We start from the raw sequence: 66,866 nt of genomic DNA on the forward strand, positions 1-66,866 counted from the left end.
ACCTTTGCGATCGGGTTTGTGGCACCTCTTCACGAGGCGACCGCTATCCTTGGCGAACTCCCTCAATGGATCGACCACCGAATCCAACGCATCCCATGGATGGGGTGAGATCGAAGGATCGAAACCCTAATAGAGATTGGGGATTTTGGGGAAACCGCGAGGAGTAGAGGAGAGTCGAGAGATGAGAACGGAGTAGTAAAAAGGAGCAACGAGAGAAGGTAAAAAAACTGAGAACCCCCTACAAGTTACTTTATTAACCAAAACACTCCCAAGTCCCAACTATTAAACGTAAAGTGTAGAGAAACCCCCCCAACTACAATTTTTTAAAAACATATCCAAAACTAGACGATAATTTTAAGCAATTAAAAAATTAGATTTTTGTGAAACCTGATGGTGATTCTATTATAAATTTAAGGGTAAACTTCAAATACCCCCTTGTGGTTTCACACTTTCTCACTTTAGTACCCTGTGGTTTAAAGTGTATCAAGTTAGCCCCCGTGGTTTCGCACTTTCTCACTCCAGTACCTTGTGATTTAAAGTGTATCAAGTTATAACCTGTTGTTTCATTTTTCCCTTTTTATAATTGATTTTACCTTTTTTTTTCGTTAAATCAGTGACAAACTTAAAATTAAAGGGTACGAAAGTGAATATTCAATAAACCTAGGTAGGGCATCTGAAGTTTTTTTTGTATATAATTTAATGAAATAATAACGGAGGAAAAAAAATCAGTGACAAAGCTAAAACTAAAGGGTATTAAAGTAAATATTCAATAAAACTAGGTATGGTATTTGAAATTTTTTGTACATAATTTAACGAAATATTAACAGAGGAGCCGACGAAAAGAAAAAAATAAAACCACATGATACTAAATTGATGCACTTTAAATCACAGAGTACTAAAGTAAGAAAGTGCGAAACCACAGTGTACTAAATTGATACACTTTAAACCACAGAGTACTAAAGTGAAAAAGTGCGAAACCACAAGGGTGGTATTTGAAGTTTTTCCTTTTTTTTATTATTATTGTCACCTTAGTAGGGACATTACCTTCTAATACATTTATGAAATGATTTGTGTCTTATTCTTCTCAACATTGTATTTGGGGAATTAAAGATAGATAACAAATAAAAAAAAGAAAAAGAAAAAGAAAAAAAAAGAATCCCTAAATTCTAAGATTCTCAATACATTGCAATAAATTCGTATCGACTCATTTGCTGTACAGAATTTAATTGGAAAGGATAATCCAAGAGATTGGTATTGCGAGAGAGTGAGAAAGAGTTAGTGTGATCGAAGATAATTTTATTTTATTTTTTTCCAAATCTAATTGCATCCAATCCCAATATTTCAAATCTGATTTGATAACAAAAGGATGCTAATTAATGAAAGGATTTATGAGATTAACTTATTATAATGCATCTTTTTCTCAGTGAGGTTAATTACTGAGCATCATTCTTAGGGGTGTCAACGAGCTGAACACGAGCGGGCGGGGTCGGCTCCTGTTCGGCTCGTTTCATAAACGAGCCGAATACGAGCTGGCTCGTTAAAGTATCGAGCCGAATACAAGCTGGCTTATGAATAAGAATTTAAAAGGATTAGAAAAAATATATATAGGAAATAAATTTATAAGATCTTATCCATTATATTTTGATCTAATGATCAAAATTTTACATGAAATGAATCATTTTATAATTGAGTTGGACTTTATATTTAGGTTGGACTAAAAATCAAGTAATAAAAATTTATTTTATATACATATATAATTATTAATTTATATATATAAATATAAAATATATGTATTCGAGCTATTATCGAGCCGAACACAAGCGAGCTGACCCCAGTTCATGTTCGGCTCGTTTATTAAATGAGCTAAAAATTTCAGTTCATGCTCAGCTCGTTTACTAAACGAGCGATTCAATCTCGAGCTTATTTCGAGCCGAACACGACCTGGCTCGCGAACGATGAGCTGGATTGCCGCTCCTAATCATTCTATATGATTGCCATCACAGAGATTTAATACAATTTTGGACAAATTAAAAAATTCTCATATATAGTCAAGGGAACTGACCATTTCTGAGCTTTTTTTTTTTTTCCCTTATCTTAATTAACAATTTCTAGTGTATACTTCATATTGAGTAAAAACAGATCGTTCCTAACGCAAGTGGCAAAAGGGCTTGGTGGTTAGATTGGTGGTTAGTACCTGAGACCCAAGTTCGAATTCTAGTTGATTCACATTTTTAGCCAAATTTATTTCTAAATGAAATAAACGAAGCGGGTAGCATGCTACCTTTCTCTCTCTCAAAAAAAAAAAAAAACAAAAAAAACAAAAACATAATGAATAAAAACAAAGGCATATCATTGATGCATACAATTGTTGTTCACTATTACAAACACCCCAAAAAGAGAGAGAATTAAAATGTTTCCCTAACCTTAGTTAGGCAAGTTGTTCATCAACACTGGGAGTATGATCATCAATAACCCTTGTGTATGTGAAGCTCCTTGCTACATCATTCTCCTTCTCTTGGCTCATTTTGCACTCACAATAATACACACTATATACCATGCAAGAGAACATCTTCAACAACATGTACACACAAAACATAACCAATCCATTGCCTCTCTTGTTTACTACATGAGATCCCCCTCCATTTGTTGTCTCAAATATGTATCCCACATTGAGAACACCATCCCCTAAGAGAAATACAATAGCAATGAGATAGCCTTGCATCCTTTTACCCTTTGTAACATCTTTTGCCTTGTCTAATGCCTCGAGTCCGTAGCAACCTTCTTCGACAATCGAGATCACCAAACCAACCATCCACACCATGGCTAAGTATACGTAGAAAAGGCGAGCTGTGACCCCAAGAAGTGCGAAAATCGCGATCCGTAGGATCGACCCGTCGGCCTTAAGCAAAGGAATAGCTATCAAGGAGATTGATAGAACACTATAGCCAACATATAGTAGTGTGAAGTAGAATTTTGTCACTAATGGACCCTTCCATGATCCTTTGATTCTCAACAACAAATCCGTTGCCGTCAATTGCTTCTTTGAATAAGTTGTTGAGGAGGAATACACGATGATCATGATTGAAAGCAGAGATAGGATGTATGAGAAGACCATGAAAATTGTATCGAAACGCAATAAAGCTGCTGCCTCGTACTTTATTCCGAGGAGTAGATCATAGAATTGCGGAGTGTTGGGGTCCTTCTCACTAAGGAGGTGTAGCTTAATGAAAAAGCTCAAAAGCAAAGGATATATAGGAATATAGGAGTTACCTATAAAGGAAAAGGTGCTTGTGAGGAAAGCCAAAAGCATGGTTGGAAGCATGAGCTTCTTGTTCCTTGTTGGGAGATAAAGGGCTTCTCTAAGAATTTCCGCAACACCGAATTGCCTCGACGAATCCATGGGAGATGGAGGCTCCTTAGACATGGCTCTCTAAAGTGATAATCTCTTGATCACAATATGAGATGATATTTTTGTGTCTAAAGTGCTTGTTTATATGTATATATTTAGCTTTGATCTCTTCGCCTTGAATAGGACATAATAACTAACTTTTTCCTCCATTTTATCTTAATCTTTTTTTAATAACATATGTGATATGGCGAGAACAACTATAATTTGAGAATAAACATATTTTTAAGGACAAGTTACTACTATTCCAACCTACCAAAATACTAGTATATATTTAGCTTATATCAATAAAGTGGCTTGTAAATTGGAATTTTACAAACCTAAGAACACTAATATTCTCATATCAATAAGAAATACAGTGACACTCAAATTGTTAGCTAGTTTTGAATTTGGTGGTATCTTATTTTATTCATTTTTTTTTTCTTTTAGTCACTAACTCTTTTGCTTAGGTTGGAAAATAATTTCATTAGTTGTTGCAAATAAGCATATATAAAAATCTCCTTTTCTTTTTGTGGTGTGTAAGCATGCTCTAGTGATACTACAATTTCTTGGTAAATCAATCTAAAACCTCTAGTACTCAAAAGTCAAAAATACTATCTACTTGTGTTCTCATTAATTAAATATCTGTGGAATACCAATTATTGATTATGACATATTATCAAGTAAAGAGGAATTATGGATTCAAGTTTTTAGTTTTTTCCTTTTTTTTAAAAAAAAGGGAAAGTCAAACAGAAGCTTCATGAAGCAAAATATCAGTAGGTCATCATCATATCATTTATCCTCTATTAATATACAATATATACTAACTAAAACAGACAATTCAAAATACCATGCATATATAAATAAATATAAATTGCATTGATTAATTAGTTTGATTTAGTTAATTAAGTTTGCTGGAGAGAATTGATTGAAACAAAAGTTGTAGTTTAGTGCATTAACTGCGAGAAATTCGAATTCAGTAATCAAACTGAAATCTTAACCTGAGCACAGTTCGGGGAATGTTTTGCTGTCACCTACTGATATTTTTTTTTCCTGCTTTTGCCTTTTCTCTTATAATTTTTACAGGCGTAGTTGCCTCACATCTGTAGCTAAATTTATTTTTATCAATGAATGAAGCAGATAGCGTACTATTTTATTCTCAAAAAAAATAATCAAACTGAAATCTTTTCGGATGAGAGATATAAAGACATCAATACAGAATTATGACTTAACGGATTGTTTTTTCTCAATCTTATTATATACAGCTACTCGATCTTCACACTTCAGTGTTTTAGTAACTAAATATTCTTATATTTCGTAGTCGCATCTCTCATCCCCATTTTACCATTCAAAGAAAAAAGAGAAAAAAGAAAAGCTCAACAAGTCTTATATATGTCTTGTGCTTCATCTCTTCTTTTTTTTTTTCTTTTCGAAATTGTAGCATCAATACTCCACTCAGAAAAAAAAGAAAAAAGAAAAAAAAAAAAAGACTAGCAAATGGTATGTTAGATTAATACAGTAGGCTATTGGTTTAAAATGCTCAACTTCAATGGAAAATGGTTGCACTGCTAATTTGTGGCAAAAACCGGTTTAAGAGAGCGGATTTTAATATTGACAGATAAATTTATTAGATTTTCTTGCTGTGTATTAACTAAATTTTATCAGATTTATGCATTTGACCAATTTCTTGTAAATTTGGCAATGTTAATATCACTTTTCTTAGTAAAAAAAAAAAAAAAAAAATTCTCTTTCCATATCTACCTAACTAAATACCATAGGGAGTAGGGATGCAAATGGATGCACGTTGTTGGAACTCCCGTCCTGATTCGCTCCGAATCGCTAATTAAATGGAACAGAAAGTAGGAGATTCATTTCTTTTTTTGATCCGTCTCGATCTGCTAAAAATCTACAAAAAAATCTCTCCAGCTTCGATTCGCACTGCATAGAGTGGTAAGTGGGGGCCAAAAATAGAATTAAAATTAATCTATTCCAAATCTATTTCGATTTGACAAGAAATAAAGTGGACGGTGGGAACCCCTCCTGCATCTGGATCCGCCCCGTTTGCATCCCTAAAGGGAAGACTTTAATTTCCCCAGCTCCAAAGAGGGGTCTTAAAAAAAAAGAAAAAAAGAAAAAAAAAAGGGCTGGAATTTATCTGGTCCTAAATAAAACCCAGCCTATTGGGCCAACCCAGTATGGGCTTATCTTTGACATAGTCTAGTCATTGGTCTTTGCCAATTATTCTTTAGATTACAGACAAAACAAAATACATAGTCTCTGGTAAAAAAAAAAAAAAAAAGTGCGATGTAAAAATATTCTATTTACAGTATGCACCTAAGGTAGCATTTAGAAAGCTAAGGGCATTGGATCATCTCTGCCACTTACGCGTGTAATACCCTTCCGAAAAAAAAATAAAAATCTTTGTTCTAAGGTAGAATAAGTTTCACAGGTAACAACACGCTGCTCAAATTATACTAGTTTGGTTAAGATATGATTTAATCATCCAACCTAGCAATAGAGATTTATTTCTCTACATCAAACTCTCTTTAGAAAAGCAAAAAGAAAAAAGAAATAAGCCTTATTTAAACTATAGAATGATTTGGAAATCTTAAAATTTGGACACTTAAATGATACAGAAGAGAGTTAAGATTCCATAATGAAATATCTAGATGATTAGGAGGACCAATATGTATAAAATCTAATCAATTTTACCACAATTTGATAGACCCACTTCAACTAGAAGATACTAAACTATAGCTCATTGGAACAATTGAAAGAGATGGTTCTTCGAGTTGTATTATATTATTGGTATAAGGCCGCGCGTTTTGGTTCTCAAACTTTAAATTATTGTTGTTTTTGGCTCAAACTTTTTAAATGGTAGCAATTAAGTCCCGTAAATCTAACTGACTATATTGATGTGTTACTATTATAAAAATAATTATATAGTAGCGTTATGATTGATGACACGATAATAATTAAAATATCATATTACTTTCTCATCAGTAATATGTTAATATTAATATTTAATTAACTAAAGTTTAAACCAAAGTATCACGCGCCTCATAATTTGGGGATTAAAAGTGTAGCTTATCTTATTATTGCATAGAAAGGACGAGTCCCAACCCCTCAATAAATGCTTCCACTGTAGGCTTAGGAATAACAAGAACACAAACATAATCATTTTATTTGTTGTCTTATTATCTAAGATCTATCAAATTATTAAGATGTAATAACTGTTATTATCTATGTGTAACACATCACATGATGGGCCCAACTACATGATTGTTAACTACCTAAGCATAAAGTCATAGTCTTATTTAATGTGATGGATTAAACACATGAAATTGATGTATTTCTGTATATATTTCGCTTTGTGTTGCTTATAAAAAATAACTTTTCTATTTAAAAAAAACAGCAGTAAAATATGTTGTAATTAATATCTAGAGCTAAAATAAGTTTTCTTCGATTATGATGAAATGTTGTATTTGAAGAAACTCTTTTCAAAATTCACTTATGTAGAGAAGCTCCAGCTAAACTAATTAAATAGATCCTATACCTTAAAAAAAACAAGGAAAAAAAAACTTAAACTTTTCGAGCATTAAAATTGCAATGAAAGAAGAATACAACAAATATGACATCACAAAATTCTTAGAATTTATAATTGAAATATGACACTACCTATATATCCTTCACTCTCTTCTCGTTTTCTTAATTATTTTAGTTGTATCATTTATTCCTAATGTTGATGTAACATAGAGTTGAGGTACAAAGTACTTTTATATCAAGTCCTTACATTGTTTCTGACGATGGAATACCTAAATTGATGATTTCGATACTACTGAAGATAATTTACAGTTTATGAACTTTTTGAAAAATAAATATCATGATTTCTCGATGTTATTTACGTGTCGTTCAAATGGCCATAATGTTAATAATTTTCAACGGTATATATAAAGCGTACTTGAGACTACTTAATTATTAGATAAATAATTACAAAACTATAAAAAAATATAAAATTATAAAATTCATAAAAAATCAATATATTGTTGGCCGGCTCAAGTCAAACAAATTAGGAAGTTGGATATATAGTAAAATCAAAATTTTGAAATATTAAGTAGGCAATGCAAAATAGTTTGTAGTTTAGATAAATAGAAATGATATCTAAGAACACTCAATAAAGATATATATAATATGAGTATTATAAAACTTGTGTTTATTTTGTTAAGAGCTTTATTTAATTTTCAAATGTTGATATGTAAAGTTCCAAATGGTGTCGACTCGTAGCTTTTAATGAGTTTTGTATCATCATATTAGTTGGCCCATAATAATAGTAATAATAATATTGTTATTATTATTCGTAAATGAGCTGTATCTATCATGGAGGCCACATGTATACGACAACAATAATATGTCATATTTTACAACTCATTTACACGTTCACATGTGTACATATAACATTTATAATAGTGCACATATAGAGAAAATAAATATAGTCTTTCGTACTCATAATTAAGTAATTTTCGATGATGGAGTTTTTGTATCGACCATCCACTTCGTTAAATATAATTTAGAATATTTGAAAGTTCTAAAAAATAAATTTTGTAATTTTTCGAAATCATAATAAAGCCTATCAAGGGGGCATAAAATGAACGGTTAAAATTGAACGACGCCCTAATTAAAAGAGATGATCGGGTCCTTCAATTTAACATCGAAGTTATTAATCTTTATTTAGATAATGAATAGAATTTTCTATCAAAAAATCAATCTGTTCAAATTCTTTTACACCGTTAAACTAGCAAGTATTTCATACTGACCGTTAAAAATTGACAATTTTGTGACCTTTTGATTGGAAGGTAAATGATGTCGAAAAACTATAAAATTTGATTTCTAGAAGTTTTAAATACTCTAGATAATGTTTAACGGTGTGGATTGTCGATTCGGAAACTCTATTATTAAAAATGACTTATGAGCACGAAAATAATCGTACTTATATTAATATAGTAGCCGGACTCTCTCTCTATATATATATATACACACACATTTGTATATGTTATGTGTCACAAAAAGAGTACCATTATGGGCACATTAGTTTGCAGGATATATATAATCATCTAATGTATGTGGAATGTGGCTAGAGAGTTTTTGTCATGTAATATGTATGTTTGTTTTTTTTCCATTGGAGCAGTTCTCATAGAAAACAAGTTCAGAAATATATAATAACACTTCTATTCACGTACATAATAAATATATATAAAGAAGAGGAATATGAAATTAATAGATGAAATAGGAGATAAAAGATCGTAATTTAACTTGTTATTGCATATGAGATTGGAGATAAGAGATTGGAATTTAACCCATTATATATAATGCGGGACTTTTAACTTGTGAAATGTTGAAGGTGATAACTGAATCCATGATGGATTTAAAATTGACTCCCGTACCATATTATCTAAAAAATCAAATTTGTAGAAAATGAGTCCAAAAACATATATTAACACTTTAAACAAAATTATTCGAAAAGCACTAACAGTAATTTCAGTAAAACCGTCCTAAATAAGCTTCTAGCCAAAAAGTGATATCGTGTTTGGTACATTTTTTGTTTTTATTTTGTAAATTTAAATTCTGTTACATCACAAAAGCTAATATTCACATTTTGTCATACATTCTATTTGTCCAACACCAAAAATATTACTTCAAAATTAAAAGGAATTTTCAAAATAACCGAGCTAATATGTATCATTATAACTACATGTCTTATCCTTCTTTAAATATCCTTTTTTTTCAATTATTACCATGGCAAAATTAAATTAACCATGTTCAGTGTCATTGTCAACAAAATGACTTAATATGTAATTATAGTAAAATAGAATAGTTTTTGGAGATTATAGACCACTTGCTTGTGAGATGTATGCATGTATTGCCGATTTCTGTTCATGCAGTGTTTACAGGATGCGACCGAACCATCATATGAATGGGATGTCAAAGCATTTTGGGACTAGGTTTGGAAAGAAAGGCACCCTCAGGATGCGAATAAGCAATTGACTATTCTAGCAGTTAGTTGGTGGACAGTTTGGCTTGACAGAAATAACACGATCTTCAATCAAAAAAGCCTGGACCCTTTGCGTGCAGTCGGAAGGATCAGATGTGTTGTGAAGATGTGTGAGGCTAACGTCAAGTAAAACATCTCTATGAACGTGCGAGCGACTGACCTAAATTCCTCCTCCTTTTTTAAAAAAAAACTATTTGCTAGTTTTTACTCGTTGTTTTTATCTTCTATTATTTTCTGTCTTTTTCTCTTTCGAGACCTGGCAGCCTCACTCTTGTAGCTAAATTTAATTTCTTATTGAATGAAAAAGGTAGCGTACTACCTTTCTCTAGAAAAAAAAAAAGGAATATTTTTTGGATCCCTTCACAAATTTGGGGGCTTTGTGTTTAATTATGGTGTAAAAAATTAAACACCATCACACCCTCTATATATGAATTCATGTATATAATATAATTAATGCATTGGGCCCATGATGCATGGATTGCATGTGACTTCTCTATCAATGGTGGCCTAACAAATAAAAAAGAGGATGAGGTTCCGTGATCCCATAAAAGCAAAATATACTACTAATATTATAGCATTTTAAAGAAGTGCTTGGATTAAGCAAAGCTAAACACTTCAAGTATCTCACATTAAAAGATCCTCAATAGGTTCTAACTGAAGCTAGAAGCAGAAACTTCAACTTGAATCTACTGCTTGTTTTCGTCTACTCAGAAGCTTAATTATTTTATTTTTCTGAGCTATTTTACTATTTACACTTATGATAAAGCTTCTTCTAATTAAAACAAGGGTCTCTTCCACGATCTAATCAATCCTCTATTCCGTGCAGCACTCAAATCTTTACGGTACAGACAGTAAATTGAAAACTATTACACTAGAAGGAGAATTCTTATATAATATCTGCTTTTTAGAATGACACAGAAGCTAAATTACAAAAAAAAAAACTTCAATTGGAAACTCTCTAAAGACGCACGGTTAAGGAGGTCTTTTTTTTATTTGGTACTAGAAAACACTCGAGAATAATTAGATGGAAGCGAAAGTAATAGTGGATCAGAAACTCTTCAATGAGGTTTTATTGAGAAGCTTTTCACTAAAATTTTATTTCTAAATTACTGGTGTCATGATGATAGTAATAAAAAAATGAAACTTAGGAGTTAGAAATGTGGGAGGTCAACAAGCTCTAGATTTCTAAAAACAAAATAAAATTGGTTTCAAAAGAGTGGTTGGAGAGAAAGGTAACAAATTAGGACAACAACATGAGACAGGAGAAAGTTAGGGCTTGTTGAAGGATTTCAAGTGTTCCACACAATACTTAAAGAAAAAGGTGTCACACAATACCCACTCCCACCAAAAAGCCTTAACTCCTCATGTGACCCTTAACCAACAAAAATTTCCAAATAATGAGTGCCTCCCCATTAAAGTAGGGTTCCACATAAATTTCCCAAAATGCCCCTGTGGCACCTATGCCCAAAGAGAGTGTGCATTAACTCCAACAGCCTGTATGTAACCAAAGCCCTCATTATATATTTTTAGCATTATTAATTTCTCTGCCTAACCCTAATAAATTTATGATGTTGAAAGAAGCATAGCTAGAAGAGGCAAATAGGTGGAGAAGCTAATTTGAACTTTTGAATCTCTTCTTGGGTGGGAATCTCCTCCTCACACCAGAAGTTTACTCTGACATCTAAAATTTCAGACTCTAATTGAAATTATATAACAAAAAAAATACGATAAAAAAAATTCAGTTTGTTTCAATAAATGACATTACGCTACATATATCAAAATATTTCGATTAAGTTCCATTTTATTATGATCTAGTTTAAGATAGAATGAGTTGTTTACAACAGATTGAAGATGGGAGAATTCACTTTCACATAAAGTGCTTTGGAAATTGAATCTCCCAAAAATAAGAAATTCTAAAATATTAAAAAGATACTTATTTTTTTAGAAACAAATTACCCAAAAAAGAAGAAGAAGAAGAATATACAAAAATTATGAGAAATAAAAGACCATTCCATCATCTGAAAGAAAGGGAAAAGGAGAGAGGGGGAAAAAAAGAAAAGAAAAAAAGAAGTACATCATGAAAATGAAATAAATCCTTTACCTTCAATTTGTTGTCCAATCACACAATTCCCTTTTCCCTTTCCATAACTATATATATATATATATAAGAATCTTAAACAAAAAAAGTAGTAGTAATCCTAGGATGCAAATTTGGTTGATCCAGTTTTCAAAGATGATTCCCCACTCTGTTTTGCCTCCCCACAATCCAGTTCAGAGTCCTCCTGGCAAATGAAGGAGCCTCATCTGCTCTTGAGCACAGCCTCTTGCTGCTGCTGCTGCTGCAGCTGCAGCTGCCAGCCTCCAAATCCAACTCCAGCTCACCCCCACCAGTCTTCCTCCTCGGCTCCTCGTTGCGGTGGAACGGCAGGCGGAACGACGCCGCCCGCTGCCGCGAGAATTCGGCGCAGTCCTTCTTCGGCCGCAGCCACGTTTTCGACACCGAAAAGCTCTCCCTCTTCTGAATTGCGGTGCCGGGCCGCGCGGTCTCGGCGGCGTCGAATCCCTTGAAACCTTCCCGCCGCGAATTGCAGTCGCACTCCGACATGGCGAGGCGGTGGCCGGGCCTTTTCGCTGCGGCGGAGGCGGTCGGTTTCTTCTTCGGAGGCTTGATTGGCACCTTGAGAGAGGAGGCCTCGTCCATTACGTACTCATAAGACCCCATGGAAAAACACCTCCTTTGATCCAAATTCGTGTTGTTACCACCATTGTTACTGTTACTGTTACTGTTACTGTTACCGTCGCTGCTCCCTTCGCCCTCTCCTCCGCAAATCTCCACACTCCGGAACTTGCCGAGCTTAACGGAGACAATTTTCTCATCAGGAACCGCCGAGCATGCAATACCCGCGTCCTCTTTCTCCGCTGTTTTGGGGGGAATCTCGTGGCTCAGGGGGCCGAACTCGTCGTCTCCGGCGACGGCAATCTCCATTCTTTCGGAGCCGATCTCCCTGAAGCTCTCGCCGCCGCCCGATTCGAGCAGGAGCAGCACGGGGCTGCAGCTGCTGGCGGGGGAGTAATCGGGCAGGAGGCTGCTCCGGCAGAGCGGGCAGGTGGAGTGGGAGAGCAGCCAGGTATCGATGCAGTCGACGTGGAAGGCGTGGCTGCATTTGGGGAGGAGCCGGAGCTTGTCGTCGGCGTCGAACTCGCACAAGCAGACGGCGCAGTCGAAGGGGTCCTTGAGGCCGATGATGGCGCGGTAGAGGAAGACGGGGAGGGCGTCGATGAAGGATTGGTCGACGCCGGCGTCGTGGAGGTGGAAGAGCTGCTGGAGCTGGCCCTGGAGGGCGGTGGCGTCGTCGAGCTCGTCTGGGTCGCGGGATGGGGGCCGCAGCAGGTATCTGACGAGCAGGTGGAGGAGACCGGAGATGAAGAAGATGACGGCAAGGATCACGATGATTAGGAGGATGCTGGGGCTGATCTTGTTCTGGAAATTGGTGTTGTCGTAGAGAGGAGGAGGAGGAGTAGCAGTAGCAGTAGCAGTAGCAGGTGGGGGATGAGTAGGGGGAGAGGAAAAGTTGGATCTTTTGATGGCTTCATGAGAGAGCCGATTCATGGTTTGGTGTTGAACAAGGCATAAAGGTGGGAGAAGTTGGAGAAGATGAGGGGGACTCAATTAAAAATCTCTTCTTTTTTTTTTTACCAAGGTTTCTGCATGCTGCTTTTGTTGATGGTGATGTAGAACAAGAGAGGAGGTGTGAGATTGAGAGATTTGAATTATGAGAGAGAGAGAGGGGTCAAAGTGAGGAGGAGGAGGAGGTGAGATCCTTAATGGGTGGAGAAATAAATGGGGTGCCAGGAGGAGGGTGTGTAAAGAGAAGTAAATGAATGACTTGAGTGAGTGCTATTAGGGAGGGAGAAGGGTAGGGGATATAAGAGTGAGGCTACTATGCTATCGGAAGCACTAAACCTTTCGTGCTTTCAGCTTGTTTTCGATGTTGCGATTTTCGAATCATCGATCGGCTCCGTTAAACTTGATCTAGAGTATTTGAAGTACCTAGAAAATAAATTTTATTATTTTTCGATATCATTTGCCTAGTGATCGAATGAGCTCAAAATCAACAAATTTCAATGGCCGTAGTGAGCCCGTTTGCAAGTTTAACGGTGTAGAAATATCCAAATCACGTGAAATTTTGATAGAAAATTCTTTATACTATATAAAATAAAATCAATATCTTTGATTTAAAATTTTAATGTCATATTATCATATTTTGTAAGATTTTTATTTTCAGCCGTTGATTTTGAGCCCATTCGATTACTAGGCAAATGATATCGAAAAATAATAAAATTTATTTTCTAGGTACTTCAAATACTCTAGATCAAGTTTAACGGAGCCGATCGACGATTCGAAAGTCGCAACATCAAAAACAAGCTGGAAGCACGGAAGGCTCCGTGCTTCCGATAGCATAGTAGCCTCACTCGGGGATATAATAATAATAATAATAATAATAATTAATAATAATATTGAACTTTTTTCCAGCTGGAAAAATCCAATTCCTTAAATGGGGATCTCCATGGATACAGAAAACTAATATTTCATCTGAATCACCCATCATTCCTAATGTAAGTGGTAAAGAATTTATTAGTTGGTATTCAAAATTTTAAGTTGAAAATTTAGTTGTTTTATACTTTCAACAAAATTTATTTTTAAAAGATAAATAAAACAGATAGCATGCATGCTTCATTTCTCTTTAAAAAAATATTTTATTTGAATTGGAATCTCGACGAGACGGATTTATTTGATGTTAAATGAGGATGATTTTAAATACAGATGTAGAATACAAAACTTTAATGAATTTGGATTCAGATATAATTTTGTCTGCACTCGATTCGAACCCGAATCTCACCATAACCTGAATTGATTTTATATATATATATATATATATATATATATATATATATATATATAGGAGNATATATATATATATATATATATATATATATATATATATATATGATTTTATATTTAAATTTATATTTTAAAATTTTAGATTTTTAATATAATATGTTTCAAAATATGATAAGGAAAAATAATTATTTTGGATTCGGATTTCGGGTTTGGTTGTCGAGTTGGGGCTCAGATTCAGATTTGTGGAAACCCGCCCCAAATCCAATCCGTTGACATTTCTATTCTTTGCTGCTACACCTATAATAAATAATAGAAAAAAAATAAAATTAAGATAAAAATATACATAACTAATCTGAACTATAAATCATTTTGAATCAACTATCCTATCATTTAGAATTTTGATTTTAATATCCACCCTTTCAATTTATTTGATTTGAGTTGGTTAATGATATTTTGATCTTAAAATTTAAGCTAATTGGTCACTTCAATAAATTTTCAATTGCGGAAATTGCATGAAGTAATACTAACGAAGGCTGTATAGATAAGCGACGCATTCAAATTTTAATGTCAAAATACTGTTGACGGGCTCAAATCAAACAAATTGAAAGATTGGATAATAAGATCAAAATTTTGAAAAGTTATATAACTGACTAAAATAACCTATAGTTTAGATAGATTCTATATATTTTTACCAAATTAAAATCAAAATTTTTAGAAACCAAAATTTTCAATTTTTCGATATTATTTGCTCATTGATTAAGTAGCGTCAAATTTGTCTTGCATTAGCCATAAAATAATATTAATTTTTGAACTATTTGAAGACTGGAAAAATAATATGAAAAAATTATAAAATCTGAAATTGAAAATATCCTAGATCACGTTTACTATGCAAAGGCAAATTGGAAAAAAAAAAATCAATTTAAATATGTAAACAGACCAAGATGGATTAATTTATAAATTTTGAACATTTGAAGGAACATATTTACATATTTTACAACTAAAATTTATGAGGGACAACAAATTAATAATTAATTAGTATATTGGTTAAATGGGAGGTGAATTAAACATAGTAATTAACATGCAACCTCCCCCTTAACCAAATAAATAAATAAACAATTAAAATCTTAAATGAAAAAGCTTATATTCTCTATCTCTCTCTCTCTCTCTCTCTCCTTTGTATTTGACTTTCCAAAAGCGCTTTTGCACCAAGCTCGAAGCCCCATTAAATTCCTCTTCTCATGCAACACGATAAAATCATAGAATATATACGTAGCGTGTTGCCTCCCTATGTATACAATCTTATTCCAATGTGTAGTCTCTCTCACTCTTAATTTGGGGTGATTATATATATGTTTTTTATTTTTCAAAGAAAAAGTTCTTAGGCAAATTTATTGAAATTTGATATATACATTGAGGATCATAACATAGTTCTAAAAAAATAAAGGATAAAAATTAAAAAATAACCGCTCGAATAATCAAAACTACCTAACCCAAAGTAGATGTAGTTATATATATCGCGAGTTTGTCCCCAAGTGATATTTTATAAGTTGAGCTATAATGCTATTAGCAGCGCAAAGGCAATCACGTTATAAGTACATTTACGGCGATGGAGCATCAATTTTAACTAATGACACCAAAAATATAATCTATGGTATTTGAACATTCTAAGAACTGAATTTTACGATTTTTTAAAATCACTTGCTAAGTCACCAACTTGCCAAAAAATTGAAATGTCAGAATTACATAACGCCCTTGTAAAAATAGAGGATATATAAATTGACGTTACAAATCTTATTCTAGATGGTTAAAAGAATTTTCTATCAAAAGATTCTGTGATTTGAATTGTTCTCTACATATGCCATTAAAATTGTCAGTTTTGAGGCCACTTGATGATTAAAAAATTAAATAATATTAAAAAATCACAAAATTTCGTATCAGAAAAATTAAAATGCTTTAGATCATAGTTGACGGTGTTGATCGTCAAAAAAGGGATAAGTGCAATTATAGTATTCAGTATTGTTCATATAATCTTTTTTTACTACTTATAATATGTAAGAAAAGAAATATTACAAGGAAATTAAAACGTTAGGTTAGTTTGATATCATTATAAATTTGTGACACATACTATGCCTCATGTCATCATCGTTGAGATTAGATATTTTTAACTAGTACTTTTTTTTATTTATGTGGTGTAATGACGTACTACATTTAATCTTGCTTTTGTCATGCATCTTTGAATATGACTTGGTTTTTGTATTTAACCATAAAAGAAGACTAATTTTTTAATGCAAATCAATAGAAGAAGAGTGATTCACTAATGAAATTGAGATTACATTCTCACACAACTACTACTCAAATGGTTCGTGAAATGTTGTAAATAAGTTTAAGCAACACCAAGAGGAAGTTTTATATCAGTAGAATAACTATGTGCAAAATAAAAGCCGCAGATGCTACCATGTACATATACACTAGAAATAAAATAAGACAAACTACAGCTCCGCGGCTCGCTCGGCAATCGATTCAAATTCAGTGTCAAATAGTCGTCGACGTCGATGTCGCTTCTGAGATGAGATTCGATTGAGAAAGGATCCTAGAGTATTTCGTAATTTGGCGATTATAAATGTCATATAGGCCATGGGTTTATAGTTGGTATCCAGTGTACAAAGTTCGTAGTCTAATTATTTCATATTTTTAGTTAAGTTTATTTAAGAGAAATAATAATAAATGAAGCAGCTAGCTTACTATCTCTCTCAAAAAAAGGGTGTTGATCGATATGATTAAAAATGTATATAGTCTTTCTTTTGCTTCCCCTTTACCTATTTTAGATTTATTTTTTGCTTCTTCTGATCAATATATCATTTTTGGTTAATTTCTTTGACCCACTAACCATGGAAATTGGAGACAACACAATGATCATGGGCTTCTCTTGTTCTATCTTTTTGGGCACTTTAGAGAGATAAAAGTGTATACAACTATCTCTCTCTCTCTCTCTCTCACACACACACACACACACACTCCATCATATGAGTAACTACTCACAATACCCACAAAAGGTTATGAGAGAGAGAGAGAGAGAGAGAGAGAGAGAGAGAGAGAGAGAGAGAGAGAGAGAGAGGTGGTGCATGATGCATGGATTGTTGTGGGTTGACATTGAGAAGGCTCACGTTTTCATGCTGCGGGGGACCTCAATATTCGTGCCAGCAAAATGGGGGAGCCATATGCATAGAGAGATAGAGGTGTAAATACACTTGCATGGACCCAAAGCCACGTAAATAACAAAATTAATTAAACAAAGTTTTAATTTCACCAGGACTCGTGCTTGATATATATATAATCCTCTGATCATGCATATATTGAGGTCATAAATATATATATATATATATATATATATAGGGATGTGGAGCCACACGTTGGAGTAGGAGTTATAGTAATTAATTTGCTTGACCTTAGTTAATCACAACACAACATCTTTGGAATTGGGGTTTTAAAAAATATATATATTTATATACATGAGTTATGATTTTTTGAGGTTTGGATTTTGATTCCATTGACTTAAATGAGTTTTATTGTGCTTAGTGATCATATTTGACTCTCGCATTATGTGTAATAATAACAACTTAATTTCTTAGAGCACACCATTAAATTTATTTTTTTAATGTATTAATGTGATTTCAATGGTATATATATGAATGATCTGATCATGTAAATGGAGATAATTATTAGAACGGGTCTGATCCGGATCATTTTACTGAATCCAAACACATTACTTAATTAGCAGTACGTAATCCAAATCCGACCCAAACTATATAATTAATATCTCATTGGAGAAAACAAGCAAGGCAAATGGATAAATCTTACTACAACTAGCTAGAGAGAAAAATACTAAAATATATTTGACACCTAAAAATGTATTTGAGTTTTAAACTTTTTTAATTCATTTCTTTCAATTCCACTACTTTTTTAAATAAGCAATTCAGATAAGATTCATACTCTTTTACCATATAACAGTAACTCCAATAAATACAATGGTGCTACCGACCGTCCCTAGAGCAAGTGGCAAAGGGCTTGGTGGTTGGTACCCAAGACCCAAGTTCGAATCCTAGTTGATTCACATTTCTAGTTAAGTTTATTTCTAAATGAAATGAACGAAATGGGTAGCGTGCTACCTATTTCTAAAAAAAAAAAAATACAATGGTGATGAACCATAAGATTCGTCATAGTTTAGGTCTTACATTTAGTAATCTTAGTCGATTTCGGATCGGTTTAAATATTTGTTTTTTTTTTGTAGTAATTTCATTCAATTTTGGATCGGGTTGGCGGGTTTGCAAGTAATTGAGACCAACACCCGTAAAATATGGTTGGATGTGTTTTTAAAATTAGTAGACAAAGACCGACCGTCCCTAGAGCAAGTGGCAAAAGGCTTAGTGATTGATATCCGAGACCCAAGTTCGAATCCTAGTTGATTCACATTTCTAGCTAAGTTTATTTCTAAATGAAATAAAGAAGCGGGTAGCGTGCTATCTATCTCTCTCTCTCTCAAAAAAAAAAAAAAAAAAAAAAAAAAAAAAACAGTAGTAGACAAAGAAGATCAAGTTGGGGCAGAATTAAGAGCAAGCAGAGATATGATTCTCTATCTTTCAGTGAGACTGTAGAAAATATATCGTAACCAACTCATTACGATGTACTGAACATTATTTTATTACATATAGAAGCAAACGAACTATTTTTGAACAGCAGAAAGTATATCCCATTTATCGTACATTCTCATCGCACATAACTAATATGCCGGCCATCCCAAACTGAGTCTTAGTGAGATGCCGCTCACACCGTCACACGCGACGAAAAGTCGGCGAAAGAGATGCCCAACTACATAAGAATTCGGCAAGGTAAGTGGCCTTTTAGAAGCCTATGAGGTTATTTTATGTTATTATAAGAAAATAATTTTTTTTTTGAAAAAAAAAGAGAAAAAGTAAGTTTAATTTATGAACTTAGGTTGGGGTCTCAATCCATGCCAAAATAGTCCACACATATAAATACATGTGCCAAACTTCGCCCTTTTTTTGTGGAAAGAGACACAACACCTTTTAAAAATTGGTGTGCCTCTTTTTTTTTTTTTTTTGAGGGTGCATTGTCAAATGGAGGCAATTTAAGGGCCTTATAATACTAAACTAATATTATAAATCTTGAAGAAATAAAATCAAGCATTGTTAATTAATCTCTGTCTCCTTTTTTGAGGTTTTTAATAGCTATCAATTTAGATTTTTATCCTTTATTTTCATTACATTAAGAGGCTTATGAACAGTTAAAAAGAAATTAAGTGTTGTTATTTCACCATTCTTTACAGAAAAAAAGGAACCATTTTGATGGTGAGACGGTTTAATCTATTGTTATTATGTACACTAGTGCAGTAATTCGTGTAATGCAACCGGTAGATAATTAGAAAAAAAAAGAAAACGACGACAAAAAAAAGGAAATAGCGATGGAAGAAGCAACGATAAAGGATGGGATAATTATCCTGCTGATGAAGGAAGCTAACAGCCGAAGTAAGTAGGAGAGGAACAGTGCAGTCCAATGCAGAGGTCTGACTCGATTCGGTTCAAGCAAAAAAAGAGAAAAATCCGGCTTGGTTTAAGCAAAGAAAGAAAAAAAAACATGTAGAGAATTTGAACCGTTTGGAAGAGCCTATATTCAACAATGATTGGTTCGGTCCAAAGTGACCGAGCTAGTTCGAATGGAACAATCTTACATTTGGGATGAATCAACCAAAATAACTAAAATTTGGACCCTGCCAATGTCATTATACCCGGCCTCTTTGAACCCGATCCAATAGCCCGGCCCAATAAAATGGACTGGATTGGACCCGACCCTTGAAAAATCAGAGTGTACTTAAGTTAAATGGGAGAAAATTAAATGTTCCTCGACATTTGTTATATAATTTAAAATGACCGCTTTTCTTCAAAAGTTTAAGCCGTCAAAGAACAATATTTTTAATATTTATATTCAATACTATAACCTTTTTTTTTTTTTTTACTCTCATTATTGGATAAATAACATGTTTTTGATGCGGAATATATAGAGAATGGAAAATACTACTTGTACACTCCATCCAGGGTGTATAAGTTACATCTTATATACCCATCCAATGGGTGGGGTGTTAACTACCGGTCACATCAAGTTGCTGGTGAAAATATCTCATCCATTGGATAGATAAGGTGTAAGATATACACCCAAAATAGAATGCAGGTATATGTAACATTGCTCCTAGAGATTGGAGAGACAAAATAAAAAAAATGGTAGAGACACCACAAGCTAATATAATTCTCAAGAATAAGTGGCTTAAAATGGACACCATGCTCATAAATCAGTAAGAAACAAATCATGTTCACACCTTAATAATTTTGTGACAAATACAAAAGAACATGTTAGAACAATTTCACAAATTGTGTTAAATATAAAAATGTTTAAAACACTGTTCTCTAACAGTTTAAGCTTTTAGAGTACAACGGTTGTTTCACATGGTATCAGAGAAAAATATTTAAAACATTGTTCTCTAACGGCTTAAGCTTTTAGAGTACAACGGTTGTTTCACAAATTGAATTATGTTTCATACTTACGGAAAGTTTTAGAAAGCATTAGCATGTGGTTCATGGTGGTGACCCATTTCTTGTGCAATTCATAGTTTGGCGCCTTGAGCTCGATCCTTCCCTTGTTCGTCGTAATTTCGATGAAATAGGATGCATCCTTTTCGGTATGAGGCGTTTCTGACGGGCTCGTGCGCACGTCGTAAATGATACCTGCAGTTGTTCAGTAATCAGATGAAACTTTGTTTTCGCGAACACGAAATGGAGGAACTTGTAATGTAGAAACTTTTGGCTTGCTTTTTGTTTTACTCGAAAAGGCCGTCAACATGTTGGCCTTCTTGATCTTCAGAACAATCTTGCCATCTTTGTTTAGGATAGCCGAGACTGATCGTAATCGGCATTTGCCTGAGAAGTACAGCATGAATGCATGATATACATATTTGTATGGTCATGTTGTTTCATCAAAGGCTTTTGCTAGCAAGATTTCTATTATAGTTACCGTCCGGCGTCGCCACGAGGATCTCATCGCCCTTCGCTAGTGATGCTCTACACCTTCCGAAGTTGAAGTCGAACTCATCGCATAAAAAGCTTGGTGCACTCCATTTTATCCTCGTGCCGTAACCCGGCCTTCCTCTTAGTGTTTGTGCACCTCTCAATGCTGAAACATCCGGAGAGAGTCGTTTTTAGTAAGTCTTACTTATAGACCTCTTTTAGGCATTATGAAGAAGCGTCATATGCGTGGCACCTGCTTGGCGCAACTTGAGCTTCTGTAGAGCTGTTTGGAGAAGCATTAGATGGTTACGTTGACGCAAAAAGAGAAGCTTTAAAGTACAGCTTCCACTTTTGGTGATAAAAGAAACTCATTTCAGCTTATCGCGACAGCAAAAGCTCTTGACTTTTTGTTCGCCAACTTTTGCTTCTTGATGTTGCGAAGATGCTCCAGAAGCTTGGCCAAACAGGCACACGTAGTGTTCGAGGATAATGAGAGAATGAGGAAAATACATGTTACTGCTGCAGCAGTGAGTGTAATGATGCTGTTCGTGTCGGTGGAAGCCATGGCAGCATTTAAAGCAGAAGGCTGTTCCCGCTTTGCTCCGATGGCTTCTGCTACTCGGCCGCAATGTGCTGTGACTAGTGCAGCAGCAGAAGCCACAGCTGTTTCTGTCAGAGAAGCCGTTTCGCTCGCTTCGGTATTCTCTGCTGCTATAGCTGCAAGTGCTGCAGCAAGTTCTGCAATAGATACAGCTGCGTACACCTCGGCTTTCTGCAGCCTCTCCTCCTCTTTTCTTCTTTGCTTCTTTTCCTTCACCCACTTCTTCAGATTGATCCCTTTCGAAGGCTTAATCCGTCGAGAGATCTGCGAGAAATACCCTTCTTTTTTTTAGTAACTACTGATTTATAAGCTCGACATTGTGCACATTTGCTTATCGCGTTCATTAAATGTTCTTGCTTACACATTTTTTTTGTTGAAAATAGATCTTTGTAATTCTAATTGTGTAACAGAGCAAACTTTGATTCAGTGTGTTGTAAATGAAGTTGATTAGAGCTAATCTATATATAACAGCGCGAACTTGTTCTTGCTGTGGCCCTGAGATGCATTTGAAGTTGTTAAAATTTCAAATCCTATATAAATTGTTGTATAAGATTTCATGACAAACAACAATGAACATCAACAAGGAACTATGATCAACCGCTCGTTTGTATTCGCACCGTACCGATTCCTTACTTAGTCCATGATCATCCTCCGATTCTGGATGAATTGCATTCTGAAGCCATATCCATGACTGCAGAAACGAAAAAAAAAAAATTCGTGTCAATTCAACGGAGCCTATCATCGGAGTTCTTGAGTTTTTCAGATCTCTTTTACTGTCAGATCGTCGAACTTCCGCTGCTGCATTGACTTCTCATCGCCAACGTCGATCTCCAACCTCTCGTTGCTCTTCTGCAAACTAGCAGATTCTCATTGCTTCTATTTGTTCCAATGATATATAGTTATTTCGATTCAAACGTGTTGGAAATAATAAGCAGCGGAAACTTACAAACCGGATAGCCAACGTATCCGGGAACCGGAATCGGATCGGGTTGCTCATTTTACAAGCCTTTTTGGATCGTCNATTCAAACGTGTTGGAAATAATAAGCAGCGGAAACTTACAAACCGGATAGCCAACGTATCCGGGAACCGGAATCGGATCGGGTTGCTCATTTTACCCGCCAATGTGGACACACCATATGTCAACAATACGAATCGGCACAATGTGGACTACTTTATCAGTTCACTCACTGACGAAGAACCTCTCGCATTACTTTGGAACGCAGCGACCGCCTCTTCTATCAGTATCATCGAACAATCCTCTACGGTCGGCCGAAAGATTCGAACTGCAGACGTGCACCGCGCATTCGAAAGGACACCGATCGACTCGAAGGATTCTTTAGTGGCAATTGTGTGTGTGTGTGTGTGTGTGTTTTTTTTTTTTTTAATACAATGAGAAAAATAATCATCACTATCAAATAAGATCCCAATAAATAAAAAAAAAAAAAAAAAAAAAATTACGTGAGTAAAGAGGGCCTTCATGGTCCTCATAAATTAATCTCATTAGTGTTGATGGAGTATTGCTGCATCTTTGAATGGAATTAAAAGCTATTCACATTCAAAATGTGGATGCTTTTATGTATGAGAGGGAGATCATTAAATTTATGGTTTATTTGTGTGTTCATGGTGTGCAAATATTAGGAGAATATAACTCATCTTAATCAAATGAGAATTGTTGGAATATATATAACTCATCTTAATCATTAAATTAATTGTTATGGTTGGTATCTTGGTGTGCTATGCTTGTTATTGTTGGGAGGAGATGTTGGGGAGCCACTTTCTTAACACAGCTAGCAATGGAATTAGAAAATTTAAGTGGTTATTTATATGGTGTTATGGAATTTTCCCAAGAATTAATTCATGTTATATATATGGGGAAAAAAAGGTTTATAATTTGGGGAAAGTTGACCAGGAAATATGCCCTAATTATTGGTCATTATTATTATTCAATGATGAAACTGAAAATATGTTCCAAGCTTTTTTCTTTCTTTTTTTTTTTTTCTATTTTTAACTTATTAACCTGGCAATATTTTTTTTTTTTTTTTTGTTTTTGAGAATAAGATAGCATGCTACCTGCCTCATTCATCGATCATAATAAATTTAGCTACATATGTGAGGCAACTAGGTCTCTCAAGCAAAGCTGAAAAATAATAATAATAACAATAATAATAACTTTTTTTGGAAAATTTTTATTGTTTGTTCATTCAATTGGATGATTATGGCATCATAACTTTTGGAAAATAATTTTTGGCTCAATAGGCTTGATATATGGAAAAATAATTTGGAGTTATTGGAGACCAAAATTTTGAATTAGAGTTTCAATATTTGAAGTTCATTAGTCGATTTAAAAACTGTAGATTTTTTTTGTTTGTCAAATATCTAACTTCTGGTTAGCGAGTACATTTGCGGCATAACTTTTTGAGATACCAATTATCACAATGGATCTAGGTGGGTTAGACTAGTGCTTGAGGGGCCTAAGCTATATTTATACCTAACAGAGAAATTAGAAACAACTTTTTGTGGGCCTTAACAATTTGGCTCTTCATGTGACAGGTACATAAAATGTTTGAAAAATGCTCTCTGTGGACAATGTATGTAGGGTGTACATTTGGCTTTTTATGCTGATAGGTGTAACGGTCGAACTCAGTAGCACTAATAACCGGATTTAAATATTCTGGACCGGTGATTTTAGTTCTAATGTGTATGTTACAAATAAGCACGTTAGTCTAATTACATACATAGCCGAAGATTATCAAACGATGTGAATATTAGCTCACACTTCTGACCAGTGACCAACTCTGATACCAACTATAATGACTCGCCTATTAACATTAATAATTCGTTAGGCACAAAATACTTAAAACTTAGTTATTAGTTTTTGTGTGCCTTTCATATGTAAGGACTCATACTCTTCTATGCTATCTGATATGAAACTATTGAGGTACATAATAGACACATGAAATGCTTGAAAGATACTACATGTACACCCTATGTATAAAGTGTAAATATTACACCCACCCTTAAAAAAATTAATTTTTTCTGAATATGTAGTATAAAAAAAGAAGGTTGACGAGATTAGTGAGTAGATAATAGTCTTTGGATAGTTAGGATGTAAAATTTATACCATAATTATAGGTGTACATACAGCATTGCTCAAAATTCTAAAAATGTTATCAATTTTATCACCTAATTAGTTGCGAAACATGTATTTTGTTCGATTGGAAAGTTCAAGGGCGCGCAATTCACAATATCATGACAACACAGGGAGTAATGTAGAAACCCTCACATTATATACAATTCTATATATATTTAATATGACAGTTATTTTTTGAAAGACACGTAAAATTGATAAAACTTAAACTAAGTAGTATAAACCTTTCATATAATTATTTATTCTAAGTCAAAACTCTTGTAGAAAATATCCCCTGAAGAGTTGCCATCTTTAAACATTAGCTTATCCTACATATCCTAGCTATGAATAGTACAACATGGTTACAAAAAGGAAAACATACCAAAGTGACCCATTACCATCTCCAAAGGCTTATCAATTTCATTGGTCTCACATGTGTTGTCACAACACAATCAATGGATTAGAAATGACATGCACAACAGTTAAATCAGGTTTAATATAAAATTAATTGACCCTATCTTAGCTATAGAGAGAGAGAGAAAGAGTCCAGCTATGTTACTTTTAAAAACACAAAGTACTAAGTACTTGTAAGTTTTTCGCCGTTAGATTTATCCTTTCGACCGTTTTCAACTGTTGGATCATACTATTCAACCAACCACCTACTCAACCTTAGCGGACCATTATCATCATAACCATATATCTTTTAATCTAAGGAATGAAAACCTACAAGCACCAATAACTTGGTACTTTTAAAAGCATAGGAGCTCAATGACAAGTGCAATGATCCAATTCTATTCTATTACAACATATATGCCCAGCTACAATGACAAGTACAATGATCCCATTCTCTTATGTTCTTATTCGAACGGTATGTTCAAATCACATAAGAATATTACATGATAATGGAAAAAGGAAATGATATGCCGACAACCAATGAGGGCTCGTAATCTTTACAACTCCTCATTCAACAGCATTGAAAATTAATCCTCTTTAGCTTTTAGTAAATAATAATAATAATAATAATAATAATAATAATAATAATGTGAACTTGACTTTTAGATGGGCCAAGTTTTAGAATTACAATCCATAAAGGATTGTAGATCTAACACCCCTCAATTTAAAAAAAAGGGTATTTTTCAATTTGGCCTCCTATAATTTCAAATTTTGTTATATCATCCTACATTTCAAAAAGCTACACTAAATTTTTCATAATTTTATTTTTGTTTCATGCTAAATATCTATCATTAAATAGAGCTAACTAGGATAATAAAATGATACTTTTTAAAAATCACATAGAAGTACAATGTAATATTTTTCTATTCTATAATCTATATTTTATACATTGTTGTTTGCAGGATGTGTCACTTTATTATCCTATTTAACTATGTTTATTAGGATGATATAAAAATAAAATCATAAAATAATTAAGTATAATTTTTTAAATCACATAATGACAAAAAAAAAAAAATGTGTTGATTTCCGGAGGGCAAATTAAAGTTTACCCCAAAAAGAAAAGAACTCACATTATGGTAAGTAATTAATAGCTTTTGAAAGAAACCACTTGCACACCTGCTTATAGGTATAAAATAGTAATATTCGGATGAATCTTGTCGAAGATTTACGTTGGCTATTTATTATTGGCTAAAATATGTCCAACTTACTGTCCTGTGATATTAGGCCTAAGAAAATTAATAACTTAAGCGGATAAGTCCAATAAATTAAGTAATACTACAATCCAAACTTAATTAACAATAAAAGATCTAACAATAAATCTAACGTCCATATATATTGTCATGTCGAAGTCCGTAAACACGCTAGTTGATCCTTTCTGTGTGATGAGTACGGCCTTCCTATCACCATATATATATATATATATAGAGTTGAGCTGGAATGCTATCGGTAGCAAACGAGTTCCGTTGCCACCCATTTGTTTTCGATGATGGAGCTTTCAAATTGACGATCGGCACCGTTGAACATGATCTATATCACTTGAAGTATCTAGAAATCAAATTTCAAATCTTTTCGACATCATTTACCTAATGATCAAAGGATTTCAAAATTAGTAATTTTAATGGTTGATATGAGGGATTTTCTCGTTTAACGGTGTAAAGCTATCCAAATCAATTGAATTTTGGTTAGAAAATTCTTTAAACTATTTAGAATAAGATCTATACTCTTGATCAAGATTACAAAATTTTTATCATCATTTTTCAGAGAATATTCATTTTCAGCCATTCATTTTTATGCCCACTTGATGGACAAGAAAACAATATGGGAAAAGTATGAAATTTGATTTCTAGATACTTCAAGTGGTATAGATCATTTTCAACGGTGCCGATCGTCGATTTGGAGGCTCCATCATCGAAAACAAATGGGTGGCAACGGAGCCCGTTTGCTACTAATAGTATTCCAGCTCAACTCTATATATATATATATATATATATATATATATATATATTGGAATAGTTGTTTAACGCTTACATTCACAATTTACACCTTTAAATGTGTACACAGGTGGCATTGCTCATAGCATTTTTTTTTTATAATTTAGATTAATTACTAAAAAAAGTACCTAGAAAGTGACATCACAAGTGACCATGTACTACATTCATGTCAATTTTTCATTTGATAGCGTTGCAGACATACCCATTTGAAACAGAACAATCAAACAGTATTATGATAATTTAAAGTGTATCATCACAGAATAATGTGTCAAATTAATAAGATACAACTAAATGCACTTTGCCCTTTTACAAAGAGAGTAATTAAAATATATAGTTTTGTGTTAATTTTAAAACAATTCTGTATCATGTGAACTACTTGATGGGTGGGAAAAATATTTATAAAAATAGTTGAGCTATGTGTTACCTCTTTTAAGTGATGCGATTAACAAATAATGCAACGAAAGTATAAATTAATTTTTATTAATTAAATATTATTGATAAGTCAGTATTTTTATATAATTTTTGAATTGAAAAATAGTTTTAAAATCCCGCCTACATACTGACACATTATAATACGACTCATCAGTGGTGTATAAAGAGTACAAAATGTCGCTTGGGGTTTTCTTAGTTTGGAGAGAGACACATATCAAAAATGGTATAATTAATGTTGTTATCAACCCACAATTTTTCACAAGCATGCTTTGCATATATGGAAAACTATTATGGCACTTTGAAAAATGCCTGTATATGTTAACCAATTAAAAGATTTTTCCTATCATAATGGAGCCAATATTGAAAAAAATTGTAACATAAATTCCATATACGCAGGGAAATGCTTTGCACTCCCCCACAGTGTTGTTCCTATAAGGTTTTAATGTATTAGCACAACAATATGACACTTTAAGGACCGTCCCTAGCGCAAGTGGTAAAGGGCATGGTGATTGATATCCGAGACTCAAGTTCGAATCCTAATTGATTCACATTTTTAGCTAAGTTTATTTCTAAATGAAATAAACGAAACGGATAGCGTGCTATCTATCTCTCTCAACAAAAAAAAAAAGGCTTCACATAATAGACGCCGTTGCATCAATTGCATTAATAACACATAAAGATAATATAACGAGGCGCTTATAGTAGTGTTCTTTTGTGTATGTATTGACACAAAAGTATGACACTTTTAGGTGTATGTTCATGAATCAATCAAAACTCTTCATATTATAAATGCCAATGTATCAATTCTATCAATGATATATAAGAACAATATTATAAGATACCTGTAGTGGTACTCTTTTTTTTTTGTGAATAAATCAAACTCTAAAGCCATGTTATTGGAAGCCGGAATAAGTTATCAAAAAACAATATATTTTACATGAGTTGAGCTGCAATGCTATCGGTAGCAAACGGGCTCCGTTGCCACCTATTTGTTTTCGATGATGCAGCTTTCAAATCGACGATCGGCATCGTTGAATATGATCTATATCACTTGAAGTATTTAGAAATTAAAATTCAAATCTTTTCGACATTATTTACCTAATGATCAAAGGGTTTCAAAATTAGTAATTTTAATGGTTGATATGAGGGGTTTTCTTATTTAACTGTGTAAAACTATCCAAATCAATTGAATTTTGGTTAGAAAATTCTTTAAACTATTTAGAACAAGATCTATACTCTCGATCATGATTACAAAATTTATATCATCACTTTTTAGAGGATATTCATTTTCAGCCATTCATTTTTACGCCCACTTGATGGACAAGAAAACAATATCGGAAAAATATGAAATTTGATTTCGAGATACTTCAAGTGATATAGATCATTTTCAACGGTGCCGATCGTCGATTTGGAGGCTCCATCATCGAAAACAAATGGGTGGCAACGGAGTCCGTTTGCTACCGATAGTATTCCAGCTCAACTCTATTTTACATATAAAATAATTTATTTAATCTAAAAAATTGACTTGAAGTCTGAATAGAATATTCATTTCTAGACATTTGAGTTTTGAGCACACTCACTCCTCATATGTCAAATTAATACTCAAGAAAACTTTAGTTTTCTTTTTTTTTTCTTTTTTTTTTTTAAAGAGGCACCTTCCTACAATTGACAACTTACTCAAAAGAGGCTGCTCTGGGAATCAACAGTGCGTGATGTGCGGTAACGATTTAGAGACTGTTGATCACCTGCTAGTTGGATGCATAATCAGCAGATTTTTCATGTACAATATCCTAGAAGATAGGCACATTCCAGGGCCGGGGATGGAGGTCAGGAGTGTTTGGGAGCTTCTGGCTGGGAACCGCCGCCAAGGGGCAGCTGCGAGGGATCTAATCAGAATCGTAACCTGTTGGTGCATGATCTGACGGAAAAGAAATAATATTATTTTTAGGAGCCAATCATTTGACACTTTTTTGACTATTAGACGGATACGGGACATGAGTAGAGAATGGACTGAGTTTTGCAGCTCTTAGTGCCTTGATTTTGAGTAAGGAGTACAAGTATCAATTTTCTGTAATTTTTTTATTTTAGTTTCTATTTGGTTTTTTTTGTTTTGGTTGCCTTCTATGTTTTCTGAGGCTGCGTTGCCTCTAAATTCATTTGCTAAATGAATGAAGCAGGTAGAGTGCTACCTTTCTCTCGCAAAAAAAAAAAAAAAAAACTTTAGTTTTTCTAATTAACACAAAAGAATCTTCATGCTGAATATATCGTCATTCGAATATTTTGTCCCGACATCCAAAACAGAGTCTCAAGCAAAAACTCTTTTAAAAGTTTATAAATCACATTTCTCGTCGAATCTGCAAAAGTGAAAAAAGTTGGATGACAAAAAAGAAACATGGCTGAAAGTTTGGAGGCTAGTGCTGGAGGAGGAGGAGGAGGAGGAGGAGCTTATCCCGTACACAAATGTATGGAGAGAATTCAACAATGGATCACAATAGTTAGGTGGACTGTACGTAGGAGCAGTTGTTTCCACGAAGAGGATTGGACGTGACATGAAGGGATATGTGAACAATGGTTGCTTTGGATGGAGATGGGATTGACACGTCGTTGAATCATCCATGCATTGCATAGTGTGATTTGATTTGCCCTTCCTCTAATAACGATCGTCTACATACGCATGGTACTGTATTAACTAGAAGAGAACTATCAATTATGTAGACAACTCGTGCGCTCTAACAACCTTCAATGTTTCCTCACATGATAGGTTTTTCTTTTTTTCTTTTTTCTTTTTTTTTTTTGTTACAATTATGTGACATAAGATGTATCTTGAAGAAATTTTCTTGTTTGATATATATATATATATATATATATATATATATATATATATATAGAGAGAGAGAGAGAGAGAGAGAGAGAGAGAGAGAGAGAGAGAGAGAGAGAAAGTCTTGTGTGCTATTAGAAGCACAGAGACTTTCGTGTTCCTAAACTGCTTTCGATGATGGAACTTTCAAATCGACGATCAACTTCTTTAGACTTGATCTAGCATATTTGAAGTGTCTAAAAAATAAATTTTACGATTTTTCGATATCATTTACCTAGCGATCGAAAGGGCTCAAAATCAAAAAATTTTAATGATTGATAAATATCGTTTGCTAGTTTAACATTGCTAGTTTAACAGTGTAGAAATATTCAAATCAGATGAAATTTTGATAGAAATTTTATTTTTACTATTTACTGCAAGATCAAAATCTTTGATCGAAAATTTTAATACTTCAAATATGATAGATAAATAAATGATATCGAAAAATCATAAAATTTATTTTCTATCGCTAAATAAATGATATCGAAAAATCATAAAATTTATTTTCTAAATACTTCAAATATGGTAGATTAAATCTAACAGAGCCGGTCGTCGATTTGAAAGTTTATCATCGAAAATGGCTTAGGAGCACGAAGACCTCCATAGCTCCGTGCTCCGAATAGCACGCTAGACCCCTCTCTCTCTCTCTCTCTCTCTCTCTCTCTATATATATATATATATAATAGTAGTTTTTTAATATTGAATGCAGTTAATTATGTGAAACAACTTTTACTCTTCAAAAGTTTTAAACTATCATAAAACGGTATTTTAATATTTTATGTTAGATAAATGTTGTTATTTCCTAGTGTAATAACTGCAATAAAGGGGGGATCTTCAACCCACTCGAAAGTATATGTATATGTTTTGCCTCGCTTGTATTTTTGATTTGGGTGAAAAGTTGCTCCAGTAAAGTGTTTGCAAAAGCCAAAAAAAAAGAGAAAAAAAAAAAAAAACAGACGATTCAGCTGTAATAGGAAGTAGAAATAATACTCTTTAAGGTATAATTTTAAAGTGAAAAATCAAACCCCCCATTTTTCATATTTCTAAAGGATTGAAAATTTTGATAAGTATTTTATGAGCTTTTACATTCCTATACTATAGCATGGTAGGTGGCTGCATCAAGCCATCAAAGAAGCATCCAATATTCTGAAGGAAGCTGGAGCATAAGTCGGATGCTTACTCAATTCTTCAAAGCCTCTAAAACATATCTTAGATGCAAGCAAGCAACATCAACCTCCCAAACTAGCCCTAACATTACAACAAATCTTACACTTTAAAAATACTTTAAATAATAACTAGCGACGCTTTAAAACGCCCGCAAGAAAAACCCCGACACTAATAAAAGTGTCGAGCAAAAAATCGTTAAGTAAATATGTTAGGATAAATATACCGATGCTTTAATATAGCGTCAAAAATTTTTTATCAGTATTTGATAAAAATATGTTTATCGATGGCGTGTAAATATGACGTCGGCACATGCCAAATATTGAAGATGGTAGAATAGAGCGTCGTCTCCGTCTAAAAGATATTTTGTTGTAGTGTGAGCAGCATTTTGACATTTTTGATTCGCTATAAACATAATCTACTGTTTCTTCTGGACCAAAAAGCACTACTCAAACAACATCTCATCAAACATCAATGGTTAATTAGGGTTTTAAAGTGGGACGCAAATTAAGTTCCTAAGAAGCTCCAGTAGTCCATGTTGGCTATTTATTTATTATTAGGCTAAAATGATTCAATTTTTTACTCCATGCCAATAGGACTAAGAAAGTAATAAGTTGAGTTGGATGAGCCTACTGCGATTCACAAAAAATCTAACGGCAAGTGACCCAACAATAAACCTAACATTCAGATAGGTTAAGTCAGATCGAAATTCGTAAATATTGTAGTTGAGCATTAAGTGCGGAGGATACGTCCTATCGACACGTGTTTTTAAAATAATTGGTTAATACTAACAATCTACAGTCCTGCAGTAGGTCATTTGTCATGTGAAGAAATAAGCAATCTCACACGCAATTATTTCCCCCCATTTTCTAATATTTCTTTCTGAGAAGAGAGAAGATGAATCATGGTCAATGTTCTCTCTCCATACCACACCAATAATTGGTTTCTCTAACAAAGTTACTGTTTGAGTTGAAACCTAGTCCTATGCCTCTTATTAGTGAGTACTCTCTCTCTCTCTCTCTCTCTCTCTCTCTCTCTCTCTCTCTCTCTCTCTCTCTCTCTCTCTCTCTCTCCCCCACCCCTCTAGAATGAGTCATTCCTAGGGCTTAAAGCCCGTGGGTCCCACGGGGGTGCACGTGCAGGAGATTTAATGCACTCCCACGGGGAGATTGGGACGTGCATGTGCGCCTTGTCTCGGTGATCTTACTGATCGAACGCGAATGACACACCAAAGCTACAGTAGTTGTGGCCCTCTTGGACTAACTTAGATACATTAACATGTAGGGCCTACTCCCCATTCATCTCCCCATTCATCACGATTCATTCTCTCTCTCTCTCTCTCTCTCTCTCTCTCTCTCTCTCTCCTGCGCACACACAAAATGCTATTTTATAAGACTCTATTTGATTCAGATTAAGTAAAAATTATTTATTTTAGAGATGAATATAAAACTTAGATATAAGCAAACACTAGCTAATTTTATATTTGGATGAAAATTGAATTGTTTCTAAAAATAAGATAAATAGTATTTGAAATCTTCGATAGTTAAATTGGATAAAAAAGAATAAGATTTATAATTTTAAATTAAAATTATTTTATCTTATTAACTAACATCAAAATATTACTTAAACAATAATTTATTAATTTAATAAATTAATGAATTTATTAGCTATGAATATTGTATAAAATAATAAATATATATTAATTAATTAAATAAATATAAAAAAATAATTTAACTTTTTAACTAGTTAGTAAATTATTTTAGTTCGATAACTAGTAAAAAAAATTAATTAGATTAATAAAAATATTAACGGCTGATCACTATAACTATTAGCTTAAATATAAACATATTAAATTATTAATAATTAATTAGCTAATTAATTATTAATTATAAATAATAAATTAATTAATTACTTTATTATTTAAGCCATGGATAATAATTTAAATATATTAATTAAATTAGCTAATAATTTAATATCATAATAATTAAAATTAAATTTAAGTTTTAATTAATGTTATTCCCACTTGAGAACGAGCTTAGTTTCAAAAAAGAGAAGGAACAGCAGTTCTAGTTTTATACCAACTTATTTCAGAAATCTTAGTCTCGCATGCGAAAATTTTCGTCTGGAAACAAAGAGGGGAACAAGGACTTATTCTTCTCTTGTTTCCGACCTAAACACTGCCTAATAAGAGTGCAGTATCTCCAACATTCTATAAATGGAACAATCTCACCGCTCATTAATTAACATTGCCTGTACTAAATAATCCTACTCCGATCTAGTGAGTGACAATTCAGACTATCCGGCGTGCAGAATCCTCCTACACATTATAGAGTCACACCAAATATGCACCCCTACTTTGTAGGACTAAATATATTCAATCAAACTTTATAATTGCTTAAAACCTTAGCTGTTTCGCTACATTTACTGGCCAATGTGTATCACACTATTAAAAATTTGGTTCAAGTTACTAGATAATGGCGAAAACAACAATGCACATAGGCCTTAGCTCATTTTATAATAATAATAATATTTAGAGAAATAATATTTAGAGAGAAATGACTCGATACTTTATTTTATAAAAAAATAAAAAAAAATCTTAACCGTCGATCAATGAAGGATAAAGATGTAATAGTAAGAGACAATTAATACAAACCTTGTTCTAACAGGATTTGTTTTGTCGGTCTTTATGAAAGCGGTGTCTCAGAGATAACCCATGTTCATATCCACCATTCTCTTCACCTGAATGTAGGGGTGGAAACGAGCCGAGCTCGAGCGAGCTTATGTCAGCTCAAATTCGGCTTGAAATTAATTTCGAGCCTAAATCTAGGCTCAAGCTCGGCTTGAAATTAATTCGAGCCGAGCTCGAGCGAGCCTAATTTCGAGTTGAGCCGAGCTCGAGCTCTAAACGAGCCGATTGAAATTCTCGACATTATATAATCAATAGTTTAATTTTTATAGAACATTACCTACAGTTTGATACAACATGTCCAATAGTTCAAAATACAAAATAATTATAAAAAATGTGAGCTAGGATAACTTCCTGACTAGATGAGGATCTGAGAGAGAGAGAGAGAGAGAGAGAGAGAGAGAGGGGAAAAAAAGGAGGGATTTGGAAATTTAAATATTATCATGTTTTAGGATTATGTGCAACAGTGAAAGTCTGAAAGAGAAAGTGTGTTATGTAAATTTAGAGTTGGGCTCAATTGTACGATTGTACTTGTTGGGTTTATTTTATGGGCCATATAATAGCCCAAATTAAATTAAAAGCCTATATTAATTAATATATATATATATATATATATATATATATATATATATATTATATATATTATATATTATATATATATATATATATGAGTCCTGCTGCTATACTTTTATGAGTATTGGCTCCTTTATACTCATAAGTTTCGACCCTTAGATTTATTCCATTAATCATTTTCATCCGTTAGATTTCATACTATTTAACCAACTACCCACTCAACCATAGGGGACCACTATCATTCTAAGTTGGGACCACTATCATCCTAACCACACATCCCATCAATCAACGGTTAAAACTTTATGAGTACAAGGAGGTCTATACTCATAAGAGTATAGTAGTCCCAGCCTATATATATATATATATATATATATATATATTAGAGCTTTTCGAGTTTTTCGAGCCTAATTCGAACGAGCCGAGTAATACTCAAGCTCGGCTTGAAATGAATTTCGAGCCTTTTATTTTGTTCAAGCTCGGCTCATTTAATTTCGAGTCGAGCTCGAGCGAGCCGAATATCGAGCCGAACACGAGTCGAACGCGAGCCGGCTCGCTCGTTTGCCAGCCCTACCTGAATGTGTGAGGCCTATAGTTGGTCGCAATCGACCTTCCAAAACCAAGATGAACCTCTTTTTAAAGAAAAAAATAATAATAATTAAGAGTCAGGAACTTGACCCTCTACTACGCTTATACCCGGATCTCTCAAGCAGGTTAGGTCGAGTAAATTGTGCATTTTACATGCAGACAATAAGAAAGAATTAGCTATTCTAATCACGCAAAAGTATTTTTGAACAAGAAGAAGAGCACATTCGGTCGAAGATAAAAGTAATCAACAATAGATAAAGATGAGTGAATTAGAATGGTCATAATATTTTAGCCAACTATACAAACCCAATGATGGAGAGCAAGTCAAAGAAGCGTTTTAATCACTGCAACCAGTGATAATATTTTCCATCAAAAATTAATGATGAGGCAAACAAGTTTAATTTAGAGCAAATTCAGCACATTAACAGTGAATTAGATGGGGATTTAGGATTCATGAGATAGAAACAAATTAAAAACTAAGACAAGTTAATGAGCAGGTACATAGGACATGAAAAATCATTGCTCTATTATAAACAAATAGATCTATATGTCGCATCACATGCCATAACTTTAGAAGGTACATGGAAAACAATCTTCAGCAAATGTTAAAATTTTCAATGAGAAAAATTTACACAACTCTTTTTATCCGCTTTGAAAGGTTTTATATAGATAAAGAGCTGTTATATCAATGTACTGTTTCCAATTTATTGAAGTGTTTTTTCGAATAAACAAACGTCACGTTTACTTGTACCTTCTACAAGTTTAATATAATAAACACAACAGTCACAAGCACATGGAATAAAAGATTTTTTTTTTTTTTCTCTCTTTTGAAAGAGAAAGTTACCATGGTACATACTTCGTTTTCGCTTAATGTACGCATCGAAAAGTCAAAGGCATTCATATTGTGTTTAGAAGTTTTGATCTTGTGTCACATAGATTCCTTTTCGGAGGTGCTAGAAAATAAATACAATNACATCCTTTTCAGTTCCCTATCTAAGTTCCCTGGGTGGCTTAATTTACCAAGTTTGAATCGTCAGTATTCACTTAGCTATCCACTGATAATTGGTTTGAAAGGGTAAAGAAGGATGTTTAAATATAATTATACAAATAAGATGATATTCAATATATATATATAATATAGAATTATACTACTATACTATCGATAGTACCAAATGCTTGATGTTATCGAGATTTCGACCGTTGAATAAAAGAATATACAGTTAGGATGATAGTTGTCCCCTAGAGTTGAGGGGATGGTTGGTTGAATAGTATAAATTAACAGATGGAAATGATCAAAGGGTAGATCTAACGGTAGAAAACTCGATAGTACCAAGAGCTTGGTACTATCGATAGTATAGTACCCGAACTCTCTCTCGCTCTATATATATATATAAAAGAAGGATGTTTAAATATAATTATACAAATAAGATGATATTCAACCTAGAGTCCAGCACCAAGCACTTGGTACAAATAAGATGATATTCAACCTAGTTCTATATATATATATATATATATATCTGACTTAACAACAAGTGGTCCATGAAAGCACCAAGTATACCCACCACAGCATTTCCACCTTAGCCTACAAGTTTAGATGCTAGTTTTTGCCGCATGCCCAAGTGAAATAACTTACGACTTTATGCCTATAAATACCTATATATCACCTTTCTCTACCATCTCTCTCATTCACTACTCTTTCATGTTTAGTAGGGAATTGGAGATGAGGCGACGGCCTTCAGTTTCAGTGCGGAGAATTCAAGCAATGGTTCTTGCAAAGAAGAAGAAACCTTTCGAACTGCTGGTGCAAAGGAAACTTCAGGAGCTCAAGAAGATCATCCCCAAGAACAACGACAATGGTGTAGAGGCATTACTTCGCACGACTGCGGAGTATATATGCTTCCTAGAGTTGAAAGTGACAGTTCTCAGGGATCTCGCCAACCTCTATGGTGTGTAACACTTACTTTCTTTAGGGTGTTGTGTGTGTGTATGTGTCAGAGAGAGAGAGAGAGAGAGAGAGAGAGAGAGAAGAGAAGACATTTCTTTCTGCTCTCTTATGTTCAACCTAATGTGTTGTAGTATTATGTTTTACTAGGCATTGGAGAGAGTTATACTATTCTCTTTCCACTTCTATGATTAGTATGGCCTTAGAAAATTTGGAATCAATCTCAATTGTAAGCCTTATGAAGCACTTGCCTGGTTAAGTGTAAAGTGATATGTAACTTCAAACAAGTTCTACTCTATCAATATGATCTTCTCTTTTCATTTTTTTAGTTTTGGTATTAATTAAGGTGTACTATGCGGCTAACAAGAAATTCTCTAATCACTTCATTAAAACAAGAGAGGTAGGATATTTCTTCTACTATATCAATAACAAGGATTTTCGTACCACAGTATGAAGCGTGCCGACACACGCACCTCATCAGACCCTCCTTCATATGCAACACGGTTGACAGGGGTTGATTGGAGCAGTCCGACCGTTACGGAAAGCCTAGATCCTAGATCACTATTGCTGCATTGGGCACCATAATTTGGTATGCAAGTTGGTAAACAACTATTTCCTACATATTGTAAAATGCAAAAGAAAATTAGAACCCTGATGAGAATATTTTTCTCTTTTTTATTGTTTTGTGGATAAATGAGTGCCTCTAAACTCCTATAAACCAAACAAGAAATACTAGAGAAGAAATGCTAAGTTTGCAACCCAAAATGAGTTGTAATCTTACAACTATTAAAAACCAAAAAGACGTTAGTAAACCCTAGGCATCCTTGGATGCAAGGTCGTAAGATTACAACCATTCTTGGGTTGTAAAATTAGCATTTTTCTAAATGAAAAGATGGGTTGGACAAGTACAAGATTAGATACAAAATTATATCAGACACTAACGAAGTAATTATCAATCAGTCAGAAGTCACTATTGTAACAGAGAAATATTCTTAAGCAAAGTTGACTTGTACTTGGGGAGCAAACCTCTGCATCCTCTGTGATATTCTGACAATCCACCTATAGTCCAAGTTCGAATTTTCCGCAGCCCCCTGCATAAAGAATTCTTGCTGGCAGAATGATTCAGCCCCACACACCAATGGAGGGATGAATCTGAGCCATCCACCTGCATACAGGGTTATAGAGAATGTTCTCCTAAGTCCATCTAAAGCACTGGTTATTTGTTTGATATTATCAAAAAATAGAGATGATATCTCCTTTTCAAAAGAGACTGATAGATCGTCATTATATTAGTAATGTGAAAATCTTTTCTATTCATAAGGCCGCTAAAAATTTGCTCTTGTATACTTTCTAGGCGGTATTTTACCTTTTAACTATCTTACACGATGCAGTAGATTCTTTTCAGCAATATCTCAATTTACTCTACATTTTACATAAAGAAAGACGCTTTTCATATTTAGACCATTTAGATTAACTTCTATACTGTAAATTTTAGATTAACTTATTTACTGTAAATTGACTCAACAATAGTACAGTATTTGAGATTTGTCGATATAAGAGTAGTGTTACAACTTAGCTCTAGACCTTATATTAAGTTCAGTGATTTAACAGGTGAGATGGGTTTACGCGTAAAATAATATGTAGTGACCAACTTCCTTGTCACTTGTCATTGACGCGAAAGCTTATAACATAACTACTAAATTAAGGTATGAAATTGAACAAGAAAACTAAATTAAAGTATGAAACAGAACAAAAGTACTTCATTGAAGAATGAAATTGAACAATACTACTAAATTTAAGTATGATAGCGAATGATTAGGGTTAGAATGTTATGTGAAGTTATGATGACAAACCTGTAAAATATATTACATGTCATAATGCCAATACTGCATTTATATTATGGTCCACCATCTTCTTATGATTCTAAGATTCTGTACTAACTACTACATGGTTTCACAAATCTAGGATAAGTAATATATCAAAAGGCACTACAAGTGGAACGGTCGCTTATTTTGATATACAAGGGCTTAAACCCCATTACACTTCACAAATAGATAGTTGAATAGTTGCTTGGGGATGGGAGATACATCCAAAGGAACCCACCTTACATCATGGGAAGCCACATGGTATCCTTTCAAAAACACTAGAACAAAACAAATCTCTACCTATGGGCACTAAACCTATGTTAATAAAGCAAAACGAATAAAAAAAGGGATACTTTTTGCTCAAGTTTGACAACTCTTACGAAAGAACCCTGAATTTAGGGCACACCTCAACATATAATGTTAAGGTCCCCAATACACTAATCATAGTTAGTCCATGCCTTTTTAATAACACATGGAGCCCATGCATGTGTGGCCATCTATATGGTGTATGCATGATTTAGCTTGTGGCCAAGCGCCATAATAGGAGCATGTGATTAGTACATCCTAGGCTACTCTCTACATTAGACTTTCTAATTGTACAGGTATTGGTATTTGTGGTCCTCAATTTAGTGAATACATGCATACTTGTTTTGAAGTAGGCTAGTAAATGATGATCAATTATGGAACTGGTTCTACAATTTACTAAGACTATTGAACAGAGTCGGCTTGTATTCAAGTCAGAGTCTAAGCGTTAACGAATATGAGTGAGAGGGTGGCCCAGCCGACATAACTCAAAGGCTTGGAAGTTAGTGTTGACTCTTGACTACAAAAACCTCATAGATTTCATTGTTTCTTCATGGCTAGTTTGGGACAATTGAAGCTTCAATGCACGACTTAATAAGCTATACGCTAACAACTTACCAATCAATTTAAAACAAGCAACTTCAGACAAAATCTAAACAATTTGGTTAGAGAAGCTGCTCAAGAAGCTGAATGTTAAAAGCTCATAATGACATGAACAACCATACAAGCAAAGAGAATCTCGCAATGTTTTGCTTGATATGATATTCTTTCTATTTCAAAAGATTTTTGAATATAAGTTCCAAGAGCCGGGAACCCAATAACCAATGACCTATACTTACTATGTTTACGTCTAGAATTAACTCTGAATTAGGGAGACTATTAATTAGTAATGACAACAGAAGAATAGAGTTACGTCACATAACAGAGCGTAAAGTGCTGCAACCAAAAGAGCATAATAACAATTTAAAGCCATAATTTCTACTTGGTAGAAACATAGAGCACGGTTGAAGAACTTCAATACATTATTAAAATTTGACAAGTTGTACTTTTTGTCAATATGTATGAATGACAGCAGAGCAGTAGATTAAAAAGATAACATGTACTGACGAATATATAGAAGAAAACACTGGTAATAAAAACAAGATTAAAGAAGGCACTTTTTCTGGTTCTAAAGATATCATGAACATTAGAAAATCCTATTTATCCATAGACCCTCTTTTAGCCAGCTGTATAAGCCCAAGGAAATAAGCGGCACATATTACTAGGGGAAAAAAGAAAAAATGATTAATCAGCTATTGCAATCATAAAAAGAAGAGCAAAGCCATCTAGGTTGATTAAAAAAACCCGATGTGGCCGCCATGTGAGTTTAATACATCTTTCAGCAATGCAGAACAAGAAGAGAAAAAAAAGGGGTGGAAAATAGCCCCACACCAACGAACCATGTTCTCAGGATCCTGTTGAATTACCTTTCTCTCCGCCACTATTACTAAATAAGAGAAAAACAACATTAAACCTCACCAATTGCTTTATGTTTCAACTCCCGCCTTGTTTTCTTTCATGGCCATGTACAATCATAAAAAGGATCATCCACTCGAACTTTATTGTAGCTAGGATACTGGCATTCAAATTTGGCACAGCAAGCTTGTAAAGGTGGGGCTTCGAAATCATGTGCATCCATGTGGCTTGTCTCCTCCCTTTAGGGGCCCCTTCTCACTAATCAAATATTCGACTTCATATGAATTCATTTTCCTCTATTAGTCTTAGTATTTGATCCTTGTACATTATGAAGACTGTTTCATTACTCATTTAGCTTAACATCTTCATTTTTCTTCTCATTTCATACACCACACTTCACCTACTTCCCCACGCTTAACAGCGACTATACTACAATTCCATAAAATCCAACAAAAAATTTCAATGAGAGAGCATATATAGGATATTGAAACTTCAATATACCAGTTGGTTATCTAGTATCACACCTTACTGTTCCTCTCGCTAAGAATGCAAGACTCAGACTCGCTCAAGAAAGCTTTCCTGAAACACTTACTAATAGGACTCCATCGAAGTGGTGTTGCATCCGTAAACATGAGTTTTGTCAGGAGGAAAAGAGCCTTAAGCTCATTTCCGACATCATTTTGGCCACTGCTAGAGGTGGAACAAAATGGAGCAAAGCCATCATAGAGGATCTTTACAACCAAGAAAGAAAGAAAAATCCTACAGAGTAGTTTTTTGAGGAAAGAACATGAGGTCACCTCAACCATCCTCGAAATGGAGAATGATGAAAAGTAAGAAAATCTTGAGAAGTTTCCAGGTAAGATCAAAAGCAATGAAGAATGTGCATGAATATGAAGGTGCTTCAGGAGGTGTTCTTGACAAGGCTATGATAAAGAAGAAGATGCGTGTTCTAAGGCATCTAATACCAGGAGCTACATTCTTGGATGACTTATGTCTGTTGGATCAAACCCTAGACTATGTTATCTCCCTTAGGGCTCAGGTCGATGTGATGCAGAAACTCATGAAAACCCTCAATGTTAGAAGATCCAAGTAAGCCGGTCTATCCCATAAAGTAGTTTTCCCCAATGCAATAGGCCATGTAGAGATTTAGTCTCTACCATAAAGCATGATATAAACTTACTATTTCTCGTATAATAAGAGTATCGCTGGTTTTGTGCATAAGTTGTTGCCAAGCCCCACTTAGGGATGTTATGCAAGACCAGGCAAATAATAGCTCATTGTCCGATATGGTTTTGAAAGTTGAATTTCGTATTTTGAAGGAAATAATGTGCCATGAGATCAATACTAATTTACTCAAAAGGGAAAAGTTCTTAGATGACAAATATTTTCTCCTGGGGCATTTTCTCTTGAGAGATCTGTTGCACCTTATCTATATGCCCTAATGAAGGGATATATTCCACCTAAACTATTTGCACCTTAGCTATTTAAACAGCCATATAACTATCACATAGTGCAACTACATTTTCACACAACTTTTTTGATCCCAGAACCTAAATCAGTTAAAGGACTCCTCATGCATAGTTTCGCTTAACTAGTACTTATCTCAATATCGAAAGGAGGACAAAATGTAGTTTGGCTCAAGGCAAAACTTGGACAGCATCGAAAGAGATGGGAGGCACTATTTGAGTACAGCTACTGCACTAGCAACCAGAACACTTGCATTATGCAAGCAGAGCATGATCAGATTTACAGGTTGTAAATGAAAGTACAATAAGGCCTTGCCTTTGATCAGGTTGATGCATCAGATTGTATGGATTTACATCCTAGGGTTTAGAGATGAGAAGTTATCTTTAGAGTACACTCATAATATAAAAGAGACAAAGATGGTACCACCAAACATAATTAATCTGAAGACATTACACAACCCAACTATCTTGGCTGATTTTCTTTTAGACCCAGAAGATCATTCAGAGGGGACCATGCATCAGACTAGGGTAAAAAATTACCAGCCAATGAGTTGAAATAAAATTGGGACAGGTCTAACTCATGTCCATAGTTCAATTCATATATATTTCTATCCATGTCTTCATGTTCAGTTGATTAAAACATTAGAAATGCATACAAAAGAGATCTATCCTATAAGGTGAAGGCCATCTAAACTAAGGTAAAAACTAGAAGAGTATCATTACGATTTACTACCTCTTATATATTGATAAACAAATTTTGCTAAGAAGGATGTTGAATCTATTAACACCACAATCAAGATCACACAACAGTTTCCATCTATTTTCAACACCACAAATGTAAGCGCAGCCCCTCCAACCAAAAAAAAAAGCTAATGGAGACAAAACCCACAATTAAGTCAACAAAACACGGAATAAAGATTGCTATTTTAGAGACAAGTGAACAAGCCAAAAAACATTACTAAAAGGTACCGCATACTACTAGTAAGAAACAGCAGCAACATGAAAGAAAACACTAAAATAGAATTACATACTCCAGATTACAACACAACTATACACATCATGCCATATTAGTACCTGCAGCAGGAAAAAAGAAATCACTTCACCAACAGCCTTTGTAACTATGAGCCGCAGGAACCCCTTTCTCTGTTTCATTATAAGCATCAGTGTTAGGATTTTGAAACAAGTTGACGAAATTCAAAAGAAACTAAAATCACATAATTATGCAAATAGCATAGATATATTAGAAGATGTGCATTACATAAACTTAAGCTACCGCTAACTCGACAAAACTGATTTTTACAAAATGCTCAAAATCATACCACACGCACTTCAGGGTCCACAAATAGAAATTAAGCAAGACATAACACTTTTATACTTTAATACATAATACAACATTCGATATTTAAACCACTCAATTACTACTACTAGGAGAAACTGGAATGGACACCACACTAAATACTTTGGGACAGAACCAATTGTACTATATCAAATTGTAGCAGACAATTATGTGAAACTGCAAAGAGCCATTGGTAAATGGGCAGGTACAGTTAATGACTAATGGATTGTACAGTGACACAATTGATCACTATCTTGCAACAAATATTAGATGCACGCCGTATTTAAATTGAAACTATCTAGTGCATGTTCTGCATCTATAAACTATTTGTCAAAATAATTTTTCCAAATTCTCAGCAGTCTCAAGCAGTCAAGCCATACTAGTAAAACGACAAAAAGTGATGAGAAAACTCTCAAGAATTACACAAAATATGACTAAATTCTCATCAGCCTAATGCAGTCGAGCTATTCTAGTAAAATGACGAAAAATGATAAGAGAACTTCTAAAAATTATACATAAAAAGACAAGCATTGAGGGTTGAGAAAAAAGTGGACTCCCACTCTCAACATCAGTACTAAGCTCTTTGCAATAAGCCAAACATGACAGAGCCGCTGAAAGGAAAAGGCCAGTTTGGAAATGGCATTATTAGGTATAAATGTCAAAGCCATATTTCATTTGATAACAATGAAAACAGTCCTACCAAAGACAGAAAATCTGCATGACAATAAATAGTGAAAAGATTAAACCTTGATTGTACTATGTGAAAATAAAGTAGCACGTGAAGAAATCACAAACAGCAAAGCAGAGCCAACATTCAGCAATCAACTTGCATCTCTTCGCGCCATCAATAATGACACTATCAGATATCTTACATAGGAAATCTAACTAAAGCTTTAGGCCTTGAGTACTATAATTGGATCACAACTGGTCTATTAACAGAAGAAGAAATATAGCGTAGTTGCATTTGCATCTTATCAGGTCCATTCTGAAAGTCCCGAGACCCAACCTTTATCCATGATTCAGCAACTAAATACAATTTCCACAAAAACCATGTTTCTAAGCTCCCAATCTATAGGCAATATTCAAAAAGTGATTTTGTTTCCCACCATAAGATACTCACATAAGAAATAAATAATATCGCTTGCCACTAGCATCTATAGCTTAATGCGATGGGAAAGCCTATTTAGTGTTTACATGAGATCCTAGAACAAATTAACTTTAAGTAGAAGCTGCAAACATGCACATATACATTTTATTAGCAGAAAGTTTCAAGAAAAATAAATCTCTTACAAAAGTTTTGTCTCACCTCCTTGCTCAAGTCAACTTATATAAAAGTTACATATTGTCTATATTCGCTTATTTTTTCATCTCTCGTTCTTTCTTATTCAGACCAAGAATCCCCCATTTTATATAAAACTGCTCTTTCCTATTGTGTGTATAGTTGCAAACATATCAAAGGTTTGCAAGTAGAGTACATTAGTCAAACTTAAGTCCTCTTAGGATCGCAGAACTCCCTCTTACAAAGTTTCAATAGCTCAACAAAGGTAGATAGAGATTCAATTCAAAAGTAATGTACTCCGTCTACTATGCGATAATTGATGCAAATTTGGAAGAGAGGAATGGTGTGGATGATTTTCCTCCACCAGTTTGGCATTCACACAAAATAATTCATCTTTGCATCAACTGCAAGGTTCTCTCTAGTTGCTGCTTACTAGTTCACCATTTTCCATTCTCAGAAGTCTCTTCTTCAAAACCTGAATAATCAATACTCTTTAAAATCCTCTGATCCTTATATTAAATCCAAGTAATCCGATTCTCTAATAAATGGATGTTCACCTTCAACAGATCAAGAATTGGGAAACAGAGAGCACTTATGAGGGGGAAAAGAGGAGGGAAAAAAGATGATATTGGACAATTATACTAATTCAAGAACCTAAAATCCATAACCAATTTTTAGCGCTCTAAACATGTCCTGAGTCCCTGTATTTTCATTATACTAGAAAACTTTCCCCTTTCAAAATCTAGTTTGCCACATAGAGATTGATACAATAATAGAAGCAGAAGGGACCTTTTTTTTTTTAAGGCAACATTAGAACAAGTTTTCAACATGAAGAATGCACTGTACACGAGCATCGCCCAGAAGTTAAAATTACTGCAGCAACCTTCTCCATTCAGTCAGCTGATTGGCATGAATATTAACAGCATTTTTTTTCCCTTCAAATAATATTGTGAACAAATTTTGACTCCTCTCCATTGATGAAATGCCCTAGTGTCTATGCTATCTCAACAATACCAGAATAACCAGATGAGGCCAACTCAGTCAACACGTCAAACTGAGACAACTCCAGAGACAGTTTGATTAGGTAGATGTCTTTCAAAGCTGTAGTTATAATAGTCGACTTAATTTCTTTAATTAGTAATTCTTCAAAGTGTCTTTACCTCTAATTGCACCGCACTACAATGGCAAACAATTGTAATGAGATTGGGGAGTGCCCTAAAAATGACAAACAATTGTAATGAGATTGGGGAGTGCCCTAAACCTATTGCACTTATAACTCAAAGGCTTCAAATTGTCTCCTTTAAATTTCGCAATCATAGAAGCTACCGAAATGCCATGTATTGCTTCATTTGAAGAATACAACAACTCAAACTCGACCAAATGCTCCCTATTTGCAATACATACAATGGAAAAAAGGAAATAGCATTCTTCTTTTCTTACCTTCATGAAAATAATTTTTTTAAAAAAAAAAGAAGTGAGGGAAACAATCTTTTTCAGTGGACACCAACAATTACAACGATTCGCCCACAATACCATGCCAAGAATCCATCTTTTTCAGTGGAAAACAACAATTGCACTGCGATTCCCCCAAACTACCATATAAAGAATCCATCTTTTTCAGTAGATAACGACAATTGTAGCAATTCCCCCACAATAACGACAATTCCCCTAACTAAAAAAACGATGTAAAAGGATCACAATTCGCAGTGAGTACACAAACCTGAGGAAGGAGACGAACCCTTCGGCGGCGGCATCGTCGGAGGGTCGATGAGGGGCGCGTACATGTACGAATCGGAGACGAGGTACTCGGCGACGGCTCTCGCGATCCCCGCACCCTTACACCGCCGCTTCGTCACTGGTTTCCTCCGCACTCCGAACGCTCTTCCTCCTCTTCCTCCTCCCTTCTCCATCTCCTCTCTCTCTCTCTCCCTAATCGCCTCTTCCGAAACCCTAGTTTCCGATTTGTGAAACCCTAATTCGTAGGAGGAGGAGACGGAGACGTGTCGCCGCGTGAGGGGAGAGGAGGGGGACGCGTGGGAGAGGGAAAGTAAGAGGGGAGTGGGGGTAGTTTAGTCATTTTGCAAGAAACTGAGGCGGTTTAGAGTCATTTCCCGCGCATTTGTTATTGGGCCACATGGCAAGAACTTAGTAGGCCGCTTATATTGGGCTTTAGTGGACCCAAGTCAGAAGACGTCTCTTCTAGAGCCCACTTACTATTGGGCCACTTTGGGCCCAAATAACCTACTAACCTTTTTCCAATAATAATAATAATAATAATAATAATAATAATAATAATCAAGTGTCTCCTCTATAATTAGTGTTATGAACAATGCTTCTTCCACCAGCCCAATTATTATTTGTATCCGCATTCGCATCAGTAACTGTTTAATATTCGCAAAAAATTGTATTCAGAAGAGAATGGATGGTAAAAATCACTATTCGACTCGTATCTGATCCGTTTTAACTCTTTAAAAGTGAGTTTCTCGTCAGCTTAATCTAATCGGTTTTCTTTTAACTAGCTTCCTGTTAATCATGGTTCTCGAAATCGACGAGTTTTTTTGGTTTTTCAAGAGAATTTCCATGTATTCAATTCTCGATCATACTTTTCATTTACATTTGCACGTAATGCTTAAGCTTAAGTTAGATACCACAAGGACCGGTATGCCGTACAATGAAAATCTTACTACATTTCTTTTCTTTTTAGAACCAAAGCATTGCGTGATCTTTCATGCATATTTGTTGAAAAATAAATATGATTATGAAGATGCTACAAGCACCTCAACCATCAAAACAAATATATTACTTCTGTCCTAAAAAAAGAGCAGAACATAAGTCAAAATGCTAGATAAGTGAATCTTACGCTTTAAACTCAAAAGTATGAGAAAGACGCGTAAACAAACTTTTACTTACGTTTTCATATATTTATTGTAATCAGAATCTTAGTTGGAGAAAACTGATGTGGAATGAGTTCACTTATTTTCTAAAACACAATATGATGTAAAATAATGTGTATTTTAATTCTTCAATTCTTCAGCTAGCCTGAAAAGGAGGGAAAATTATATCGAAAGTCATAAAATTGAGTCCTGCACGCGTCTTAGAGAGTTAGATACTCATTGAAAATAACAACTTTTCGACAGAGAAATGGTTATTGGTGTTTTAAATACTGCAATATATATATAAAAGAGTATAACAAAAGATCAGCTATACGCAATATTCATATATACATAGTGTTTGAAGCATGATTTGCTCTGATACCGCTTGTTGGAACCGTATAAATACCGATTATATAATCCAAGATCTAAAATAGAACAAAATAATATGAAAAAAAGATATTGGAGAAGGAAGAAGATAACTAAACTAATACTTCAATAATAAAAGGCAATTAATTACAATATGTGTAACACCTATGCAGCCATATCTATTGTGGCTTATTCATCTAATTAACTTATGCCTAACAGATGATAAATTCAATTTTACTTTGGATAACTACAAATCTTACCCATAATCAAATAAAGATTTAAACTTATCTGTAACTATATTTTAATTAAGTATGGATTATTATTCCAACATATAGTATAGAAACAATGATACCGTTACATCACGAGAGACAAAGAAAAACAAGGTTCACGAAATTTAAAACTAAAATAAAATAAAATAAAAGTTTGTGCACGTGTTTAAGTGGGGAGTATAATTTAGCAACGACGTTGTTGCCTGATTACAGTAATAACAAAAATAAAAATTATAATTATAATTATAATAATAATAATTAGATGACGTATCAAACGGGTTTGAGCCCGTGCTTCAACGCGGCGCGCCACACGAGGTCGATCCGGTCCACGTCGATGGGGCCCACCTCGTGGTGGGCCCAACCTTCGAGCAAGTGCACCACCCCTCCCGCGTGACACGCGTGCACCACCCCACGATCCAACGTGTACTGTTTCACACGCATTTTTTTAATTAATTAATTGAAATTTAAAACGAGTAACAAAAATTTCCTTGCAAAAAAATAATCCCTCAAAAAAAAAAAAAGTAACACAAATAGAAACCGAAATTGGAAATAAAATAGAAATGATACGTCCTTTTCTTATGTTTTTAAATATTAATCTTATATGATTTGATACATGAAGTGTTATTTAAATATTAATCTTAAATAGAAATCGAAATTTGAAAATTTTACTCTCAATTGCAAAGTAAAGTTATTTAAAAGACGGAAAAAGTATGGTGGATCAGACTTGTTCAAACATATTTACTTAGATAATATTTCTGCAGAAACTTCAAATTTAAGCAAATGGGTCTAAAGAGGGGGATTGTATGTTACCTCGCACACTCCGAGCCCTTGTACATCATCGGGCAACTTCATCGCAGCCAATTTCCCGTAGGTGCAGTCCCGTCGGAAGCCGATGATCGGCGGGACCACAAATTGGTGGAAGTGAGTGCCCGGAGGAGCCCACCGTTGCTCTCGCAGCGATAGCCATTTGCCGACGATCCATGTCTAAAGGATGAATACGCATCATCGTCGTATCAAAGGGACGGTAATGAATCATATATACATAGACTTCACAAACATATGAGCAGTTTAACGATAAGTAATATTATTGGCAGACAAATTTATGGAATTTGGTCATCATTTACTGGCTAAATTTGATCAAATTGAATGAATCTAATCTGTCGTTAGTTTAAATGGCTTTATAATATTACCTCTCCCGACTGGCGTGCGGATGTACCCTACAAAAAGGGAAAAATAGAAATAGAAAATGAAATTGTACCTTACAATTTTGCGCGGCTCGGTACTTAGTGACCTGAACAAGATAGTGTTGGAACTCCTGGGGAGCTTCCTTCTGTATCATTTGAAACCTTTCCGTCGACAGCGTCAACATCTACATATGCAAACCAATTTCAACACCGAAACCATAGATTTTGATCATCTTTGAATTAAACTCGACTAAAATGTATTGAAGAGAATTGATAATCTCATTCATGGAACACAATTCTTCCTGCAATCTTCGATACCTTCGAATTAGTAATTTTATGTCATCTCCTAGTACATTCGATCTTATCTAATTCAATCCTAAGTACCAAATGTTTCAATATATCTTGCTTACCAAGACTCGAATTCTTTTGCGGCACAAATAGAGTGCGATAGCTCTCCCTAGTTTAGAAGTTGCGCCTGTCAGGAAGACCTCTTTTGTATCTTTTGGGATATCGTTGAGTATTACAGCTGCCGTTAAGGTGTTACCATGAACCACACGAACTTTGAGATTCGGGTGTTTGTTCACAAATAGCGCCCCTCCGCCATTGAGTGCTTCGTTCTGCATAATAGATCAAATAAATTTAAAAAAAAAAATAGACAGTAAAACAAAATATCAAAAAATGTTTGGTAGTGGTTTCAGAAATAGCCATAATGCAAAAAATGGTTGTTCACAAATAGCCATAATGCAAAAAACATCAAAAAATGTTTGTTCACAAATAGCGCCGCTCTTCTTTTTTTTTGTTTCCTTTCAATTGTGCTTGAGACTCTTCTCCTCTACTGAATTATACTTCTAATAAGCATATGTTATTCCATTCTAAATATTTTATCACATTTCTCTTCTACATACCGTATACTACGACTTCTTAAAAAAGTCAAAGATATACCTAAATAAAATATTCATGCATTCAGACAGTACCCTAATTTTTTCTCCTCCACCTCAGACGAAATTATAAAAGGTTCGAAGTAAAAATAAAAAATGGAACATTGAAGGGAAAACAATTAAACAAACCTTGTTTAGTGCAGCAAGGCTGAGGACCTTAACACCCATCTTGTCAGCCCTCAGGATGGCCAACTCAATTTGGTCATTGATGCCATCTTTAGCAAATGGTAAGAAGTACTACAAAAAGAATCAAACCAATCCTTCATCAGTTAATCCTCCTATAGTTTTGGACTTTTTTATTTTACTATCCTATAGTTTAAAGTATACTAATTTAGTACCCCGTGGTTTCATTTTTTTTCTTTTGATTATTTCATTCGCTAATTTTTTTCGTTAAACCAATGACGAAGTTAAAATCAAAAAGTACTAAAGTGAATATTCGATAAACCTAGGTATGATATCTGAAACTTTTTGTATATAATTTAACGAAATGTTAACGGAGGAACTGACGGAAAAAGAATAAAATAAAATCACAGAGTACTAAATTGATACACTTTAAACCACAGGATACTAAAGTACGAAACCACAAGATTGGCATACAAAGTTTTTCCTTAAAATATGTAGTAACCCACCCTCTCAACAATTGTGCATTTTGGATTAGACCCCTTAACTTAATTTTTTTAAAAAGAAAAACAAAATTTTGGTTCAACCTTATTGTTAAGTAATATATGTAACTTTTGATTTGAAAATATTTTGGTTTAACCTGGAATCCGTAACGGGGAACCGCCCAAATTTGGTGGACGGCGCCTCGAAGGGTGTAGAAGGAGATGAGGAAGGTCTTGGACCAGGCCCACATCATGAGCATGACCACGAACGCGATCGGCCACATCGGCACCATGAAGGGCCGGAACCTGTACGGCATCGCGCAGAGCGAGCGGTACAGGAATGGCACGTGCATCGACTGCCCTACGTCCACCACGTGTCCCAGGAACACGAAGTCCGGAGCTCCATCGTTCTTCCCTGCACAGTCACAAGATAATAATCTGGCTAGAGCGTAACTGAACAACTTTTCAGTAATCAAAGCGTGCGTGCATGCGTTGGGAGATCCGAGTGCTCAAAAATCGAAATGCGTCTGTTTCTTTGTTTTCCCTTTTTTTACTCGAGGCCCGGCTACGGCAGTCTGTAGCCAGGTTCATTTTCTAACTGAATGAAGTGGTGGCATGCTATCTTTTTTTCAAACAAAAGTATATAGAGTGAGACTATTATGCTATCGGAAGCACGGAGCCTTCCGTGCTTCCAACTCGTTTTCGATATTGCGGCTTTCGAATCGTCGATCGGCTCCGTTAAACTTGATCTAGAGTATTTGAAGTATCTAGAAAATAAATTTTATAATTTTACGATATCATTTGCCTAGTGAACGAAGGGGCTCAAAATCAACGGCTGAAAATAAAAATCTTACAAAATATAATAATATGACATTAAAATTTTAAATCAAAGATATTGATCTTGTTTTATATAGTATAAAGAATTTTCTATCAAAATTTTACGTGATTTGAATACTTCTACACCGTTAAACTTGCAAACGGCTCACTACGGCTATTGAAATTTGTTGATTTTGAGTCCATTCGATCACTAGGCAAATGATATCGTAAAATCATAAAATTTATTTTCTAGGTACTCCAAATACTCTAGATCAAGTTTAACGAAGCCGATCGACGATTCGAAAGTTGCAACATCGAAAACGACCTGGAAGCACGAAAGGCTCCGTGCTTCCGATAGCATAGTAGCCTCACTCAAGTAGAGTATATATATCCCTATTATATGATTTTGTCATTGTTTTATGTGTGTTACATAATGATTCACAGGGCCTAGTAAACTGCACGGGTGAGACAGGTAATTAAGTGTGATTTTGAAATGGTCCACCTTTTACAATGTATCTAGTACAAAATTTATGGCTAAATATATAGCCGGGCTACAACAATGTACGTATCTAGTACAAAATTTATGGCTAAATAGCTGGGCTACTAGTATCTAGTATAAAATTTATGGCTAAATAGCCGGCCTACTGGTCCCCAAATTTTGGCCAAGTTAATTTTACTTAGTGATCATCAAACTTTTTTTAGGTTTGGTATTTGATTCTATAGAACGAATCTAATCCTTATTTAATTACTATTAAAAAAATAATTGTATGTTATGTATTTAACGACTCATTTCCATCGATCGATCTCATGTGCTAATCTTACTGTCCCATCCATTACGGTCTTTTCAATAATCATAAATTAAAATATTATATTAAAAGTATGAAATGGATGGACGACTGATAGATTTACAAACACAGACAAAAATATAAATAAGTTGCGCACAATATTTTTTTTTTTAAGAATCTATTAAACTTCGAGGACCAAAAAAACGAAGCAAGACCCTTATAAATATATTGCATATCCATGTAATTAGGTTGGCCGAGAATTAAATGTGTTGTGTCACTCTAGCATGCAATGCTCCTGATTACAAAAATATTTCTACAATACTAAGTCAAAATATGCATTACTCACCTTTTTCTGTAAATATAATAATATATATATTTCTTCAAAGGATCCATAGTCCTTTATTGTAAGGATCTTTATTTCAAGTTCAAATTCAACTAAAAGAATATTTTTATAATAGTAAGTCAAAATATATATACAGTAATATAATATATTCTTTCAAAGGACCCATACTCCTTAATTAATTTTAAGAGTTGAAATTCAACAGATACAATTTAATGATCCATCTCCCAACCAATCCAAGGAAGGTCCTTATCATCTTCTTGGTCCTGGAGTTGATTGGTTGAGTTCACAAGAAATTGACACTGGTCAATTAATTAAGATGTGTGTTACAAGTTGTATGCAAATTGGTTTCAATTAGCCATCACTAGTGAAAAATTCGCGCTTCGTAGCCGCCACAAAATAATTTTATAAAATTTATATAATATTTATTTATTAGATTTTTATCGATCTATATATATAATGAAAACGGAGAAAAAGACGTGGACAACTAAATACGAATCAAAATATCTTGTGTAGTTGTCATTTGAACATCATATTGTTTTCTTATCTAATTTTATTTAATTTTAAAACTAGAATCTTCTAATTATAATTGCAAATAAAATTTTCCTATTTAACTAATCTATCTCCAAAATAAAGACTACAAAGTTTCTATCATTTATTTCAATATATTTTTTTATGAATAAATATTAATTTTTTACTATAATCTACAAAATTGGATATTATTCATGCAGCACAAATTCATCACAAATTATTTTATAAAATAAAATATATACAAATATTTTAAGATTGTATTTGTAAATAGCTATCTAGATGTCAAATGCTAGGATTCACTCAGTTGTCTTATTATTATTTTTTAATACAAAAAATCCAAAGGAGCTTTTCAAACCCTCAAATGTAAGAGTGTAAGATGTACGCTCCAATGTGCTGTACAGGTAGCATTTTTCAATGCCAAAAACTAAATAGGCAGGCTATGTATGTAGAATCTAAGCAGGGGTATTATGGTAGTTTAATGTCACACACTTATATAAAGCATAATATATTGAGCATTGCTCCTCCATATATATATCCTAAAACCAATTAGTTGGGGTTATTTATGTTATAAATTTGCTCAATTTGTCCATGTGTTTCATTTGTTGGAATGTTGTTGGTGTTCATTAAAGATAATATTGGTTGGAGTAACTTATGCCCAAAATATGCTTTACCTAATTGCAAAAGTGATAGCTAGGAAGTAGACAAACCAACTACTTGGATTATCATTCTAGCTTTGGACATCTTAGAAGTTGTGGAATAAGCTTTCTTTATTCAGACAGATAAATGAAAATGAAAAGAAACGGCACTAGTATTAATTGCAATAGTTATACAGCGCAACGAGAGCTTGGATATCGATTGTTTTCAGTATAACCATTTGAAAATACGTAAGATTCTGTCTAAAGATACAAAATCTTCCTTAATTTAGACAGGTGAATGAAAACGAGAAGAAATAACTTTTGGACAATTCACATTTATACAACGCAACAAGAGCTTGGATATCGATTGTTTTTAGTATAACTGTTTGAAAAAACATAAGATTCTGTTTAAGAATATATCAGATTCCTTCATTTAGACAGATTAATGAGAATGAAAAGAAGTGACTCTCGGATTATTCACAATTATACATCGCAACAAGAGGTTGGATATCTATTATTTTCAGTTTGACTATTTGAACATAACATAAGATTCAACACTAAGAATTCATAAGCTTTCTTAATTTAAGATGGATGAAAATGAAAGAAAAGGCACTTGGATCAACTGCAACTGCAGAGTGCTACAAGAGCTTGGATATCTATTGTTTTCAGTATAACTGTTTGGAAAAGCATAAGATTATGTATTAATTAAGAGTTCATAAACTCATTTCGACTTTCTACAATAGAAGTCAAATGCATGTATCCTATCTTATAGACCAACCAAGCCAAACATGCTTAAATATCATCATTCTTTATAACCTTTGGTTCTTAGAAAAAATAATTACTTTTTTTAGTATTAGATCAAAAGGTCATAAGTTCAAATCCTACCATGATTTAATCTCTTTTTATTTAATTACAATTCATGTCATGGACCTAGTAAAGAGTCTGGAATCCAAACGTGATAAATATGTCGAATTTAAAAATACTATTAGCATTTTTCTCTATTTAGAATAATTGGTTTTTTCATAAAACAGAAACTATATATGGAAAAAAGAAAAACATCTCTGTTTTAATTTTGAGGATCATAATTAATGATATAATTACCTGCAAATATCTCCCTATGTAGCTCCCAAGATTTGGGGTGAAGTGTTCCTCCCAAAAGATCAAATATAGGCATAAATAGACAAAAATTAGAGTTCTTCTCCACATGGTGAATACTATGATACCTGCAAATAAAAATTTATTTGTAACTTTAGTTATTAGTTTTTAAGAAAAAGATTAATCCAATTTCTTGATCTACTTAAAATACTGTTGAACAACTATCTATCTAGAGAAAAAGGAAATAGTGTGGAAAAAAAGAAATAAAAGATCTTAATTAAGCAATAATTTCACCTCTTCACTTTTTCTAAGGTGCGAATTTGTGAGATAAAAAATGCAAGATCGATACCGATCATTATCTTGATATGATATGAAAAAAAACTAATTGTTTACAGTGATGACACAAAAATGAAAGATAATTAATGTTTATAATTAAACATAGGGCAATAATGCTACTCAGTTGTCGACAATTCACACTCAAAGTAACACTCGACAAAAGTCATATATTTAACTAGTAACAACATGGTACATTCTAATTTTAATAAAATTACTAAACTAGAATTTTTGTTTTTAGCTAATGTGTAAAGAAGCTATATATAAAGAAATTTTACAAGTGAAAATTATTAAATTTCTCAGTAAAGTTCTTCTTCCCAAACAGCACTTTTACAAAATCTCTAATGAATTTAATGTTGTGTAGCTTCCAAGCTAGTAACATTTTTGTCTCTATAATCAAACTTGGAAGCAAATTAAAGTTTTCTTAGATTGTATATGCTATTTATATAACATTTTAAGACAAACCCATTTTAGCCAACACCTGAAATATCGATCACTATTGTAAAACAATTGATTATGCCAAAATTTTAACCCCCTCCTATTCTAATACAATGCGAAGTAATTAATTAACTGATAATTCTAATTAAGCTGTTAGATAACGGCATGCATGATCGCTTACGTTGGAGTGCAGATGAGGTATCTAAGGGTGGGGAAGGCATCAAAGATCACACTGGGCACCACCTCAATATTGCTATGCCCCATCCCTCTTAGGAAATCAAAGAGCCAAACATATCCAAATATGAGTCCATAAGATCCCCACCCCAATAAGCAAGAACCAAATATGGGCACACCCTTGATAATACTCAACACAATGCTCTCCAATGGGGTGACAAATCCAGCTGCCATAAACAACAGAAAAAAGGTAAAAAAAAAGAAAAAAAAAAGAAAAAAAAAAAAGAGAGAGAGAGGGAATAAGACAAAATCACACAACTCAGCATCATTTAAACTCTAATTTGGAGGGATTTGTGAAGAGGAGATACGAGACAAGAAGAAATTATTGATTGCACCTGTTGCGTCCTTATATGTAGGAAATTGACATTGATAGAGTTGACTGTGTCTCCACCAAATCAGACATAGATTAATTTATAAAATGCTCTCACAATATCAGCTCTTATGTATTTATATATTGCATGCATATTTATTGGCACTTGTTCTCATCTTATACTTTCAATCTAATTAAGCATTTAGTTTTAAAATAAAAGGTACAACTTATTGGACACAGCTAATATATAGGTGGTGAAACCGCCAATCAGTAGAACAGCTTGGTAGGTAGATATATATATCTTATTTCTAAACTAATGGGTCTGCAATTTGAATCACGTTTTATGTTATAACCAAAAAAAAGAAAAAACAGGAAATAATTTTTTTTTCTTTTCAAAAAAGGTTATATATATATATATAAAATTAGACTGGAATGCTTCTAATAGTACCAAGTTATTGGTGCTATTAGGTTTTCGGTTCTTAGATGAAGGGATGTGCGGCTAGGATGATAGTGGTCCCCTAGAGTTGAGTGTGTGGTTGATTGAATAGTATGATCTAACGGATGAAAATGATCAAAGGGGTAAATTTTACGGTGAAAAATTTGATAGCACAAAATGCTTGGCGTTATTAGAAACACCCCGGCCGAACTCATATATATAGAACTAGGCTATAATACTATTAATATCATCAAATCATTGGTGCTATTACGTTTTCAGCCTTTGGATAAAGCGATGTATGATAGTGGTTTTGTAGAGTTGAGTGGATAGTTGGTTGAACAGTATAATCTAATAAGTAAAAATGATTAAAGAGATAGATCAAACAGTAGAAAACTTGGTAGTACAAAGTAATTGATGCTATCCATAGAATTGTAGCCGCACTCTATATATATATATATATATATATATATATATATATATAATTAAGAAAGCTTATTTTGTTTTTTAATACCTGTAAAGGACTGAGGCACCTTTGAGGAGTGGTGGAGAGAGTGGTAGAGAGAGAAGAGGTTGCCTCTGTGGAATATTTCTCTATGCACCCAATAATACAAAGGCTCTGATACTCCCACATGAAGAACAAAAGCCATGCAAACACCTCTCAAATCCCTTAGAGGGAGCTCTCTCAAATAAGGAAACCAAGAAAAAGCCATTGCTCCAATGAAACATTCAAGTATTATAAAATTATCCCTGCCCAAAAAAATTAAAAATAAAAATTTAAATTCTATCAAATAACCATGAAAAATAATGGCCTAAATTTTAACACTAAACACATAAAAAATATATATATGTATATATAAAATCCATACCAATCCCACTCTTTGTCAATTTGATCAAAATCAACCCCATCCTTAAAAATCCGGCGCCGCCGATTGAGGAAGAGCATGTTGCTAAATGAGCACAAGTTTAGGTGGATGAGAGCTCTAAGGAAACATAGAAGCAGAAGATAAAAACACCATTTATGTGAGCTGTTACTCTCCCATGCCTTTGAGATTATAACCTTTGCTATAAGTGGCCCATATAGAAGATACTGCAAAAATAAACTTAAACCATGTTAAATTAATATAACACAAAAAACAAAGGCCAAAAAAACAATATATATATATATATATATATAGTGAAAGAGAGTGTGTGTGAGATAGAAGGATGTATATGCATGCCTTGTAGACACCAAAGTTTTCCCATGGCCAAGAAGATAAAGGAGCACCCATTTTTCTTTTTTTCTTTTTTTTTTGTTTCTCTTTTTTTTTTCTAAGAGGAGGAGAAGGAAAGGATCTAGTGGTTACTTTGTGTTTGTATTGTGAGGATGGATGTGGCACCAAAAATGGGTGTATATATATAAATATATGTATCCATATGTATAGTTTGTATAAGAAGCCAGGGTAACTTCTCAATAAATATTGGGTGGATGGGGAATCAATAAATAAAATAAATGAAATGTTTCACCAAATCTGTTGGTGGTGTAGTGTTTGGTTAACCAAGGCTTAGTCAACATTGGTGATGTAGAAGGGAATTGGTCTCTTCTCATTGGAGTCAATTTTGTGCTGCTTTTATTTTTATTTTTATTTGTAGATGCAATTATATGTAATAGATATTTTGTGATTGGAAAAGTACAAATGAGTAGAATGATTACAAAGACAAGTCAACAGGGTTTAGTATGTAGAATGATTACGAGGACAAGTTATAGGGTTTTATTTAATAATATTGTATCTTGTGAACAACCAATAACTTTTTTTTTTTTTTTTTTTGGTCTTTGATGAGACGAGAAAACAAAACAAAAATTAATTACATGCTACACACGCAAAATAATTGTCCAAAATCGAATCTTGAAAAAATGAATATGTTAGTGTGATTTTTATATATATGAGCCAAAGTCAGAACTACGGAGACGAATCCAATCAAATAAGAATATTTCCTATGATTAATAAATTTTGTACAAAAATGCATGTATTCATGCTATCATTGCAATTAATTACTAATCCTTTCAACAAGTAAATATTCTTACTCAACATTGCCCAAGTAAAATTATCTAAATAAAAAGCTTATATTTTGGTAACATTTGTCTCTTTAAAAAAGGAAAAAAAAACAGTCACGTACCCTTTTCTAATGTTACAATTTTGTAATTGTGACAACGTATATAATTAGTTCCCTACATCATTTTCGTGAAAAATTTTATAGAAACCCTCAACTTTTATCGCGGGCCATGCAAGTTCTTGTTTTTTTCTTTTTGATTAAAATTTTCGTAATTTTTAATTGTTTTAATGTGAACTCTTTCGTCGAGTTGAATTGGAAAGTCATTAAAAAATACCATCTTTATAACCCTGGCTAAAAAAAACTTCAATTTAATTTCTAAAAATTATCTAAATACAAATAATTGAAGGTTAAAAAAGGCGCAATTAAAAGAATTAGTTGAGGGGCCTATTTCAAAACTCTCTATAATTGTAGAACAAAATCCAAAACCCGTATTTATTTATCAGGATTAATCAACAAACTCTGAGCCATTCGTGCTGGTGCAAAGGAATCAAGGGCAATGTTAAATTTGCATAAAGATGCTCACAATATTCTGATGCTACAAAGAGGTCCTTGAACTTAAAATTTGCGCAGTTTTACAATTAGATGCTTAATCTTTAGAATTAATATTGCACCATTTATCCATAATATACTTTTACTGATATTTTCACTTTGATCCCTGACCTCTTCTCCAATTTGCACATCCATCGTTCCAATCCAAGCTCACCCATCTTCAAAGTCATTCTAGCTCTGCGCCTACGTGTGAGACCCCAGATAGTCCTATATATAAGATATAATAGGGCTAAAATTCTTAACCCGACTTAAACATTTTTTGTGATGGTAAGGTCCAAGAGGTTAAGAGAGTTAAGCGTGTTAGGATGAAAGTAACCCTAGGATGGGTGACCGCCTGGAAAGCTGGGGTGTCACAGTTGGTATCAGCATCAAAGCCAATTACCAGCCGGAAGTGTAAGATGAGTCTCAGCTGAGGCAGGATCGGAATGACAAGACTAGTGAAAGTCTCACATCGCCTGCTATTTGTGTGTCTGAGCCTGACGAGAACGTCAGGACCTAAAGGGGAGGAAATTAATGTGAGACCCCAGATCGTCCTATATAAAATTCTTAATCCGACTTAAATTTTTTGGGTGGTGACAAGACCCAAGAGGTTAATAGAGTTAAGCGTGCTAGGACGGGAGTAGTCTTAGGATGAGTGACCTCCTGGAAAGCTGGGGCGTCACACTACGACCACCTAGACCTCGCAAAAAATATCTATTCTCTAGTCTAGAGCTTTTGACGTCTTAGTTTTATGTCGATCGAGTGCGTCACGAAACTCTTCTAGAAATTTGAAAAATTAAAGTTGATGCTGAGATCAACGCTAAGGGCTGTGGAGAAGAAGGAAATTAAAAGCAGTGGAGGAGGAGGGGGAGGGAGAGGAAAGGGGCTATGACGTCATCGAAAGAGTTGAGATCGAGGGACGAGAGAGGGGAACAAATAATTTTGGTTAGATTTCTAAAATTTTGAATATGCAAAATAAAAAAACAAGGACTGATTTTGCAGAAACGTAAAACTAATAAATTTTTTATGCAAATTGGCTATAAATATGTATATTTTTAGAAGAGATATATAAGCCACATAGAGTATCATTGACATGAAAGTAAATGTATATAACAATATTAGTAGAAACTAAAAGTTGTTGATCAAATAAACATTGTTCTTCATAGTCAAATCAATTAAATAAAATATGTAAAATATGTGTGCGCATTATATATATATTATATATTTTATATTATATATTATTAGGATCAATAAATCGAGGTGGTTGTTCCGTAAACGAGCACAGGCTCAAATTAATAGCCACATGACAAAGTGTTATTCACGTTCACACACTTTCAATATTGTGGTCACGTATAGTACTACAAAATATAAACATGTATATACAAACATACGGAGAATTTGATATAGATAGAGGTAGTTCTAACACTTAACTAGCTAGAAGATTCGAGAAGGTTCTATAAATTCCACGTACGTACTTTTTTGAGCTCTCTTATCACGCTTCCCAATGTGCTACAATCTTCGAGACTTTCTCTTATCTAAGTTGCCATCCTTAAGGTCAAAATATATCTAACTCCTTGTTTGGTATTAAATTTATATAAAATAATTACTTTTTCTATAAGTTAAGGATACGATCTCGAACTCAAAATTTTTTACACTGATACTATGTTAAATTATATAAAATAATTATTTTTCTTCAAAAGTTTAAGGGGGAGTTTAGTTTAGTGTAAAAACGAAGCTGAAAATTATTTTCGGTCTAAAAAATATTTTTCACTTACTTGATTCGATGCAAAATAATTTTTTCATAAAAATACCTTTACAGATATGAAAAAAGATTTCATTTTTTGCTGAAGGAGAATAATATATATAATATTTTTTTTTCTACAAACCAAACGTTAAAAAGTGTAAAAAAAAAATTCCGTCAAAAACTCTTTTCCACCGAAAATTATTTTTCATAACTCTATACATTAAATCAAAACAAACCTTAAGCTACTAGAGAATGATATTTTTAATAATCATATATATTTAAGTATCTGTATTTGATTTGTCTAGATAGTCGTCTTTAAAATCAAGAATTTGATTTTTGCTTGTGCTTTCAAAAAATAAAGCTAATATCTTTGACTTTTTGATATTAAACATAGCATATTTATTTAAGGGAATCAGGATTAGAGCTTTAAAGATAAACTAAAAAAAATATAATGCTATTTTTAGTACTATAAAATGTTTTATATATTTTTTTCATCTAAACACTTTAATTATTTTGAGCTAACAACTACTCAGCCACTTATAATTTAGATATAGTTTTCACCTCATTTACTATCACATTGATTTTTTTTATGTAATATGATGTAGAACTAATTCTGAACCACTTCATTTTATGTGGTTGTTGATTCGATCTCTATATATTATCTTTATTCAACGAAGAAGTTTTTGATCCTGCGAAACTTTTCTGAGTTAGCTCAAAAATATATATTATGCAAAATAATTGATAATTTAACATTTCAAAGTGAAGGCAAAGTAAAGAAATTTCTTCTTTTTTAAAAAAATTGTTGAATGCCAAATAATTTCTTTAAATGGTTGAAAGCGAATTGTAATTCATAAAAAAAAAAATCAGAAATAAAAATATTTTGAAAAATACAAAAAATTAAGTTGCAATAATAGGATTGTTAGGACTAATCAATGCATATTTTCCTTATTATTTTGTCATTCATTTATTGAGAGAGTTATTAATTACTGTGTACAAACATTTATTAAGACAAGGGACTAAACAACTAAAACCTCAAGCATATATAACTTTAAGAACCCAAATTAACCATGAAAATTGGAAAGGGAAAATTGCACCCATAGTCCCTGACCTATCAGCCAAGTTTTATTTGGTCCTCAAACTTTCACGCATAAATTATTGCCTACACCCAGTGTATCTGTACATCTCTGCATTATAGATTAATTATGGACTATTTTTCGCATCACATATTTCAACCCTACTGCTCGTTGTGAATTTTTTGGTTCGATACTTTAACGAGTCAGCTCGTATTCTCATGTTCGGTTCGTTTATGAAAAACAAGTCGAATACGACCCGACCCTGACTTGCTCGTATTCAGCTCGTTGACACACCTACCACAAAGGAATAGTCTCTTTGACTGTTTAACATAAGCAATGCATGAATTTTTAAACAGCGATGAACGATTGATTACGAAGGTTACGAAAAATAATTAAACATTAAACAAAGAACCATTATATATATATATNAGGAATTAGTGTTTTTAAGTTTTTAACCCTTAGATCAACTCCTTTATCATTTCTAACATTTTAAGTTAATATTATTTTCCTGTTGGGACTACTAAATCCTATAGGAGACTACTGAACCGTAAGATAACCACTATCATCCCAACTATACAGTTATTGATCCAAGGGCCAAAAAGTTAAAAATAACAACTCCTTTATACTTTTGAAAGTATAGTAGCTCTACACTATATATATATTTATATATCGGTCCGTGGTGAGGGCTAAGGGTATTGGGCCAAATTGAAAGCAATCACGCAACTGGGCTTGGGCTTGGATAATGAGGCACTTCAACTCGGGATCAGGTATAGAAGGCCTAGCTTGCGACGTAAAAAAAAATGTGAAACTATATGCTTCTAAAAGTAGCTACTTTCGACTTCCAGGCACCTGAAGCCATAATAAAATCACCATCATATCGCAAACCCTATTGATCCGACGGTCAAAAAGTTGGAAGTAGCACACTTTGAGAAGCACTTAAGCCCAATGCAAAGTATCAAGATCACCCTCAATTTTGGCTTGAATACACTTAACCATAAAAAATTTAAATAAGTTAAAGTAAAAAAGAAAGAAACTACATGAACTTTCCAATTTTTTCAATTATTTATCCCACTGCTATTTTTGCAAAATTTTATAACTAATTACAGGAATCACAACCTCTTTTTTTTTTAAACTTATTAAAGTATATACACTGACTAAATGTAATCAGTTTACTCCAATATGCCAATAATTTCAAAGTATAATCCGGCAAAGTAATCTTTAATCTTGTGGTATTGATATTTTAATTTGATAAACCGACAGTGTCAACGCCTTTTAAGGACCTGTTTGATACTGAGGACTATCTGATAATTAGGGATGTAAAACGGGCCGGACGGCATGTGGGCTGCCGGACCCAGCACCGCCTCGGGCCGAGCTACAGCAAGGCACGAGTACAATAGCACCCGGGCCAGGCCGGCCCGGCACGGCCTCGGGCTGGGCTACAGCACAAACAGGTACTGTAACACTTGTGCCTGGCCGGCCCGACCCGAGGCTCTGAGCCGTGATGGGCCATATTTTTGGAGCCCGACAGCCCGACATGGCATGGCCCGAAATGGGCCTGAGCCATGCCCGGCAGTAGGGCCAGCCCGGCCCGCACCCCATGCCATGGGGTCTAAGCGCGGCCCTTCTCCCCAGGAGCTCTCCACCCAAGGTCTGCCAGACCTTGGGAGGAGGACTTTTGGTCCAATGGAGACAATTTGGTCCATTGGACCAAAAGTCAATTTCATTTTTAAAAAAAAAATAATAATAATACAAATTTATTTATTTTTTAAAAAATAAATATTTATTTTAGTATAATTATTTTTATAATTTTTTAATATTTTAATCAAAATATTAATTTAAATAAAAATATTTATTGTTTATATTTTTAAATTTCATACTAAATTTTTTTAAAAAATTTTAAAAATAAATACTTTACTAGGCCGGCCTGGAGCACGGCCCGTGCCTTCCAGGCGAAAGGGCCATGCCGGGCCAGAGGTTAGACAACTTGGGCCCGGCACGGCCCAGCTCGAAATTAAATCCGAGCTGGGCTGGGCCGGACCTAGCCCGTTTCGGTTCGAAAAATGTAGTATTATTCGATCAAAATGAACTAATTAAGAAAACCAAAAGAACATATCAATATAGACGATTCTCCGTTTTTGGCAGGAGAACAAAAACCGTCTCATACCCAAATCGTTGCGATTTACGTAACGTGTTTACCAAAACAAACGTAATATCTTTTTATCGAGTGAAAAGTGGCAAATCGAAAATGGTTGACATTGAGTTGTGATAGGAACTGCGGCCAACAAGAAACTCTATGTCAACTGATAAAGTTATGATAGAAAAATATAATATTTTTGATCGTCGATATGTCATCCAGTATATAATATATCCGCACGTAATATATAAATTTATAAGCACATTAGCAGGTTAAAAAAACAACATTAATTATGCATGACATCTAAGATGAGATTGCTGAGTCATTCTCCATTTGTTTAGCAATTAATTGGATAGTTCCTCACGGGTCTTAAACTTTCTTTTGTTTGCATGTGGTTTTCGAACGCATTAATTAAGCAAAGCAACTAGATCTTATCTATGTATGCTGATAATTTGCTGAGTCATTGCCCCAATTTTCTTTACAATTAGCTACCTAAAATACCAATTTTTACCGACCATCCCTAAAGCAAGTGGCAAAGGGCTTGATGGTTGGTACCCGAGACTCAAGTTCGAATCCTAGTTGATTCACATTTCCAGCTAAGTTTATTTCTAAATGAAATAAACGAAACGGGTTGCGTGTTACCTATCTCTCAAAAAAAAAAAAAAGTTCTTTCAACAGTTAGGCTTTTTTTATATATAGGACCGTAAATCTTACATCTCTTTCGTTCAAGAGTCCACAAATTTTTTTTAAAGATTTTTCAGTATTGAAATTTTATATGTACATCTTATATATAGGTATCAATCTTACCCCTCTTCCATCAAATAGCCCAATTTTTTTTTATTTTTTTAATATTAGAAAAAAATTGATAAGNATATATATATATATATATATATATATATATATATATATATATATATATATATATATATATATTGGTAATTTCATAACAAATTAACAAAAATAAAGGATATATATATATAGAAACAAGGGTGTTTATATTTTCAGTGTATTTTTACACTATTTCTCTTTGAACTTCAGTGGAAATGTTAAAGGTTTCAGATCCAATCAAAAAGCTTAAGCTACATATCTGGTGAAAAAAAAAATCTATACTGACCATAAATCTAATTTGTATTTATATGGATTTAATACTTTTAACGCAAATGATCGTATTTTTTTTAAACAAGAACAAATCTCTTTACTTTTGTATCATGTGCTTACAAGCAATATGAACTTACAAGTATATAGCAATTTCTAGATTAAAACAGATATCATTGTACCATTTTTTTTTTCCCTAAAAGGTAAAATTTTAAAAGTGTTTTATCTTCTTCAAGGAGATAGATTGCCTATTGACCATAATCTTACTCCAATATTTTTATCATAAGTAGCAAAAAAACTTAATGGTTGGTATCTGAAATCGTAATTAAGTTTCGAATCTAATTTTTTTCTCATCTCCAGCTAAGTTCATTTATAAAAATAAAATTGAACGAAGTGGACAGCATACTGCTATTCTGTCAAAAAAAAAGATAAACTTTAGTTTGCCCTCCTATAATTTAGTTTTCTGTGATTTAAAAAATTATACTTAACT

The 66,866-nt window shown here is 33.7% G+C and overlaps 7 protein-coding genes and 1 long non-coding RNA gene across 8 annotated transcripts in view; 1 reads left to right on the plus strand and 7 right to left on the minus strand.

The window, feature by feature from the left end:
* Positions 1-2,124, minus strand: part of LOC109706861 (protein transport protein Sec61 subunit gamma-like) — an 8,214-nt gene extending 6,090 nt beyond the window's left edge. The window contains exons 1-2 of the mRNA XM_020227872.1: positions 2,104-2,124; positions 3-126 (exon numbers count right to left, since the gene is read on the minus strand). Coding sequence (XP_020083461.1) covers positions 3-126; positions 2,104-2,124 — 145 coding nt within the window. The remainder of the gene's footprint in view (positions 1-2; positions 127-2,103) is intronic.
* LOC109726033 lies at positions 2,330-3,526 on the minus strand. Its single transcript, XM_020255467.1, has one exon. The coding sequence runs from the start codon at positions 3,422-3,424 to the stop codon at positions 2,429-2,431; it is 996 nt and encodes a 331-aa protein (XP_020111056.1). The 5' UTR covers positions 3,425-3,526; the 3' UTR covers positions 2,330-2,428.
* LOC109724706 (RING-H2 finger protein ATL13-like) lies at positions 11,400-13,335 on the minus strand. The gene has a single exon (XM_020253618.1). The coding sequence runs from the start codon at positions 13,042-13,044 to the stop codon at positions 11,662-11,664; it is 1,383 nt and encodes a 460-aa protein (XP_020109207.1). The 5' UTR covers positions 13,045-13,335; the 3' UTR covers positions 11,400-11,661.
* LOC109706863 (VAN3-binding protein-like) lies at positions 20,724-23,122 on the minus strand. Its single transcript, XM_020227877.1, has 7 exons — positions 22,958-23,122; positions 22,786-22,860; positions 22,634-22,702; positions 21,921-22,275; positions 21,418-21,576; positions 21,216-21,323; positions 20,724-21,131 (listed from the first exon to the last, which is right to left on the minus strand). The coding sequence occupies exons 1-7, from the start codon at positions 23,120-23,122 to the stop codon at positions 20,935-20,937; spliced, it is 1,128 nt and encodes a 375-aa protein (XP_020083466.1). The 3' UTR covers positions 20,724-20,934.
* On the minus strand, positions 37,842-39,557 carry LOC109725800. The gene is made up of 2 exons (XR_002220340.1): positions 38,849-39,557; positions 37,842-38,438 (listed from the first exon to the last, which is right to left on the minus strand). It is a non-coding gene; the product is annotated as an uncharacterized LOC109725800 (long non-coding RNA).
* Positions 39,635-43,676, plus strand: LOC109706865. The gene is made up of 2 exons (XM_020227879.1): positions 39,635-42,168; positions 42,224-43,676. Exons 1-2 carry the CDS (start codon positions 41,992-41,994, stop codon positions 42,536-42,538), a joined length of 492 nt encoding a protein of 163 aa, XP_020083468.1. The 5' UTR covers positions 39,635-41,991; the 3' UTR covers positions 42,539-43,676.
* LOC109723643 lies at positions 43,803-47,579 on the minus strand. Its single transcript, XM_020252074.1, has 2 exons — positions 47,247-47,579; positions 43,803-44,054 (listed from the first exon to the last, which is right to left on the minus strand). The coding sequence occupies exons 1-2, from the start codon at positions 47,434-47,436 to the stop codon at positions 44,011-44,013; spliced, it is 234 nt and encodes a 77-aa protein (XP_020107663.1). The 5' UTR covers positions 47,437-47,579; the 3' UTR covers positions 43,803-44,010.
* On the minus strand, positions 49,065-59,113 carry LOC109706896 (protein ECERIFERUM 3-like). Its single transcript, XM_020227914.1, has 11 exons — positions 58,929-59,113; positions 58,578-58,798; positions 58,223-58,458; positions 56,913-57,132; positions 55,967-56,088; positions 51,917-52,173; positions 51,286-51,393; positions 50,629-50,835; positions 50,293-50,403; positions 49,845-50,018; positions 49,065-49,460 (listed from the first exon to the last, which is right to left on the minus strand). The coding sequence occupies exons 1-11, from the start codon at positions 58,977-58,979 to the stop codon at positions 49,305-49,307; spliced, it is 1,863 nt and encodes a 620-aa protein (XP_020083503.1). The 5' UTR covers positions 58,980-59,113; the 3' UTR covers positions 49,065-49,304.

This window comes from Ananas comosus, linkage group 2 (genome assembly GCF_001540865.1).
Source record: "Ananas comosus cultivar F153 linkage group 2, ASM154086v1, whole genome shotgun sequence".
In the NCBI taxonomy this organism is placed as follows: Eukaryota; Viridiplantae; Streptophyta; class Magnoliopsida; order Poales; family Bromeliaceae; genus Ananas; species Ananas comosus.

Excerpts from the sequence above, each read along its gene's own strand:
- LOC109724706 (XM_020253618.1), bottom strand. The coding sequence starts at position 13,044 with ATGAATCGGCTCTCTCATGAAGCCATCAAAAGATCCAACTTTTCCTCT.
- LOC109706865 (XM_020227879.1), top strand. The coding sequence starts at position 41,992 with ATGCAAGACTCAGACTCGCTCAAGAAAGCTTTCCTGAAACACTTACTA. Across the intron at positions 42,169-42,223 it reads AAAATGGAGCAAAGCCATCA|GGAAAGAACATGAGGTCACC; the intron begins TAGAGGATCTTT and ends GTAGTTTTTTGA.
- LOC109706896 (XM_020227914.1), bottom strand. The coding sequence starts at position 58,979 with ATGGGTGCTCCTTTATCTTCTTGGCCATGGGAAAACTTTGGTGTCTAC. Across the intron at positions 51,394-51,916 it reads TTCCCCGTTACGGATTCCAG|TACTTCTTACCATTTGCTAA; the intron begins GTTAAACCAAAA and ends TTCTTTTTGTAG. Across the intron at positions 50,404-50,628 it reads GCAAAAGAATTCGAGTCTTG|ATGTTGACGCTGTCGACGGA; the intron begins GTAAGCAAGATA and ends TTGCATATGTAG.
- LOC109726033 (XM_020255467.1), bottom strand. The coding sequence starts at position 3,424 with ATGTCTAAGGAGCCTCCATCTCCCATGGATTCGTCGAGGCAATTCGGT.
- LOC109723643 (XM_020252074.1), bottom strand. The coding sequence starts at position 47,436 with ATGGAGAAGGGAGGAGGAAGAGGAGGAAGAGCGTTCGGAGTGCGGAGG. Across the intron at positions 44,055-47,246 it reads GGGTTCGTCTCCTTCCTCAG|AGAAAGGGGTTCCTGCGGCT; the intron begins GTTTGTGTACTC and ends ATAATGAAACAG.